The sequence below is a fragment of the Hirundo rustica genome, unplaced genomic scaffold (genome assembly GCF_015227805.2).
Source record: "Hirundo rustica isolate bHirRus1 unplaced genomic scaffold, bHirRus1.pri.v3 scaffold_207_arrow_ctg1, whole genome shotgun sequence".
In the NCBI taxonomy this organism is placed as follows: Eukaryota; Metazoa; Chordata; class Aves; order Passeriformes; family Hirundinidae; genus Hirundo; species Hirundo rustica.
Genome location: NW_026690271.1, coordinates 1 through 65158, shown reverse-complemented (window position 1 = coordinate 65158; position 65158 = coordinate 1). Strand labels below are relative to the sequence as shown.

The window sequence follows — 65158 nt, the reverse complement described above, 5'->3', positions numbered from 1 at the left end:
GGGCTTGGCGCCGGCGGCCGTGTTGGGGGGGGCAAAATGGCGGCCGGCGGTGATTTTTTTGGGGTAAAATGGCTGCTGGGGTCATTTTAGGGTACAAAATGGTGGCCGGTGGCCATATTGGGGGAACAAAATGGCGGCTGGGGTCCATTTTGGGGAGACAAAATGGCGGCCGGTGGCCATTTTGGGGGGTAAAATGGCGGCCAGTGGCCATGTTGGGGGACAAAATGGTGGATGGTGGCCATTTGGGGGGGATAAAATGGTGGGTGGCGGCCATGATGGAGGACAAAATGGCGGCCAGTGGCCATTGGGGGAGACAAAATGGCTGCTGGGGTCCATTTTGGGGGGACAAAATGGCGGCTGGGGCCATGTTGGGGGACAAAGTGGTGGCCGGTGCCTATGTTGGGGGGGACAAAATGGCGGCTGATGGCGATTTTGGGGGATAAAATGGCTGCCAGTGGCCATGTTGGGGGACAAAAATGGCTGCTGGGGTCATTTTAGGGGACAAAATGGTGGCCGGTGGCCATTTTGGGGGAACAAAATGGCGGCCGGTAGCCATGTTGGGGACAAAATGGCGGCCAGTGGCCATATTGGGGGGACAAAATGGCGGCTAGGGTCTATTTTGGGGGACAAAATGGTGGATGGTGGCCATATTGGGGGGACAAAATGGCGGCTAGGGTCTATTTTGGGGGACAAAATGGCGGCCAGTGGCCATATTGGGGGGACAAAATGGCGGCTAGGGTCTATTTTGGGGGACAAAATGGTGGATGGTGGCCATATTGGGGGGACAAAATGGCGGCTAGGGTCTATTTTGGGGGACAAAATGGTGGATGGTGGCCATTTGGGGAGACAAAATGGAGGCCAGTGGCCATGTTGGGGGACAAAATGGCAGCTGGGGTGCATTTTGGGGGACAAAATGGTGGCCGGTGGCCATATTGGGGGACAATATAGCGGCTGGTGGCCATTTTGGGGGGACAAAATGGCGGCTGGGGTCCATTTTGGGGGATAAAATGGTGGCCAATGGCCATTTTTGGGAGACAAAATGGCGGCCTGTGGCCATGCTGAGGGGCAAAATGGCGGCTGGGGTCCATTTTGGGGGGTAAAATGGCAGCCAATGGCCATGTTGGGGAGACAAAATGGCTGCTGGTGGTCACTTTGGGGGGACAAAATGGCTGCTGGGGTCCATTTTGGGGTCAAAATGGTGGATGGTGGCCATTTTGGGGGGTAAAATGGCGTCTGGTGTCCATTTTGGGGGACAAAATGGTGGCTGGTAGCCATGTTGGGGACAAAATGGCGGCCAGTGGCCATGTTGGGGGACAAAATGGCGTCTGGCGTCCATTTTGGGGGACAAAATGGCTGCTGGGGTCATTTTAGGGGACAAAATGGCTGCTGGGGTCATTTTAGGGGACAAAATGGCTGCTGGGGTCCATTTTGGGGTCAAAATGGTGGATGGTGGCCATTTTCGGGGTAAAATGGCAGGCGGCGACCATGTTGGGGGTCAAAATGGTGGATGGTGGCCATTTTCGGGGTAAAATGGCGTCTGGCGTCCATTTTGGGGTCAAAATGGTGGATGGTGGCCATTATGGGGGCAAAATGGTGGATGGTGGCCATTTTGGGGGACAAAATGGCGGCCAGTGGCCATATTGGGGGACAAAATGGCGGCCGGTGGCCATATTGGGGGACAAAATGGCGGCCGGTGGCCATTATGGGGGCGAAATTGTGGATGGTGGCCATCTTGGGGGGACAAAATGGCTGCCGGTGGCCATTTTGAGAGGGAAAATGGAGGGCAGTGGCCATTTTGAGAGGGAAAATGGCGGCTGGCGGCCATTTTGAGAGGGAAAATGGCGGCTGGTGGCCATTTTGAGAGGGAAAATGGCGGCCGGCGGCCATGTTGAAGGTACAAAATGGCGGCCGGCAGCCATGTTGACAGTACAAAATGGCGGCCGGCGGCCATGTTGAAGGTACAAAATGGCGGCCGGCGGCCATGTTGAAGGTACAAAATGGCGGCCGGCGGCCATGTTGAAGGTACAAAATGGCGTCCAGGGGCCATGTTGAAGGTACAAAATGGCGTCCAGGGGCCATGTTGAAGGTACAAAATGGCGGCCGGTGGCCATGTTGAAGGTACAAAATGGCGGCCGGCGGCCATGTTGAGGGTACAAAATGGCGGCCGGCGGCCATGTTGAAGGTACAAAATGGCGGCCGGCGGCCATGTTGAAGGTACAAAATGGCGGCCGGCGGCCATTTTGGTTTTTCTCAGCCTTTTTTTTCAGCCAAAAATTGAAATTTTTTGAGGCGGAAAATGGGAATTTAAACCATAAAATCAGAAATTTTGGAGGAAAAAAAAGACTTTTTGGGCATTTTTGGACCAGAATTGAGACTTTTTCACCCCAAAATGGAAATTTTGGAGGCAAAACATGGAAAATTTTGAGCTTTTTTGGACCAAATTTGGCAATTTTTTGCCCCCCAAAACAGGAAATTTTTGAGGTAAAAATGGAAAAAATTGGGCATTTTTTGACCAAATATTTCCTCCTTTTTTTTTTTGTTTCCCCAAAATGGAAAAATTAGCCAAATATAGAAAAATTTGACCCCAAAATTGGCGCTTTTGGACCCAAATTCGGGGCTTGGCGCAGCGGCCATCTTGGGGGAAACAAAATGGTTTTTTTCAGCTGAAAATTGATTTTTTTTGAGGCAAAAAAGATGGAATTTAGACAAAAAAAATTCAGAAATTTTGGAGGAAAAAAGAATTTTTGGGCATTTTTGGACCAGAATTGAGATTTTTTTGGACCCCAAAATGGAAATTTTGGAGGTAAAATTGGAAATTTTGGGGCTTTTTTGGACCCAATTCGGGATTTTTTTTGTCCCCCAAAATGAGAAATTTTGGAGCCAAAAAATTGGAAAATTTTGGGGATTTTTTTAGACCCAAATTGGGGAATTTTTTGCCTCAAAAATGGAAAATTTTCACCCAAAAAAAGAAGAGGTTTTGTGGCATTTTTGGACCAAAAATTTAAAATTTTTTTGACTTTTTAAAATGCTAAAATGGGAATTTTTGACCCTAAATCAAAAATTGGACCCTAAATCAAAATTCAAATTTTGGAGCCCAAAATTTGAACTTTTGGGATAAAAAAAATTTGGATTTTTAGAGAAAATTTGGAAATTTTGAAGTAAAAAAAGGAAAAATTGTGACATTTTTGGACCCAAATTGTTTTTTTTTTTTTTTTTCCCAAAAATGGAAATTTTGGAGCCCAAAAAAGGAAATTTTGGATAAAAAAATTCGGGATTTTTTTGGGGGGAAAAAGGGAATTTTCAGGCAAAAAAAGAATTCAGATTTTTGGGAGTCTAAAAAGGGGATTTTGGAGCATAAAATGGAAGTTTTGGGGCATTTTTGGACCCAAATTTGGATTTTTTTGACCCAAATTTGGGAATTTTTGGGAAAAAGGGGAATTTGAGGCAAAAAAAAAAAAAAAAAAGGTAAAAAAAAAAATGAATTTTTTTGGGGGGGAAAAAAAAAGGATTTGGGACAAAAATTTGGAATTTGGAAGGGAAAAAAAAAAGATTTTTTTTGAGTCTAAAAAAGGGGATTTTGGAGCATAAAATGGGAATTTTGGGGGCCAAAAATGGAGATTTTGGGCAATTTTGGACCCAAATTTGGGGATTTGGGGGGCCAAAATGGGAAATTTTGGGGGATGAAAACAAAATTTTTTTGACCCTGAATTTGAGGGAAAAAAATGGGATTTGGGGCAAAAAAAAAATTGGAAATTTTTTGGGGCAAAAATTGGGAATTTTTGGGTTAAAAATATGATTTTGTGGGGAAAATAAAAGGAATTTTGAGGCAAAAAAAGGAGGAAATATTTTGGGGAAAAAATGGGAATAGTTGGGAGAAAAATTGGGAATTTTTTTGCCCCACAAGAAAGGGAATTTTTGGGGAAAAATGGGATTTTTTGGGGGGGAAAAAATGGGATTTTGGGGGGCATAAATTGGGATTTTTTTGGAGGGAGAAAGGGAAAATTTGTGCTAAAAAAAAGAGGAATTTTGGCCCAAAAATTTGGAATTTGTGGGCAAAAAAAACTTTGGGATTTTCGTGGCCTAAAATGAAGACTTTGGACCCCAAACCTGAAATTTTTGTTGCCAAAATAGAAAATTTTTTTCCCCCCCAAAAATGGATTTTTTGGCCTCAAAATTGCATTTTCTGGACCTTTTTTGGCCCAAAATTGTTGATTTTTTAACCCGGAAATAGAATTTTGGGAGTAAAAATTGGAATTTTCTGCCCCAAAATGGAATTTTCGGCCCTAAATTGGAATTTTTTGGGGGATTTTCTTGAACCCTAAATCTGGGGGTTTGGCCCCAAAATTCCTCCCCAGATCCCCCAAAATTCCATTTTCCATCCCAAAATTCCCATTTTTTCACCCCAAAATCCCATTTTTTTCCCCCTCCAAATTCTTCCCAAATTTCCTCCAAATCCCCCAAAAAACTCCCAAAAAATTCCTCCAAAAATTCCCAATTTTTTTGCTCTAAAATCCTCATTTTTCACCCAAAAACCTCCAGATTTTTTCCCAAATCCCGGTTTTTCACCCCAAATCCCATTTCCCCACCTGGCCGCAGGTGGGAAAATTTCTCCGACCTGGAACCTCCCCAAAATCCCATTAAAAATTCCCAAAAAATCCCCTAAAAATCCCAAATTTTCGCTCTAAAATCCTCATTTTTCACCCAAACCCCCCCGGATTTTTTCCCAAAATCCCGTTTTTTCACCCCAAATCCCATTTCCCCCCTTCCCCCACCTCCCCGCGGGATTTCCCATCGGGATCCTCCACCAAAATCCCAAAAATCCCATTAAAATCTCACAAAAAATTCCAAAAAATTCTGGAAAATTCCCATTTTTTTGCTCTAAAATCCTCATTTTTCACCCAAAACCCCCCGGATTTTTTTCCCCAAAATCCCGGTTTTTCACCCCAAATCCCATTTCCCCCCTTCCCCCACCTCCCCGCGGGATTTCCCATCGGGATCCTCCCCCAAAATCCCAAAAATCCCATTAAAATCCCACAAAAATTTCCAAAAAATCCCCTAAAAATCCCAAATTTTTGCTCTAAAATCCTCATTTTTCACCCAAAAACCTCCAGATTTTTTCCCAAAATCCCGTTTTTTTCACCCCAAATCCCATTTCCCCACCTGGCCGCAGGTGGGAAAATTTCTCCAAGCGGGAACCTCCCCAAAAATCCCATTAAAAATTCCCAAAAAATTCCGAAAAATTCCCATTTTTTCGCTTTAAAATCCTCATTTTCCACCCAAAACCCCCCGGATTTTTTCCCAAAATCCCGTTTTTTTCACCCCAAATCCCATTTCCCCCCTTCCCCCACCTCCCCGTGGGATTTCCCATCGGGAACCTCCCCCAAAAATCCCATTAAAATCCCCAAAAAATTCCCAAAAAATTCCGAAAAATTCCCATTTTTTCACTCTAAAATCCACATTTTCCACCCAAAACTCCCCGGATTTTTTCCCAAAATCCCGGTTTTTCGCCCCAAATCCCATTTCCCCCCTTCCCCCACCTCCCTGTGGGATTTTCCACCAGGAACCTCCCCCAAAATCCCAAAAATCCCATTAAAATCCCACAAAAATTTCCAAAAAATCCCCAAAAAATCCCAATTTTTTGCTCTAAAATCCCCATTTTTCACCCAAAACCCCCCGGATTTTTTCCCAAAATCCCGGTTTTTCACCCCAAATCCCATTTCCCCACGTGGCCGCAGGTGGGAAAATTTCTCCGACCTGGAACCTCCCCAAAACCCCATTAAAAATTCCCAAAAAATCCCGAAAAATCCCAAATTTTTGCTCTAAAATCCTCATTTTTCACCCAAAACCCCCCGGATTTTTTCCCAAAATCCCGTTTTTTCACCCCAAATCCCATTTCCCCACCTGGTCGCAGGTGGGAAAATTTCTCCGACCTGGAACCTCCCCAAAATCCCATTAAAAATTCCCAAAAAATTCCGAAAAATTCCCATTTTTTCGCTCTAAAATCCTCATTTTTCACCCAAAAACCTCCCGGATTTTTTCCCAAAATCCCGGTTTTTCGCCCCAAATCCCATTTCCCGCCTTCCCCCACCTCCCCGCGGGATTTCCCATCGGGATCCTCCCCAAAATCCCAAAAATCCCATTAAAATCCCAAAAAAATTTCCAAAAAATCCCCCAAAAATCCCAAATTTTTGCTCTAAAATCCTCATTTTTCACCCAAAAACCTCCCGGATTTTTTCCCAAAATCCCGGTTTTTCACCCCAAATCCCATTTCCCCACCTGGCCGCAGGTGGGAAAATTTCTCCGACCTGGAACCTCCCCAAAATCCCATAAAAATCCCAAAAAACCCCGAAAAATCCCAATTTTTTGCTCTAAAATCCTCATTTTTCACCCAAAACCCCCCGGATTTTTTCCCAAAATCCCGGTTTTTCACCCCAAATCCCATTTCCCCCCTTCCCCCACCTCCCCGCGGGATTTCCCATCGGGAACCTCCCCAAAATCCCAAAAATCCCATTAAAATCTCACAAAAAAATCCCAAAAAATCCCGAAAAATCCCAAATTTTTGCTCTAAAATCCTCATTTTTCACCCAAAAACCCCCGGATTTTTTTCCCAAAATCCCGGTTTTTCGCCCCAAATCCCATTTCCCCACCTGGCCGCAGCGGCTGCGCCGCTCTCCTGCCCGGCACCTCCCCCGGGATCGGCTCCCAGTCGCGATCTCTGTCGCGATTCCCGCAGCAGCCGCAGCAGCCGCAGCCGGCCGCCAGGCGGCGCCAGAGCCCGCGGCGCGCGCAGGAGGGCGGGGCCGAGGGCGCCCCCTGGTGGCGGACGGAGGCGAAACGTCCCGGGTCCAAGCGGGGATCGGGCATGGCCTGAAACCAGTATGGACCAGTATAAACCAGTATGGACCAGTATGGACCGGTACGGACCAGTATGGACCGGTATGGACCGGTATAGACCGGTATGGACCAGTATAAACCAGTATGGACCGGTATAAACCAGTATGGACCGGTATAAACCAGTATGGACCAGTATGGACCGGTATGGACCGGTATAAACCAGTATAAACCAGTACAGAGCAGTACGGACCAGTATAAACCAGTATGGACCAGTATAGACCACTATGGACCAGTATAAACCAGTATGGACCAGTATGGACCAGTATGGACCAGTATAAACCAGTATGGACCACTATGGACCAGTATAAAACCAGTATGGACCAGTATGGACCAGTATGGACCAGTATAAACCAGTATGGACCGGTATGGACCGTTATAAACCAGTATGGACTGGTATAGACCAGTATAAACCAGTATGGACCAGTATGGAGCAGTATAAACCAGTATAGACCAGTATAAACCAGTATGGACCGGTATAGACCAGTATAAACCAGTATAGACCGGTATAAACCAGTATGGACCAGTGTAAACCAGTATGGGCTGGTATGAACCGGTATGGACCAGTATGGACCAGTGTAAACCAGTACAGACCATTATAAACCAGTATGGAGTGGTACGGACCAGTATGGACCAGTATAAACCAGTATAGAGTGGCACGGATGGGTATGGACCAGTATAAACCAGTATAAACCAGTATGGACAAGTATAAACCAGTATGGACCAGTATGGACCAGTATGGACCAGTATGGACTGGTATAAACCAGTACAGACCAGTATGGACCAGTACAGACCAGTATGAACCAGTATGGAGCGGTAGAGATCATTATGGACCAGTATAAACCAGTATAAACCAGTATAAACCAGTATAAACTGGTATGGACTAGTAGAAACCAGTACCGACCAGTGTAAACCAGTATGGAGTGGTACGGACCAGTATAAACCAGTACAGACTGGTATAAACTGGTGTGGACCAGTATGGACCAGTATGGAGCAGTGTAAACCAGTACGGACCAGTATAAACCAGTATGGAGTGGTACGGATGGGTATGGACCAGTATAAACCAGTACAGACCAGTATGGACCAGTATGGAGTGGTAGGGACCGGTATAAACCGGTATAAACCGGTATGTACCAGTGTAAACCAGTATGAACCAGTATAAACTGGTGTGGACCAGTATAAACCAGTACAGACTGGTACAGACCAGTATGGACCAGTACAGACTGGTATAAACTGGTATGGACCAGTATAAACCAGTACAGACCGTTATGGACCAGTATAAACTGGTATAAACCAGTATAGACCAGTATAAACCAGTAAAAAACCAGTATGAGACACTATAAACCAGTATGGACCAGTACAAACCAGTACAGACCAGTACAAACCAGCATCCCAGTACAAACCAGTAACCGCTCCCAGTAACCCCTTCCCAGTATAGACCAGTAACCACTCCCAGTCATTCCCAGTACAAACCAGTAACCCCTCCCAGTGCTCCCAGTATAGACCAGTTGCTCCCAGTCCTTCCCAGTATGAACCAGTGACCCCCAGTGACCCCTCCCAGTGCTCCCAGTATGGACCAGTGAGCCACCAGTGCTCCCAGTATAGACCAGTGACCCATCCCAGTGCTCCCAGTATGAACCAGTCCTTCCCAGTATAGACCAGTAAGCGCTCCCAGTGCTCCCAGTATGGCCCAGTAACCTCCCAGTGCTTCCCAGTATGGACCAGTGACCCCCAGTGACCCCTCCCAGTGCTCCCAGTTCAAACCAGTAACTGGTCCCAGTGCTCCCAGTATGAACCAGTTGCTGCCCAGTCCTTCCCAGTATGGACCAGTGACCCCTCCCAGTGCTCCCAGTATGAACCAGTGACTGCTCCCAGTGCTCCCAGTATAAACCAGTTGCTGCCCAGTCCCTTCCCAGTATGAACCAGTGACCCCCAGTGACCCCTCCCAGTGCTCCCAGTATGGCCCAGTCCTTCCCAGTACAAACCAGTGACTGCTCCCAGTGCTCCCAGTATGGCCCAGTAACCCCCAGTAACCCCTTCCCAGTATGGCCCAGTTCTTCCCAGTGACCCCTCCCAGTGCTCCCAGTTTGAACCAGTGACCCCTCAGTGCTCCCAGTATAGACCAGTGCTCCCAGTATGAACCAGTAACCGCTCCCAGTGTGAACCACTTCCCTCCCAGTGCTTCCCAGTATGAACCAGTAACCGCTCCCAGTGCTCCCAGTATAGACCAGTAACCCGCCAGTCCTTCCCAGTATGAACCAGTGACCTCCAGTGACCCCTCCCAGTGCTCCCAGTATGAACCAGTGACCCCTCCCAGTGCTCCCAGTATAAACCAATAACTGCTCCCAGTGCTCCCAGTATGAACCAGTAAGCCCCAGTAACCCCTTCCCAGTATGGACCAGTTCTTCCCAGTGACCCCTCCCAGTGCTCCCAGTATGAACCAGTAACTGCTCCCAGTGCTCCCAGTATGAACCAGTAACCGCTCCCAGTGTGAACCACTTCCCTCCCAGTGCTTCCCAGTATGGACCAGTGACTGCTCCCAGTACGAACCAGTACAAACCAGTAGCCCCTCTCAGTGCTCCCAGTATAGACCAGTAGCTCCCAGTAACCCCTTCCCAGTATGGCCCAGTCCTTCCCAGTACAAACCAGTGACTGCTCCCAGTGCTCCCAGTATAGACCAGTGCTCCCAGTATGAACCAGTAACCGCTCCCAGTGTGAACCACTTCCCTCCCAGTGCTTCCCAGTATGGACCAGTGACTGCTCCCAGTACGAACCAGTACAAACCAGTAGCCCCTCTCAGTGCTCCCAGTATAGACCAGTAGCTCCCAGTAACCCCTTCCCAGTATGGCCCAGTCCTTCCCAGTACAAACCAGTGACTGCTCCCAGTGCTCCCAGTACGAACCAGTGACCCCCCAGTCCTTCCCAGTATGGACCAGTGACCCCCAGTGACCCCTCCCAGTATGAACCAGTCCTTCCCAGTATAGACCAGTAAGCGCTCCCAGTGCTCCCAGTATGGACCAGTGACCCCCAGTGACCCCTCCCAGTGCTCCCAGTGTGGCCCAGTCCTTCCCAGTACAAACCAGTAGCTGCTCCCAGTGCTCCCAGTTCAACCCAGTAACCCCTCAGTCCTTCCCAGTATGGACCAGTTGCTCCCAGTGACCCCTCCCAGTGCTCCCAGTATGAACCAGTTGCTGCCCAGTCCTTCCCAGTATGGACCAGTGACCCCTCCCAGTGCTCCCAGTATGAACCAGTGACTGCTCCCAGCATCCCAGTATGAACCAGTCCCTTCCCAGCATAGACCAGTGACCCCTCCCAGTGCTCCCAGTATGGCCCAGTCCTTCCCAGTACAAACCAGTAACTGCTCCCAGTGCTTCCAGTACAAACCAGTGACTGCTCCCAGTGCTCCCAGTTCAACCCAGTAACCCCCCAGTCCTTCCCAGTATGGACCTGTGACCCCCAGTGACCCCCCCCAGTGCTCCCAGTATAGACCAGTGCTCCCAGTATGAACCAGTAACCGCTCCCAGTGTGAACCACTTCCCTCCCAGTGCTTCCCAGTATGGACCAGTGACCGCTCCCAGTACAAACCAGTACAAACCAGTAGCCCCTCTCAGTGCTCCCAGTATAGACCAGTAGCTCCCAGTAACCCCTTCCCAGTATGGCCCAGTCCTTCCCAGTACAAACCAGTGACTGCTCCCAGTGCTCCCAGTTCAACCCAGTAACCCCCCCAGTCCTTCCCAGTATGAACCAGTGACCCCCAGTGACCCCTCCCAGTGCTCCCAGTATGAACCAGTCCTTCCCAGTATAGACCAGTAAGCGCTCCCAGTGCTCCCAGTACAAACCAGTGACCCCTCCCAGTGCTCCCAGTATGGACCAGTGACTGCTCCCAGTGCTCCCAGTATGAACCAGTGACCCCCAGTGACCCCTCCCAGTGCTCCCAGTATGAACCAGTCCTTCCCAGTATAGACCAGTAAGCGCTCCCAGTGCTCCCAGTATGAACCAGTGACCTCCAGTGACCCTTCCCAGTGCTCCCAGTTCAAACCAGTAACTGCTCCCAGTGCTCCCAGTATAGACCAGTGCTCCCAGTATGAACCAGTAACCGCTCCCAGTGTGAACCACTTCCCTCCCAGTGCTCCCAGTATAGACCACTAACCGCTCCCAGTGCTCCCAGTATGAACCAGTAACCGCTCCCAGTGCTCCCAGTATGGACCAGTAACCCCCCAGTCCTTCCCAGTATGAACCAGTGACCCCAGTGACCCCTCCCAGTATGAACCAGCCCTTCCCAGTACAAACCAGTAACCGCTCCCAAGCTCCCAGTATAGACCAGTAACCGCTCCTGGTCTCCCAGTCCCCTCCCAGTTCATCCCAGTCTCCTCCCAGTCCTTCCCAGTCCCCTCCCAGTCCCTCCCAGTTCCATCCCAGTTCCATCCCAGTCCCTCCCAGTCCCTCCCAGTCCCTCCCAGTCCCTCCCAGTCCCTCCCAGTTCATCCCAGTCCCTCCCAGTCCCCCGGGCCGGGCCTGTCCCAGCAGCTCCTCCCCCGCCAGACCAGTTCTCCCAGTTTGCCCAGTTCCCCCTGCGCCTCCCTCCCAGTGCTCCCAGTATGCCCAGTGACCCCTCCCAGTGCTCCCAGTATGAACCAGTGATCCCTCCCAGTGCTCCCAGTATGAACCAGTGATCCCTCCCAGTGCTCCCAGTATGCCCAGTGACCCCTCCCAGTGCTCCCAGTATGAACCAGTGACCCCTCCCAGTGCTCCCAGTACCCCCAGTAACCCCTCCCAGTGCTCCCAGTATGAACCAGTGACCCCTCCCAGTGCTCCCAGTATGCCCAGTGACCCCTCCCAGTGCTCCCAGTATGAACCAGTGACCCCTCCCAGTGTTCCCAGTACGCCCAGTGACCCCTCCCAGTGCTCCCAGTACCCCCAGTAACCCCTCCCAGTGCTCCCAGTACGCCCAGTGACCCCTCCCAGTCCTCCCAGTATGGACCAGTAAACCCATCCCAGTGCTCCCAGTCAACCCCCCCAGTCCTCCCAGTTTGCCCAGTCACCCCTTCCCAGTTCTCCCAGTAACCCCCCCAGTCCTCCCAGTTAGCCCAGTAACCCCTTCCCAGCGTTCCCAGTGCTCCCAGTTTGCCCAGTTTGCCATCCCAGTTTGTCCAGTCACCCCTCCCAGTGCTCCCAGTAACCCTTTCCCAGTGCTCCCAGTTCACCCAGTAACCCTTTCCCAGTGCTCCCAGTTCACCCAGTAACCCCTTCCCAGTCCTCCCAGTGCTCCCAGTTCACCCAGTAACCCTTTCCCAGTCCTCCCAGTTAGCCCAGTAACCCTTTCCCAGTGCTCCCAGTGCTCCCAGTAACCCCTTCCCAGTGCTCCCAGTTTGCCCAGTAACCCCTTCCCAGTGCTCCCAGTTTGCCCAGTAACCCCTTCCCAGTGCTCCCAGTTTGCCCAGTAACCCCGTCCCAGTGCTCCCAGTGCTCCCAGTGACCCTTTCCCAGTGCTCCCAGTGCTCCCAGTTTGCCCAGTAACCCCTTCCCAGTGCTCCCAGTTTGCCCAGCTGCCCCTCCCAGCCCTCCAGTACTCCCAGTTTGCCCTCCCAGTGCTCCCAGTATGCCCAGTGACCCCTCCCAGCCCTCCCAGTTTGCCCTCCCAGCGCTCCCAGTGCCCCCCAGTACCTCCCAGGGGGGCTCCCAGTGGCTCCCAGTAGCTCCCAGTAGCTCCCAGTGGCGGCGGAGAGCGGAAAGGGGCGTGGCCAAGGCGGAAAGGAGGCGTGTCCAGCCCAGGCCACGCCCCCCCACCTGGCCGCACCTGGGATCACTATTTGGCAGGAGGGGCTCTACGGGCGGGGCAGTGGCTCACTATGTGGCAACACCGCCGGAACCTCTCCCAGTACAAACCAGTACAAACCAGTAAGCGCGGGAACGCCCGAAATCGGCGGCGGAGTGTCCTGAGCACCCTCCCAGTATAAACCAGTACGAACCAGTATAAACCAGCGGGTCCCGGAGCTCTGTGAACACTCTCCCAGTATAAACCAGTACGAACCAGTATGAACCAGCGCCCCACCTGTCGCTCCCAGTGGGGCCCAGAGCCCCCCGAACACCCTCCCAGTATAAACCAGTACAACCCAGTATGTGGCTGGGGGGGGGGGCTCTATGGGCTGAATGAATGGATCACAATGTGGCAGGGGGACGTCTATGGGGAAACCAATGGCTCAATATGTGGCAAGGGGGAATCTATAGGGGAAGGGGATCACAATTTGGCAGGGAGGGGTCTATGGGGGAATGAATGGCTCACTATGTGGCGGGGGGTCTGTAGCTCAGTTTGGAGGGGGGGGGTCTCTGGCTCACTATATGGCAAGGGGGTCTCTATGGGCTGATCAATGGCTCACTATGTGGCAGGGGGTCTGTGGCTCAATATGGGGAGGGGGCTTTGGCTCAGTATTTGGCAGGGAGGGGTCTATGGGGTAAATCAATGGCTCACTTTGTGGCGGGGGGGGTCTATGCCTCAATTTGGGGGGGGTGTCTCTGGCTCAGAATTTGGCAGGGAGGGGTCTATGAGATTAATTAATGGCTCACTATGTGGCAGGGGGGTTCTGTGGCTCAATATGGGGAGGGGGCTCTGGCTCAGAATTTAGCAAGGAAGGGTCTATGGGGGAATCCATAGCTCATTATGTGGCAGGGGGTCTATGGCTCAATATGGGGAGGGGGGGGGGGTCTTGGATCAATATTTAGCAGGGGGTCTCTATGGGGTAAATCAATGGCTCACTATATGGCAGGAAGTCTGTGGCTCAATATGGGGAGGGGGCTTTGGCTCATAATTTGGCAGGGAGGGGTCTATGAGATGAATCGATGGCTCACTATGTGGCGGGGGGGGGTCTGGCCCTATGTGGGGAGGGGGCTTGGATCAATTTTTGGCAGGAAGGGGTCTGCGGGTGAATCAATGGCTCACTATGTGGCAGGGGGTCTGTGGCTCAATATGGGGAGGGGGCTTTGGCTCAGAATTTGGCAGGAAGGGGTCTGTGGGTGAATCAATGGCTCACTATGTGGCAGGGGGTCTGTGGCTCAATATGGGGAGGGGGCTTTGGCTCAGAATTTGGCAGGAAGGGGTCTGTGGGTGAATCAATGGCTCACAATGTGGCGGGGGGTCTATGCCTCAATATAGGAGGAATGTATGGCTCACTATTTGGCAAGGGGGTCTCTATGGGCTGAAGCAATGGCTCACTATGTGGCAGGGGGTCTGTGGCTCAATATGAGGAGGGTCTTTGGCTCAATATTTGGCAGTGGAGTCTCTATGGGGCAATCCACTGGCTCATAATGTGGCAGGGGGGTCTGTGGCTCAATATGAGGAGGGGGCTTGGATCATTATTTAGCAGAGGGGTCCCTATGGGCTGATCAATGGCTCACAATGTGGCAGGGGGTTCTGGCCCTATATGGGGAGGGGTCTCGGCTCAATATTTGGCAAGGGGGGTCTCTATGGTCTGATCAATGGCTCACTATGTGGCAGGGGATCTGTGGCTCAACATAGGGGGTCATTGGCTCAGAATTTGGCAGGGAGGGGTCTATGAGATGAATCAATGGCTCACTATGTGGCGGGGGGTCTGGCCCTATGTGGGGAGGGGGCTTGGATCAATTTTTGGCAGGAAGGGGTCTGTGGGTGAATCAATGGCTCACTATGTGGCAGGGGGTTCTGACCCTCAATATAGGCGGAATGTTTGGCTCACTATTTGGCAAGGGGGTCTCTATAGGGCGAAGCAATGGCTCACTATGTGGCAGGGGGTCTGTGGCTCAATATGAGGGGGGGTCTTTGGCTCAATATTTGGCAGTGGGGGTCTCTATGGGGCAATCCACTGGCTCATAATGTGGCGGGGGGGGTGTCTGTGGCTCAATATGAGGAGGGGGCTTGGATCATTTTTTAGCAGAGGAGTCCCTATGGACTGATCAATGGCTCACTATGTGGCAGGGGGTTCTGGCCCTATATGGGGAGGGGTCTCGGCTCAATATTTGGCAAGGGGGGGTCTCTATGGTCTGATCAACGGCTCACTATGTGGCAGGGGATCTGTGGCCCAATATCGGGGGTCTCGGCTCAGAATTTGGCAAGGATGGGTCTACGGGGGTTCCTAATGGCTCACTATGTGGCAGGGGGGGGTCTGTGGCCCTATATGGGGAGGGTCTGTGGCTCAGAATTTGGCAAGGATGGGTCTATGGGGGGTTCCTATGGCTCACTATGTGGCAGGGGGGGGTTGGCCCTATATGGGGAGGGTCTGTGGCTCACTATGTGGCAGGGGAGTCTCTATTGGGTGAATCAACGGCTCACAATGTGGCAGGGAAGGAGCGGCTCACTTTCTGGCAGGGGGGTTCCCACCGGGTGAATCAATGGCTCACAATGTGGCAGGGAGGGAGCGGCTCACTTTCTGGCAGGGCGCTGTCCACGGGCCGAATGCATGGCTCACTTTCTTGCAGGGAGGGAGCGGCTCACTTTCTGGCAGCGCTTCCCTGTGGGCCGACCCCCGAGGCTCACTATTTTGCAACACCTGACTCACTATTTGGCAAGAGGTGACTCACTATTTGGCAACTCCCGCACCCGCAGGGCCGGCCGTGGCTCACTATTTGGCAAGGCCTCGCCCCAGGGCTGGGCAATGGATCACAATTAGGCAGTGACGCATCCTCCCCCCACCCCCCCGCCCCGCCCGCGGTGGCGCAACCGGGGTGAGGATGAGGCAACTGGGAGGGACTGGGAGGGACTGGGAGGGACTGGGAGGGACTGGGAGGGAACTGGGAGGGACTGGGAGGGACTGGGAGGGAACTGGGAGGGACTGGGAGGGACTGGGAGGGACTGGGAGGGACTGGGAGGGACTGGGATGGACTGGGATGGAACTGGGAGGGACTGGGAGGGACTGGGAGGGACTGGGATGGACTGGGAGGGAACTGGGATGGACTGGGAGGGACTGGGATGGACTGGGAGGGACTGGGAGGGAAATGGGAGGGAACTGGGATGGACTGGGAGGGACTGGGATGGACTGGGAGGGAACTGGGATGGACTGGGAGGGACTGGGAGGGACTGGGATGGGGACTGGGAGGGACTGGGATGGGGACTGGGAGGGAACTGGGAGGGACTGGGAGGGACTGGGAGGGACTGGGTTGGACTGGGAGGGACTGGGAAGAACTGGGATGAACTGGGAAGAACTGGGATGAACTGGGAGGGAACTGGGATGAACTGGGAAGAACTGGGAGGGACTGGGAGACATCACTTTATTGAACACCGGAAATGAGCAGATCCAAACCCGGAAGTGACCGCGCCGGCACAGGAAGGGGCGTGGCCAACTCATGAAACACGCTCCCCACCCGGAAGTGCCGCCCCAGAAAAGTGGGCGTGTCCAGGAACGGCGGCAGCCAATCAGCTGAAGGTGACGTCAACACCCGGAAGCAGCTCGGCCAGCAGGGCGGGGCCGTGGGGGGCGGAGCCCAGCGGGGTCTCAGCCAATCCCAGCCGGGCGAGGCGGGGCCAGGCAGCCAATGGGGAGAGAGCGGGGGCGTGGCCAATGGCTGAGGGGAACGACCGACCGGTATGGACCAGTACGGACCAGTATGGACCAGTACGGACCAGTATGGACCCACAGGGATGCCCAGTGCCCTCCCAGTCCATCCCAGTTCATCCCAGTCCCTCCCAGTTTCATCCCAGTCCCTCCCAGTCCATCCCAGTTCCCTCCCAGTCCCTCCCAGTCCCTCCCAGTTCCCTCCCAGTCCCTCCCAGTCCCCTCCCAGTCCATCCCAGTTCCCTCCCAGTCCATCCCAGTTCCATCCCAGTCCATCCCAGTCCATCCCAGTCCCTCCCAGTTCCATCCCAGTTCCATCCCAGTCCCATCCCAGTCCCTCCCAGTCCCTCCCAGTTCCATCCCAGTCCCTCCCAGTCCCTCCCAGTCCCTCCCAGTCCATCCCAGTCCATCCCAGTCCATCCCAGCCCCTCCCAGTATAAACCAGTATAAACCAGTCCGTACGGTTCCGGTCCAGCCGCAGCAGCTCCAGGCGGGGGAGGGGCGGGGCCGCGCCCAGTTCGGAAATTCGGTTACGGGAGAGATCCAGTTCCTGCGGGACTGGGGTTACTGGGAGCACTGGTTTGTACTGGGAGGGGCTGGGAGGGGACTGGGAGGGACTGGGAGGGGGTTGTGCCTTACTGGTTTATACTGGGGCCTTACTGGGAGGGAACTGGGATGGACTGGGCAGTTACTGGTGGGCACTGGGAATAACTGGGAGGGGACTGGGCAGGACTGGGATGGACTGGGAGGTTACTGGGAGGGACTGGGAGAAACTGGGAGGGAACTGGGATGGACTGGGATGGACTGGGATGGAACTGGGAGGGAACTGGGATGGACTGGGATGGAACTGGGATGGACCTCGATGGAACTGGGATGGACTGGGATGGACTGGGAGGGACTGGGAGGAACTGGGAGGGAACTGGGATGGACTGGGATGGACTGGGATGGAACTGGGATGGAACTGGGATGGAACTGGGATGAACTGGGATGGACTGGGATGGCCTGGGAGGGAACTGGGAGGGAACTGGGATGGAACTGGGACGAACTGGGACAAACTGGGAGTGGACCGGGTCATACTGGGACATAGCGGGATGAACTGGGAGCAGCTTCCAGCGTTACTGGGAGCACTGGGAGGGGGCACCTGGGGGGTCACTGGGGGCTGTGACCGGTTTGTACTGGTCTGTACTGGTTTGTACTGGTGGCTCACCCGCAGCCTCCGCAGCGCTCCCAGCGCCGCCGGCAGCGCCCGCAGCTCGTTCCCGCTCAGCTCCAGCCGGGTCAGCGCGGCCAGGCGCTCCAGCAGGGGCACCGAGGTCAGGCCCTAAACCAGTATGGACCAGTATAAACCAGTATGCACCAGTATGGACCAGTATAAACCAGTATAAACTGCTATGAACCAGTATAAACCAGTATAAACCAGTATAAACCAGTATAAACCAGTATAAGCCCAGCTCCAGCCGGGTCAGCGCGGCCAGGCGCTCCAGCAGGGGCACCGAGGTCAGGCCCTAAACCAGTATGGACCAGTATAAACCAGTATGGACCAGTATAAACCAGTATAAACTGCTGTGAACCCATATAAACCAGTATAAACCAGTATAAACCAGTATAAACCAGTATAAGCTCAGCTCCAGCCGGGTCAGCGCGGCCAGGCGCTCCAGCAGGGGCACCGAGGTCAGGCCCTAAACCAGTATAAACCAGTATAAACCAGTACGAACCAGTACGGACCAGTATAAACCAGTATAAACCAGTATGGACCAGTATACAGTGCTACAAACCCATATAAACCAGTATAAACCAGTATAAACCCAGCTCCAGCCGGGTCAGCGCGGCCAGGCGCTCCAGCAGGGGCACCGAGGTCAGGCCCTAAACCAGTATAGACCAGTACAAACCAGTATGGACCAGTATGGACCAGTATAAACTGCTATGGACCAGTATAAACCAGTATAAACCAGTATAAACCAGTATAAAGCCCCGCTCCAGCCAGGTCAGCGCGGCCAGGCGCTCCAGCAGGGGCACCGAGGTCAGGCCCTAAACCAGTATAAACCAGTACGGACCAGTATAAACCAGTATAAACCAGTATAAACTGCTATAAACCAGTATAAACCAGTATAAACCAGTATAAGCCCAGCTCCAGCCGGGTCAGCGCAGCCAGGCGCTCCAGCAGGGGCACCGAGGTCAGGCCCTAAACCAGTATGGACCAGTATAAACCAGTATGGACCAGTACGAACCAGTATGGACCAGTATAAACCAGTATAAACTGCTATGAACCCATATAAACCAGTATAAACCAGTATAAACCAGTATAAGCCCAGCTCCAGCCGGGTCAGCGCGGCCAGGCGCTCCAGCAGGGGCACCGAGGTCAGGCCCTAAACCAGTATAAACCAGTATAAACCAGTATGGACCAGTATAAACCAGTATAAACTGCTATAAACCCATATAAACCAGTATAAACCAGTATAAACCAGTATAAACCCAGCTCCAGCCGGGTCAGCGCGGCCAGGTGCTCCAGCAGGGGCACCGAGGTCAGGCCCTAAACCAGTATGGACCAGTATAAACCAGTATGCACCAGTATGGACCAGTATGGACCAGTATAAACCAGTATAAACTGCTATGAACCCATATAAACCAGTATAAACCAGTATAAGCCCAGCTCCAGCCGGGTCAGCGCGGCCAGGCGCTCCAGCAGGGGCACCGAGGTCAGGCCCTAAACCAGTATGGACCAGTATAAACCAGTATAAACCAGTACAAACCAGTATAAACCAGTATAAACTGCTATGAACCCATATAAACCAGTATAAACCAGTATAAACCAGTATAAGCCCAGCTCCAGCCGGGTCAGCGCGGCCAGGCGCTCCAGCAGGGGCACCGAGGTCAGGCCCTAAACCAGTACAAACCAGTATAAACCAGTATGGACCAGTATGGACCAGTATAAACTGCTATAAACCAGTATAAACCAATATACAGCATTATAAACCAGTATAAACCAGTATAAACCAGTATGGACCAGTATGGACCAGTATAAACCACTATAAACTGCTATAAATGTGTATAAACCAGTATAAACCAGTATAAACCAGTATAAACCTGTAGGAACAAAAAAAACGCACTCAAAAGCTTTTTAAGCCCCAGACCAGTATAAACCAGTATAAACCAGTATAAACCAGTATAAACCAGTATAAACCTGTAAGAACAAAAAAACCGCACTCAAAAGCTTTTTAAGCCCCAGACCAGTATAAACCAGTACAAACCAGTATAAACCAGTAACCCCAAAACTCCCTCCCAAAGCCCCCAAACCCCTCCAATCCCTCTCCCAGTATAAACCAGTACAAACCAGTAACTCCCCAAACTTGTCCCAGTGCCCCTCAGGGCCTTCCCAGTACAAACCAGTACAAACCAGTAACCCCCAAACTCTCTCCCAGTATAAACCAGTATAAACCAGTAACCACCCGAGCCCCTCCCAATGCCCCCCAAACTCCCTCCCAGTACAAACCAGTAACCCCCAAACCCCTCCCAGTACAAACCAGTCCAAACCAGTAACCCCCAAATTCCCTCCCAGTACAAACCAGTACAAACCAGTAATTCCCCAAACTCCCTCCCAGTATAGACCAGTACAAACCAGTAACCCCCCAAACCTTCCCAGTATAAACCAGTATAGACCAGTATAAACCAGTAACCCCCAAATTCCCTCCCAGTATAAACCAGTATAAACCAGTAACCACCAAACTCCCTCCCAGTACAAACCAGTACAAACCAGTAACCCCCAAATTCCCTCCCAGTACAAACCAGTAACCCCCAAATTCTCTCCCAGTATAAGCCAGTAACCCCCAAACCCCTCCCAGTACAAACCAGTCCAAACCAGTACAAACCAGTAACCCCCAAATTCCCTCCCAGTACAAACCAGTAACCCCCAAACCCCTCCCAGTACAAACCAGTACAAACCAGTACAAACCAGTAACCCCCCAAATTCCCTCCCAGTACAAACCAGTAACCCCCAAATTCCCTCCCAGTATAAACCAGTACAAACCAGTAACCCCCAAACCCCTCCCAGTATAAACCAGTACAAACCAGTAACCCCCAAACCCCTCCCAGTACAAACCAGTACAAACCAGTAACCCCCAAACCCCTCCCAGTACAAACCAGTACAAACCAGTAACCCCAAGACTCCCTCCCAGTACAAACCAGTACAAACCAGTAACCCCCAAACCCCTCCCAGTACAAACCAGTACAAACCAGTACAAACCAGTAACCCCCAAATTCCCTCCCAGTACAAACCAGTACAAACCAGTAACCCCCAAACCCCTCCCAGTACAAACCAGTACAAACCAGTAACCCCGAAATTCCCTCCCAGTATAAACCAGTATAAACCAGTAACCCCCAAATTCCCTCCCAGTATAAACCAGTCCAAACCAGTAACCCCCAAATTCCCTCCCAGTATAAACCAGTATAGACCAGTATAAACCAGTAACCCCCAAATTCTCTCCCAGTATAAGCCAGTAACCACCCAAACCCTCCCAGTATAAACCAGTAACCCCCCAAACCCTCCCAGTATAAACCAGTACAAACCAGTAATTCCCCAAACTCTCCCTGGCTCCGCTCTGAACCCCTCCCAGTTCAAACCAGTATAAACCAGTATAAACCAGTCCAAACCAGTATAACCCAGTATAACCCAGTATAGCCCAGTATATTCCAGTATGGCCCAGTATAGCCCAGTACAAACCAGTATAACCCAGTATAAACCAGTATAACCCAGTACAAACCAGTCCAACCCAGTCACCCCCAAACCCCTCCCAGCACAAACCAGTACAAACCAGCACAAACCAGTACAAACCAGTACAAACCAGTACAAACCAGAACTCCCTCCCAGTACAAACCAGTCCAAACCAGTAACCCCCAAACCCCTCCCAGTACAAACCAGTCCAACCCAGTCACCCCCAAACCCCCTCCCAGCACAAACCAGCACAAACCAGTACAAACCAGTACAAACCAGTAACCCCCCAACTCCCTCCCAGTACAAACCAGTCCAAACCAGTAACCCCAGAACCCCCCCAAAGTCGCTCCCAAACCCCTCCCAGTCCAACCCAGTCACCCCCAAACCCCCTCCCAGCACAAACCAGTACAAACCAGTACAAACCAGTACAAACCAGTAACCCCCCAACTCCCTCCCAGTATAAACCAGTCCAAACCAGTAACCCCAGAACCCCCCCAAAGTTGCTCCCAAACCCCTCCCAGTCCAAACCAGTCCAACCCAGTCACCCCCAAACCCCCTCCCAGCACAAACCAGTACAAACCAGTACAAACCAGTACAAACCAGTACAAACCAGTAACCCCAGAACTCCCTCCCAGTACAAACCAGTCCAAACCAGTAACCCCAGAACCCCCCAAAAGTCGCTCCCAAACCCCTCCCAGTCCAAACCAGTCACCCCCAAACCCCCTCCCAGCACAAACCAGCACAAACCAGCACAAACCAGTACAAACCAGTACAAACCAGTACAAACCAGTACAAACCAGTACAAACCTTGGCGCTGAGGCTCAGCCCCTCGCCCGCTCCCAGCACGCCCAGCGCCGCCTCGAAGCGCGAGCGGACGTCGGCCACGAACCCCCAGCGCAGCGGGTCGGCGTCCTGCACCAGTACAGACCAGTATGAACCAGTATGGACCGGTATGGACCGATATACAGTGCAGTAAACCGGTACGGACCAGTATGGACCAGTACAGACCAGTACAGACCAGTATGAACCAGTATGGACTGGTATGGACCGATATACAGTGCAGTAAACCGGTATGGACCAGTACGGACCAGTATGGACCAGTATGGACTGGGATACACTGCTATAAACCAGTATGGACCAGTATGGACTGGGATACACTGCTATAAACCAGTATGGACCAGTATGGACCAGTATGGACTGGGATACACTGCTATAAACCAGTATGGACCAGTATGGACCAGTACAGAGTGCAATAAACCAGTATGGACCAGTATGGACCAGTATGGACCAGTATGGACTGGGATACACTGCTATAAACCAGTATGGACCAGTATGAACCAGTATGGACCAGTATAAACCAGTATGGTTCAGTACAGACCAATTTACAATGCAATAAACCAGTATGGACCAGTATGGACCAGTATGGACCAGTATACAGTGTAATAAACCAGTATAGACCAGTATAGACCAGTAAGGACCAATATACAGTGCTATAAACCAGTATAAACCAGTATGGACCAGTACAGACCAATATACGGTGCAATAAACCAGTATGGACCAGTATGGACCAGTATAATCCCCAAAATCCCTCCCAGTATAAACCAGTATGAACCAGTAACCCCCCCCAAATGTCCCCAATATAAACCAGTATAAACCAGTATCCCAAAATTCCCTCCCAGTATAAACCAGTATAAACCAGTAACCCCCAAATTCCCTCCCAGTATAAACCAGTGTAAACCAGTAACCACCAAACCCTCCCAGTATAAACCAGTAACCCCCAAATTCCCTCCCAGTATAAACCAGTGTAAACCAGTAACCACCAAACCCTCCCAGTATAAACCAGTAACCCCCAAATTCCCTCCCAGTATAAACCAGTGTAAACCAATAACCCCCAAATTCCCTCCCAGTATAAACCAGTATAAACCAGTAACTCCCCAAACCCTCCCAGTATAAACCAGTAACCCCCAAATTCCCTCCCAGTATAAACCAGTATAAACCAGTAACACGAAATTCCCTCCCAGTATAAACCAGTATAAACCAGTAACCACCAAATCCTCCCAGTATAAACCAGTATAAACCAGTCCAAACCAGTATAACCCAGTCCAACCCAGTATAACCCAGTCTAGCCCAGTATAAACCAGTCTAGCCCAGTATAACCCAGTACAGCCCAGTATAACCCAGTATAACCCAGTATAGCCCAGTCTAACCCAGTATAACCCAGTATAACCCAGTATAGCCCAGTATATCCCAGTATATCCCAGTATAACCCAGTATATCCCAGTATAACCCAGTATAAACCAGTATAACCCAGTATAGCCCAGTATAACCCAGTATAACCCAGTCTATCCCAGTATATCCCAGTATAGCCCAGTCTAACCCAGTATAACCCAGTATAGCCCAGTCTAACCCAGTGTAACCCAGTATAACCCAGTATATCCCAGTATATCCCAGTATAAACCAGTATATCCCAGTATATCCCAGAATAACCCAGTATAAACCAGTCTATCCCAGTCTATCCCAGTCCATCCCAGTATACCCCAGTCCATCCCAGTCCATCCCAGTCCATCCCAGTCCATCCCAGTATAACCCAGTATATCCCAGTCCATCCCAGTCCATCCCAGTCCATCCCAGTATAAACCAGTATATCCCAGTACCCCCCAGTCACCTGCAGGCCCCCCAGGTGCTGCCGGATCTCCTGGGCGCAGCCGCGCGGCTCCAGAGCGGCCAAGAGCAGGGCCAGGGTCAGCAGGCAGCCTGAAACCAGTACGGACCAGTATAAACCAGTACGGACCAGTACGGACCGGTATGGACCAGTATGGACCGGTATGGACCAGTATGGACCAGTACGGACCAGTACGGACCAGTATGGACCAGTAGGGACCAGTAGGGACCAGTATGGACCGGTATGGACCGGTATGGACCAGTACGGACCGGTACGGACCGGTACGGACCAGTATGGACCAGTACGGACCAGTATAAACCAGTATGGACCAGTATGGACCGGTATGGACCAGTATGGACCGGTACAGACCAGTAGGGACCAGTATGGACCGGTATGGACCGGTACGGACCAGTACGGACCAGTACGGACCAGTATAGACCAGTACGGACCAGTATGGACCAGTATGGACCAGTACAGACCGGTATGGACCAGTACGGACCAGTACGGACCAGTACGGACCAGTATGGACCAGTATGGACCAGTACAGACCGGTATGGACCAGTACGGACCAGTACGGACCAGTACGGACCGGTACGGACCGGTATGGACCAGTATGGACCAGTATGGACCAGTACGGACCGGTATGGACCAGTATAAACCAGTACGGACCGGTATGGACCAGTACAAACCAGTATGGACCAGTATGGACCGGTACAGACCAGTATGGACCAGTATGGACCAATATAAACCAGTATAAACCAGTATGGGGCTCTCACCGCGGCTCTGGGGCTCCAGCTCCAGCAGCTCCCGGCACATCCGCACCTGGTCCTGCAGCACCTGGGCCTCGGCCACGCCCAGCTCCGGCCTGGGGGCGGGGCCAAGGCTCAGAAGGGGGCGTGGCTTGGGCAGAAAGGGGCGTGGCTCGGGCACAAAGGGGCGTGGCCTCAGCGCATAAAGCACAGGGGGCGTGGCTTGAAACCAGAGGGATGAATGATAGCAGGAGGTGGGCGTGGCTGGATTAGAAGGCGGGGTTTGGGTGTAAAAGGGGCGTGGCTTAACCCCCCCAAGGGATTATGGCAGTTTGGGCTGGGTGTGGCTTAAAAAGGGGCGTGGCTTAACATAAAGGGGCGGGGCTCGAGTGTGATAGGCTAAAGGGGTGGGTTCAGATGGGCGTGGCTTAATTAGGGGCGTGGTTTAGCCAACAGAGAGATGAGTGACAGCTGGAGGTGGGTGTGGCTTAATTGGGGGCGTGGCTTGTTAAAGGGGCGTGGCTTAGCACACATAGAGATGAATTACAGCTTGATGTGGGTGTGGCTTAATCAGGGGCGTGGCCTGTGAAAAGGGGCGTGGCTCAGCTGACATAGGATGAATGACAGCTTGCTGTGGGCGTGGCTTGTTAAAAGGGGTGTGGCTTAGCCCACATAGAGATGAGTGACAGCTTGATGTGGGTGTGGCTTGTTAAAGGGGCGTGGCTTAGCCCACACTAGGATGAATGACAGCTTGCTGTGGGCGTGGCTTGTTAAAAGGGGCGTGGCTTAGCCCACATAGAGATGAGTGACAGCTTGATGTGGGTGTGGCTTGTTAAAAGGGGCGTGGCTTAGCCCACAGAGAGATGAGTGACAGCTTGATGTGGGTGTGGCTTGTTAAAGGGGCGTGGCTTAGCCCACACTAGGATGAATGACAGCTTGCTGTGGGTGTGGCTTGTTAAAAGGGGCGTGGCTTAGCCCACATAGAGATGAGTGACAGCTTGATGTGGGTGTGGCTTAATCAGGGGTGTGGCTTGTTAAAGGGGCGTGGCTTAGATGGCACAGTGACAGCTCAATGTGGGTGTGGCTTATTCAGGGGCGTGGCCTGTGAAAACAGGCGTGGCTTAACCCACAGAGAGATGAATGACAGCGTGATGTGGGTGTGGCTTAAGCAAGGGGGTGTGGCTTGTTTAAAGGGGCGTGGCTTATCCCACAGAGAGATGAATGGCAGCATGATGTGGGTGTGGCTTAATTGGGGGCACGGCTTGTTAAAAGGGGCGTGGCACAGCTTAATTAGAGGTGTGGTCTGTTAAAAAGGGGTGTGGCCTCACCAGAACAGCTCCCGCTCCACGATTGGCTCCTGCCACCAAGCCTCGGCCTCACCTGGCAGAGAGAAGGGGCGTGGCCAGGTGAGGGGAAAGGGGCGTGGCCAAACGCAGGAAGGGCCAGAGGGGGCGTGGCCTCACCTGGCTGCAGCGTCACCTGGCGGGGGGTGGAGTCCGGCTCCCAGGTGACCTCCAGGAGGGCGGGGCAGTCACTGGGCGGGGCAGGGAGGTGGCAGAGCTGATGTCACCTGTCAAGGTGTGCCAGGCGTGTGGTGGCCACGCCCACCCACCCCGGCCACGCCCTCCCCGGCCACGCCCTCCCGTTAAAGGTGAGGATACCCAGGTGTGGCTGGGGCGTGGCCGCCCCTCTCCCGAGCGCCAGGGCCCGGGCAGGGTGGAGCCGTCCAGCGTCGCCCTCAGCTCTGGGTGCTCCGGGTTCACCTGTGAAGGGGAAAAGGAATGAAATCTGGGGCGTTTTCGCAGCAAAAATTGGGAATTTGCAGTCCTGAAATCGGTGGGTTTAAGCCCAAAAAGTTGGGGACAGCAGGTCTACCCATTGAAATGAATGGGGGAGAAAGGTCAGCAGGTCTACCCCCATTGAAGTCAATGGGGATTTAGGGACAGCAGGTCTACCCCCATTGAAGTCAATGGGGATTTATGGACAGCAGGTCTACCCCCATTGAGGTCAATTAGGGACAACAGGTCTATCCCCATTAGGGTCAATGGGGATTTAGGGACAGCAGGTCTACCCCCATTAAAGTCAATGGGGATTTATGGACAGCAGGTCTACCCCCATTGAAGTCAATGGGGATTTATGGACAGCAGGTCTACCCTCATTAAAATCAATGAGTATTTAGGGACAGGAGGTCTACCCCTTAAAGTCAATGAATATTTAGGGACAGCAGGTCTACCCCTATTTAGGTCAATGGATTTATGGACAGCAGGTCTACCCCCATTGAGGTCAATGGGGATTTAGGGACAGCAGGTCTACCCCCATTAAGGTCAATGAGGATTTAAGGACAGCAGGTCTACCCCCATGAAAGTCAATGGTGATTTAGGGACAGCAGGTCTACCCCCATTAAAGTTGGGGATCTAGAGTTACACGATCTACCTAATTAAAAAGGAAAATAAAAATGAAACTAAATTCAGATTTACAGATCCCAGCTCTACCCAATTCAAAATCAATGAGGATTTTGGGGACATGAGGTCTACCCATTAATAGGGCTTGATTGGGAATGGTTACTGGTTAAACTGGGAGCACTGGGAAGGGCTAAGGGGAAACTGGCAGAGGAACTGCAAATACTGGAGAGGAATTGCAAACACCGGGAGGGAGGAAAGAGGAAAACTGGGAGCACTGGGAAAGGTTACTGGGGATAAACAGGGATTTACAGACAGCAGGTCTACCCCCATGGAAGTCACTGAGGATTTAGGGACAGCAGGTCTACCCTCATGGAAGTCAATGGAGATTTAGGGACAGCAGGTCTTCCCCCATTAAGGTAAATGGGGATTTAGGGACAGCAGGTCTACCCCCATGACAATGGGGATTTAGGGACAGCAGGTCTACCCCTATTTAGGTCAATGGATTTATGACCACCAAGTCTACCCCCATTGAAGTCAATGGGGATTTAGGGACAGCAGGTCTACCCCCGGTCAATAAGGATTTAAGGCCAGCAGGTCTACCCTCATTGAAGTCAATGGGGATTTTTGGACAGCAAGTCTACCCCCGTTGAAGTTGGGGATCTAGAGTTACACGATCTACCTAATTAAAAAGGAAAATAAAAATGAAACTAAATTCAGATTTACAGATACCAGCTCTACCCAATTCAAAATCAACGAGGATTTCGGGGACATGAGGTCTACCCATTAATAGGGCTTGATTGGGAATGGTTACTGGTTAAACTGGGAGCACTGGGAAGGGCTAAGGGGAAACTCTGGCGGAGGAACTGCAAATACTGGGGAGGAATTGGAAACACCAGGAGGGAGGAAAGAGGAATACTGGGAGCACTGGGAGGGCAAACTAGTCAAACTGGGAGCTATTCCTGGGAGCAATGGGAGTGGCTAAGGGAGGGCACTGGGGTTACTGGGAGCACTGGGAAAGGTTACTGGGGATAAACAGGGATTTACAGGCAGGGGGTCTACCCCCATGTAAGTCAGTGGGGATTTAGGGACAGCAAGTCTACCCTCATAGAAGTCAATGAGGATTTAGGGACAGCAAGTCTACCCCCATAGAAGCCAATGGGGATTTACGGACAGCAGGTCTACCCCCATTAAGGTCAATGAGGATTTAGGGACAGCAGGTCTACCCCCATGGAAGCCAATGGGGATTTACGGACAGCAGGTCTACCCCCATTAAGGTCAATGAGGATTTAGGGACAGCAGGTCTACCCCCATTGAGGTCAATGGGGATTGAGGGACACCAGGTCTACCCAGTCAAAACTCGGGATTCACAACCACCAGCTTGGGGATCCACGTGGATTTTTGGGGGGAACCCCGGGGGTTTTGGGTGATCCAGGTATCCGAGGGTTACCCAGCTGTATCCAGGTGATTTTTGGGGGGTTCCCAGGTGATTTTTGGGGTTCCCAGATGTCCCCACTCACCCTGACGGGCCGGGAGAAGATGACGGCCACGGTTGCATCCTCCCGGTCGACGTGGACACAGATGACCCTCGGCGGCGGGGGGGCTGTCGGGGGACACCCCAACGTTCAGGGGACACCCCAGAACTCCAGGGGAGGGCCCCAGGGCTGGGGGGGAGTCCCGAGTTACCCCGGGAGAGGATGCAGCGAAGGTAGACCCAGGCACTTTGGTCCGTGGGGTCGGTGAAGATGGCGTTCTGCACCAGCTCCAGCTCTAGAGGAGGTAAAAGGGGCACCCCAAAATCTCAGGGGGGCAGCTGGGGGCACCCCGAGATCTGAATGGGGGTACCCAGGGGTATGGGAGCTTGGGTCTAGCCATGGAAACCAATGGGGATTTTAGGGACAGCAGGTCTACCCCCATGAAAAATAGCGATTTTATGGACAGTAGGTCTACCCCTATGGAAGTCAATGGGGATCAAGGGACAGCAGGTCTACCCCCATTGAAGTCAATGGGGATTTAGGGACAGCAGGTCTACCCCCATTAAAGTCAATGGGGATTTATGGACAGCAGGTCTACCCATGGAAGTCAATGGGGATTTAGGGACAGCAGGTCTACCCCCATAGAAGTAAATGGGGATTTTATGGACAGCAGGTCTACCCCCATTGAAGTCAATGGGGATTTTATGGACAGCAGGTCTACCCATGAAAGTCAATGGGGATTTAGGGACAGCAGGTCTACCCACATAGAAGTCAATGGGGATTTTATGGACAGCAGGTCTACCCCCATTGAAGTCAATGGGGATTTTTGGGCAGCAGGTCTACCCATGAAAGTCAATGGGGATTTAGGTCTACCCATGAAGTCAATGGGGATTTAGGGACAGCAGGTCTACCCCCATAGAAGTCAATGGGGACTTATGGACAGCAGGTCTACCCCCATTAAAGTCAGTTGATTCACGAACAGCAAGTCTACCCATTAAAGTCAATGGAGGATTTATGGACACCAGGTCTACCCATCAAAGTCAACAGGATTTTTTTTAGGACACCCATCTCCACCCGTTCAACCCAACACCTCCCACTTCCCGGGAATTTTTTTGGGATCGAATCCCCGGAAATTTTTTCCTGGGTAGGGGAGAAAAAAAAAAAAACCCAAAAACCAAAACCCTCTCACCTTCCTTCAGCCTCTCGGGGGGCAGCGCCCCGGCCGCGCCCTCGCCGCGGTTCCTGGCGGGCGCCAGCAGCCGCAGCCGGTGGTGCCAGGCCGAGAAGTTGGAGAAGTCTCGGCTCAGCAGCGCCCCGGCGAAGGCCAGCTCAGCCTCGGGGTCCTGCCCGGCCGCCAGCGCCCGCCGGTGCTCCCAGGCGTGGACTGGGAGGGCACCAGTATAAACCAGTAAGCGCTGGGAGCCGCCCCAGAGCCCCTGAGGGCTGTGGTGAGAGCTCCCAGTATAAACCAGTAAGGGTTGATGCGCCCAGAGCCGCTCCCAGTATGGTCTAGGGGGTTCCCAATGTGGGTTTGGGGTTCTCAGGTTTCCCAGGTTTATACTGGGAGGGCACCAGTATAAACCAGTAAGCGCTGGGAGCCGCCCCAGAGCCCCTGAGGGCCGTGGCGGCGGCTCCCAGTATAAACCAGTAAGGGTTGATGCGCCCAGAGCCGCTCCCAGTATGGTCTAGGGGGTTCCCAATGTGGTTTTGAGGTTCTTGGGTTTACCAGGTTTATACTGGGAGGACACCAGTATAAACCAGTAAGCGCTGGGAGCCGCCCCAGAGCCCCTGAGGGCCGTGGTGAGAGCTCCCAGTATAAACCAGTAAGGGTTGATGTGCTCAGAGCCGCTCCCAGTATGGTCTAGGGGGTTCCCAATGTGGTTTTGAGGTTCTTGGGTTTACCAGGTTTATACTGGGAGGGCACCAGTATAAACCAGTAAGCACTGGGAGCCGCCCCGGAGCCCCTGAGGGCCGTGGTGGGAGCTCCCAGTATAAACCAGTAAGGGTTGATGTGCCCAAAGCTGCTCCCAGTATGGTCTAGGGGGTCCCAGGTTTACCAGGTTTATACTGGGAGAGCACCAGTATAAACCAGTAAGCGCTGGGAGCCACCCCCAAGCCCCTGAGGGCCGTGGTGAGAGCTCCCAGTATAAACCAGTAAGGGTTGATGTGCTCAGAGCCGCTCCCGGTATGGTCTAGGGGGTTCCCAATGTGGGTTTGGGGTTCTCGGGTTTACCAGGTTTATACTGGGAGGGCACCAGTATAAACCAGTAAGCGCTGGGAGCCACCCCGGAGCCCCTGAGGGCCGTGGTGAGAGCTCCCAGTATAAACCAGTAAGGGTTGATGCGCCCAAAGCTGCTCCCAGTATGGTCTAGGGGGTCCCAGGTTTACCAGGTTTATACTGGGAGGGCACCAGTATAAACCAGTAAGCACTGGGAGCCGCCCCGGAGCCACTGAGGGCCGTGGCGGCGGCTCCCAGTATAAACCAGTAAGGGTTGATGCGCTCAGAGCCGCTCCCAGTATGGTCTAGGGGGTTCCCAATGTGGGTTTGGGGTTCCCAGGTTTACCAGGTTTATACTGGGAGGGCACCAGTATAAACCAGTAAGCGCTGGGAGCCGCCCCAGAGCCCCTGAGGGCCGTGGCGGCGGCTCCCAGTATAAGCCAGTAAGGGTTGATGCGCCCAGAGCTGCTCCCAGTATGGTCTAGGGGGTTCCCAATGTGGTTTTGAGGTTCTCGGGTTTACCAGGTTTATACTGGGAGGGCACCAGTATAAACCAGTAAGCGCTGGGAACAGCCCCAGAGCCCCTGAGGGCCGTGGTGAGAGCTCCCAGTATAAACCAGTAAGGGTTGATGCGCTCAGAGCCACTCCCAGTATGGTCTAGGGGGTTCCCAATGTGGGTTTGGGGTTCTCAGGTTTACCAGGTTTATACTGGGAGGGCACCAGTATAAACCAGTAAGCGCTGGGAGCCACCCCTGAGCCCCTGAGGGCTGTGGTGAGAGCTCCCAGTATAAACCAGTAAGGGTTCATGCGCTCAGAGCCGCTCCCAGTATGGTCTAGGGGGTCCCAGGTTTACCAGGTTTATACTGGGAGGGCACCAGTATAAACCAGTAAGCGCTGGGAACAGCCCCAGAGCCCCTGAGGGCCGTGGCGGCGGCTCCCAGTATAAACCAGTAAGGGTTGATGCGCCCAAAGCCGCTCCCAGTATGGTCTAGGGGGTTCCCAATGTGGTTTTGAGGTTCTCGGGTTTACCAGGTTTATACTGGGAGGGCACCAGTATAAACCAGTAAGCGCTGGGAGCCGCCCCGGAGCCCCTGAGGGCCGTGGCGGCGGCTCCCAGTATAAACCAGTAAGGGTTAATGCGCCCAAAGCCACTCCCAGTATGGTTTTGGGGTTTCCAGGTTTACCAGGTTTTTACTGGGAGGGCACCAGTATAAACCAGTAAGCGCTGGGAGCCGCCCCCGAGCCCCTGAGGGCCGTGGTGAGAGCTCCCAGTATAAACCAGTAAGGCTGGCACAACCTGGAGTCACTCCCAGTAAGTCCCAAGCCCCATCCCAGTATAACCCAGTGTGAGCCAGTACAAACCAGTTGGACCCAGTAACTCCCAAAACACCCGGCACCCCATCCCAGTATAAACCAGTATAACCCAGTATAACTCACAGTTGGCCGCCAGGTCCTCCTGGCCAGCAGGGGGCGCTCACTCATACGCCACTCCCTCTCCCAGTATAACCCAGTATAACCCAGTATAACCCAGTAAACCCGCAGTTCCCCATCCCAGTCCAACCCAGTGACCCCCCCAGCACCCCCTGGAAGCCATCCCAGTATAAACCAGTATAAACCAGTATAACTCACAGTCGGCCGCCAGGTCCTCCTGGCCAGCAGGGGGCGCTCTCTCATTTGCTGTTCCCTCCCCCAGTATAACCCAGTGACCCCCATAATCACATCCCAATACAAACCAGTATAACCCAGTGACCCCCAGTAACCCCATCCCAGTATAAACCAGTATAACCCAGTATAACTCACAGTCGGCCGCCAGGTCCTCCCAGCCAGCAGGGGGCGCTCACTCCTATGCCGTTCCCTCTCCCAGTATAACCCAGTACAACCCAGTAAACCCCCAGCACCCCATCCCAGTCCAACCCAGTGACCCCCCCAGCACCCCCTGGACCCCACCCCAGTCCAACCCAGTATAAACCAGTATAAACCAGTATAACTCACAGTCGGTTGCCAGGTCCTCCCGGCCAGCAGGGGGCGTTCACTCATACCCCACTCTCTCTCCCAGTATAACCCAGTGTCCCCCATGACCACATCCCAGTACAAACCAGTCCAACCCAGTGACCCCCCCAGCACCCCCTGGACCCCATCCCAGTATAAACCAGTATAAACCAGTATAACTCACAGTCGGCCGCCAGGTCCTCCTGGCCAGCAGGGGGCGCTCACTCATACCCCACTCCCTCTCCCAGTATAACCCAGTGTCCCCCATGACCACATCCCAGTACAAACCAGTATAACCCAGTGACCCCCAGTAACCCCATCCCAGTATAAACCAGTATAAACCAGTATAACTCACAGTTGGCCGCCAGGTCCTCCCAGCCAGCAGGGGGCGCTCACTCCTATGCCGTTCCCTCTCCCAGTATAACCCAGTATAACCCAGTGACCCCCCCAGCACCCCCTGGAAGCCATCCCAGTATAAACCAGTATAACTCACGGACGGCCGCCAGGTCCTCCCGGCCAGCAGGGGGCGCTCTCTCATTTGCTGTTCCCTCTCCCAGTATAACCCAGTGTCCCCCATGACCACATCCCAGTACAAACCAGTATAAACCAGTAACCCCCAGTAACCCCTGGGACCCCATCCAGTATAAACCAGTATAAACCAGTATAAACCAGTATAACTCACAGTCGGTTGCCAGGTCCTCCCGGCCAGCAGGGGGCGCTCACTCATACGCCACTCCCTCTCCCAGTATAACCCAGTGTCCCCCACGACCACATCCCAGTACAAACCAGTACAACCCAGTGACCCCCAGTAACCCCATCCCAGTATAAACCAGTATAAACCAGTATAACTCAGCTGGCTGACAGGTCCTCCCGGCCAGCAGGGGGCGCTCACTCATACCCCACTCCCTCCCCCAGTATAACCCAGTGTCCCCCATGACCACATCCCAGTACAAACCAGTAACCCCCAGTAACCCCCTGGACCCCATCCCAGTATAAACCAGTATAACCCAGTATAACTCACAGTTGGTCGCCAGGTCCTCCTGGCCAGCAGGGGGCGCTCACTCCTATGCCATTCCCTCTCCCAGTATAACCCAGTACAACCCAGTAAACCCGCAGCACCCCATCCCAGTCCAACCCAGTGACCCCCCCACCAGCACCCCCTGGACCCCACCCCAGTATAAACCAGTATAAACCAGTATAACTCACAGTTGCGCGAGTCGGCCGCCAGGAGGCGCTCGCACAGCGCCAGGTCCTCCCGGCCAGCGGGGGGCGCCGGGGCGTGGCCCAGCACCCAGCCCCGGTGGTGCCACGCCCCGTAGGATTTGGGGTTCACCCCCAGGCACTGCGCCACGAAGGAGAGCTCCGAGGGCACCCTGGAACCAGTATGGACCAGTATGGACCAGTATGGACCAGTATGGACCAGTATGAACCAGTATGAGTGGTAAAAATCGGTACAAACCAGTAAAAACCAGTAAAAACCAGTAAAAAATGGTAAAAACCAGTAAATGTGGTGTCATCCAAACGGGTAGAGACTATTTGAGAACATCATACACCAGTATAAACCAGTAAAAACCGGTACACACCAGTATAAACCAGTATAAACCAGTATAAACCAGTATAAGTGGTAAAAATTGGTACAAACCAGTAAAAAACAGTAAAAACCAGTAAAAACCAGTATAAGGGAAACTGGTAGAGACTATTATGGACCATTACAGACCAATAAAACCCAGTATGGACCAGTATAAACCAGTATGGACCAGTATAAACCAGTATAAGTGGTAGAAACCAGTAAAAACCAGTAAAAAAACAGTAAAAACCAGTAGAAACCAGTAAAAACCAGTAAAAAACCAGTAAAAACCAGTAGAAACCAGTAGAAACCAGTAAAAAACCAGTAAAAACCAGTAGAAACCAGTAAAAAACAGTAGAAACCAGTAAAAACCAGTAAAAACCAGTAGAAACCAGTAGAAACCAGTAGAAACCAGTAAAAACCAGTAAAAAACCAGTAAAAACCAGTAGAAACCAGTAGAAACCAGTAAAAAACCAGTAAAAAACCAGTAGAAACCAGTAAAAAACAGTAGAAACCAGTAAAAACCAGTAAAAACCAGTAGAAACCAGTAGAAACCAGTACAAGGGAAACTGGTAGAGTCTGTTACGGGCCGCTGTAGACCAGTACAAACCAGTATCGACCAGTATAAACCAGTATAAGTGATAAAACCAGTATAAACCAGTCCAAACCAGTATAAACCAGTATAAACCAGTACGAACCAGTATGAACCAGTATAAACCGACCAGCATAGCCCAGCATCCACCAGTAAAAACCAGTACAGACCAGTAAGGGCTCTCCCAGTCCCCCTTTAACCCTTCCCAGTGCCCTCCCAGTATAAACCAGTAAGAACCAGTTCAAACCAGTATAAACCAGTCCAAACCAGTGCCCTCCCAGTATAAACCAGTACAAACCAGTACAAACCAGTAACCCCAAACTCCCTTTTAACCCTTTCTTTACCCCTTCCTGACCCCTCCCAGTGCCCTCCCGACCCCTCCCAGTCCGAACCAGTCCAAACCAGTATAAACCAGTCCAAACCAGTATAAACCAGTATAAACCAGTACGAACCAGTCGCCTCCCAGTGCTCCCAGTGCGCGTCTCCGCAGGTTCCAGCAGGTGCCCACGTCGGGATTGGCCGCCAGGACGGAGCCCGTGAGGGAGAGCACCTGGGCGGGGGGCGCCCCCTGCGCGGACCAGTATAAACCAGTATAAACCAGTATGGACCAGTATGGACCAGTATGGACCAGTATGGACCAGTATAAACCAGTATAAATCAGCAAATCCCGGTAATTCCCAATTCAAGGATAACACCTGGGCGGGTGGCGCCCCCTGCTGGGCAGGTGAATCCCAGTTTGAACCAGTATAAACCAGTAAAAACCAGTTCAAAGCAGTAAGAACCAGTGTAAACCAGTATAAACCAGTTCAAACCAGTATAAACCAGTACAAACCAGTACAAACCAGTTCTGATTAGGGGTAACACCTGGGTGGGTGGCGCCCCCTGCTGGGCAGGTCAATCCCAGTTCGAACCAGTATAAACCAGTATAAACCAATTTAAACCGGTAAAAACCAGTTCAAACCAGTAAGAACCAGTGTAAACCAGTACAAACCAGTACAAACCAGTTTAAACCAGTTGCAGCCACGGATAGTAGCTGGGTGGGTGGCGCCCCCTGCTGGGCAGGTCAATCCCAGTTCGAACCAGTATAAACCAGTAAGAACCAATTTAAACCAGTATAAACCCGGTAAATCCCAGTTCCCTCCCAGTATAACCCAGTATCCCCCCCCGGGGGCTTCCCAGTTCATCCCAGTAACCTCCCAGTATGGCCCAACCACCCTCCCAGTATAAACCAGTACAAACCAGTAACCCTCTGCTCAAACCAATCCCCTCCCAGTATAAACCAGTGACCTCCCAGTATAAACCAGTTCCCTGCCAGTATAAACCAGTTCCCTCCCAATATAACCCAGTACCCCCCCCGGGGGCTTCCCAGTTCATCCCAGTTCATCCCAGTAACCTCCCAGTATGGCCCAGTATAAACCAGTACAAACCAGTAGCCCTCTGTTCAAACCAGTCCCCGCCCAGTATAAACCAGTTCCCTCCCAGTCCCTCCCAGTTCCATCCCAGTCCCTCCCAGTCCATCCCAGTTCCCTCCCAGTTCCATCCCAGTCCATCCCAGTCCCTCCCAGTCCCTCCCAGTCCCTCCCAGTTCCCTCCCAGTCCCTCCCAGTCCATCCCAGTTCATCCCAGTCCCTCCCAGTCCATCCCAGTCCCTCCCAGTCCATCCCAGTTCCATCCCAGTTCCTCCCAGTCCATCCCAGTCCATCCCAGTTCCATCCCAGTTCCATCCCAGTTCCTCCCAGTCCCTCCCAGTCCATCCCAGTTCCCTCCCAGTCCATCCCAGTCCATCCCAGTCCATCCCAGTTCCCTCCTAATTCCTCCCAGTCCATCCCAGTTCATCCCAGTTCACCCAGTTCCATCCCAGTTCCCTCCCAGTCCATCCCAGTTCCCTCCCAGTCCATCCCAGTCCCTCCCAGTTCCCTCCCAGTTCCTCCCAGTCCATCCCAGTTCCATCCCAGTTCCCTCCCAGTCCATCCCAGTCCATCCCAGTCCATCCCAGTCCATCCCAGCCCCTCACAGTCCATCCCAGTCCCTCCCAGTTCCATCCCAGTTCACCCAGTTCCATCCCAGTTTGATCCCAGCCCCTCCCAGCCCCTCCCAGTCCATCCCAGCCCCTCCCAGTCCAAACCAGTACAAACCAGTACCCCCAGTAAGGCGTCCATGGCCTCCCGGTACTGCCGCAGTTTCTCCTCTCGCTGCCGGCGCCGGGCCGCGTCCGGGGGGCGGAGCTTGAGCCGGCCGTGCTGGGACAGGGAACTGGGATGAACTGGGAGGGACTGGGATGGACTGGGAGGAACTGGGAGGGACTGGGAGGGACTGGGAGGGACTGGGAGGGAACTGGGAGGGAACTGGGAGGGACTGGGATGGAACTGGGATGGACTGGGAGGGACTGGGAGGGACTGGGAGGGACTGGGATGGAACTGGCATGGACTGGGAGGGACTGGGAGGAACTGGGAGGGACTGGGATGGAACTGGGATGGAACTGGGATGAACTGGGAGGGACTGGGAGGGTACTGGGAGGGAACTGGGATGGACTGGGAGGGACTGGGATGAACTGGGAGGGACTGGGAGGGAACTGGGAGGGACTGGGAGGGAACTGGGAGGGACTGGGAGGGACTGGGAGGGAACTGGGATGGACTGGGCGGGAACTGGGCGGTTACTGAGCTGTTACTGGGATGAACTGGGCGGGAACTGGGACGAACTGGGCCGGACTGGTTTGAACTGGGCTACAGCGGGAGCTGGGCCGCTGGGGGGCGCTCTGTGCCCGGCCGGTTCCATTCCCGCGCCGGGGCGGGGGGGAGCCGTTCCCTCACCATTTCCTCTGCCGGGCGCGGGGGGATCCGGGACCTGCGGGCGGCACCGCGGCTCAGGGCGGATCCCGGCGGATCCCGGCGGATCCCGGGGTCTTCCCGGTCATCCCGGGGCTTTCCCGGTGATCCCGATCCCGGTGGGATCCCCCCCGGTCCCCCCCGCCTCCCTCCCCAGATCCCGGCACCCACCGGAGCTGAGGCGGCGGCGGCGGCTGCTGTGGGCGGCGCGGGGGCTGCCGGGAATGGCGGCGGCGCCGCGGGGCACGCCGGGATACACCGAGGCGCAGAGCGGCCGCCCCGCCTGGCGGCGCGCGGGGGATGACGGGATATAGCGAGGCGCAACGCGCGGCGCCATGTTTAGTCGCGGCTGCTGCTGCTTTACGGCGGCGTGGCATGGCGGGGGTGGGAATTGCGACGCGGCGGAGCCGCGCTTTACGGCGGCGTGGCGGGAGCTGCCGAGGGAGGGGTTTAGGGGCGGGAAAACACCTGGGGAACACCCGGGAAAACACTTGGAAAATACCTGGGAACGCCTGGAAAACTCTGGAAACACACCTGGAAAACACCAGGAAGCACACCTGGAAACACCTGGAAAAACTCCAGGAACACCTGGGGAACACCTGGAAAAACACCTGAGAAACATCTGGGGAAACACCTGGAGAAACACCTGGGGAACTCCCCAAACATCTGGAAAACACCTGGGAACACATGGAAACACACCTGGAAACACATGGAAAACTCCGGAAACACCTGGGAACACACCTGAGGAAACAACTGGGAACACCTGGGAACACCTGGGAACCGCCATAAACAGCTGGGAACACCTGGAAACACCTAGAAAAGTCCAGAAACACCTGGAAAAACACCAGGAAAATTCCAGAAACACCTGGAAACCACCTGGAAACACTTGGAAGCCACCTCGGAAACTGCAGAAACACCTGGAAACACACCTGGAAACCACCTGGAAAACTGCAGAAATCCCTGGAGAACGCCTGGAGAACACCTGGGAACCTCCAGAAACAGCTGGGGAACACCTGGGAACACCTGGAAAACATCTGGAAATACCTGGGAAAGTCCAGAAACACATGGAAAACACCAGGAAAAGTCCAGAAACACATGGAAAAGTCCGGAAAACAACTGAGGGAACACCTGGAAAACACCAGGGAACACCTGGAAAAGTCTAGAAACACACGGGTAAACACCTGGAAAAGTCCAGAAACACCCGGGAACCCCTGGGAAACACCTCCAGAGGGAGCTGGGAACGCCTGGAAAACTGCAAAACCACCTGGAGAACACCTGGAAAAACACCCGGGAACACCTGGAAAAGGTCAGTTCATCCTGGGCCTTCACGCTCGTCCACCACTGGACACTCCATGGGCAAAAGCTCCTGACCATCACTGGACACCCAGAGAAGAGCTCTCGATGACCACTGGACACCAGGAGGACAAAAGCTCCTGACCACCACTGATGGACACCAGGTGGACAAAAGCGCTTGACCATCACTGGACACTCAATGGTCAAAAGCTTTTGGCCACCACTGATGGACGCCAGGTGGACAAAAGTGCTTGACCATCACTGGATGCCCAGAGAAGAGCTCTCGATGACCACTGGACACCAGGAGGAGAAAAGCTCTTGACCACCACTGATGGACATCAGGTGGACAAAAATGCTTGACCATCACTGGACTCTCAGAGGAGAGAAGCTCTTGACCACCACTGATGGACACAAGGTGGACAAAAGTGCTTGACCATCACTGGACACACAATAGAGAAGAGCTCTGGACAGCCACCACTGGACACCTGGAGCTCCTAACCACCACTGGACACCAGGTGGAGAAAAGCTCTTGACCATCACTGGACACTCAGTGGACAAAAGCTTTTGGCCACCACTGATGGACATCAGGTGGACAAAAGTGCTTGACCATCACTGGACGCACAATAGAGAAGAGCTCTGGATGGTCACCACTGGACATTCGGAGGAGGAAAGATCTCGATGGCCACTGGACACCAGGAGGACAAAAGCGCTTGACCATCACTGGACACTCAATGGTCAAAAGCTTTTGGCCACCACTGATGGACGCCAGGTGGACAAAAGCACTTGACCATCACTGGACGTCCAGAGAAGAGCTCTTGATGACCACTGGACAGCAGGTGGAGAAAAGCTCTTGACCACCACTGATGGACGCCAGGTGGACAAAAGGTCTCGGACATTGGTGGCCCCCAAAGGACAAAAGGTCTCGATGACCACTGGACACCAGGAGGACAAAAGCTCCTGACCACCACTGATGGACATCAGGTGGACAAAAGTGCTTGACCATCACTGGACATCCAGAGAAGAGCTCTTGATGACCACTGGACACCAGGTGGAGAAAAGCTCTTGGCCACCACTGGTGGACATCAGGTGGACAAAAGTGCTTGACCATCACTGGACACACAATAGAGAAGAGCTCTGGATGGTCACCACTGGACATTCGGAGGAGGAAAGATCTCGATGGCCACTGGACACCAGGAGGACAAAAGCGCTTGACCATCACTGGACACTCAATGGTCAGAAGCTTTTGGCCACCACTGATGGATTTCAGGTGGACAAAAGTGCTTGACCATCACTGGACGTCCAGAGAAGAGCTCTCGATGACCACTGGACACCAGGAGAAAAGCTCTTGACCACCACTGATGGACATCAGGTGGACAAAAGCGCTTGACCATCACTGGACACCCAGAGAAGAGCTCTCGATGACCACTGGACAGCAGGTGGAGAAAAGCTCTTGACCACCACTGATGGACACCAGGTGGACAAAAGCACTTGACCATCACTGGACACACAATAGAGAAGAGCTCTGGATGGTCACCACTGGACATTCGGAGGAGGAAAGATCTCGATGGCCACTGGACACCAGGTGGACAAAAGCGCTTGACCATCACTGGACACTCAATGGTCAAAAGCTTTTGGCCACCACTGATGGACGCCAGGTGGACAAAAGTGCTTGACCATCACTGGACGTCCAGAGAAGAGCTCTTGATGACCACTGGACAGCAGGTGGAGAAAAGCTCTTGACCACCACTGATGGACATCAGGTGGACAAAAGTGCTTGACCATCACTGGCGGACACCAGGTGGACAAAAGGTCTCGGACATTGGTGGCACCCAAAGGACAAAAGGTCTCGATGACCACTGGACACCAGGAGGACAAAAGCTCCTGACCACCACTGATGGACATCAGGTGGACAAAAGTGCTTGACCACCACTGGACACCCAGAGAAGAGCTCTCGATGACCACTGGACACCAGGAGGAGAAAAGCTCCTGACCACCACTGGTGGACACAAGGTGGACAAAAGTGCTTGACCATCACTGGACGCAACAATAGAGAAGAGCTCTGGATGGTCACCACTGGACACTCAGAGGAGGAAAGATCTCAATGGCCACTGGACACCAGGAGGACAAAAGCGCTTGACCATCACTGGACACTCAATGGTCAAAAGCTTTTGGCCACCACTGATGGATTTCAGGTGGACAAAAGTGCTTGACCATCACTGGACGTCCAGAGAAGAGCTCTCGATGACCACTGGACACCAGGAGGAGAAAAGCTCCTGACCACCACTGATGGACACCAGGTGGACAAAAGCGCTTGACCATCACTGGACACTCAATGGTCAAAAGCTTTTGTCCACCACTGATGGACATCAGGTGGACAAAAGTGCTTGACCATCACTGGACGCACAATAGAGAAGAGCTCTGGATGGTCACCACTGGACATTCGGACGAGGAAAGATCTCGATGGCCACTGGACACCAGGAGGACAAAAGCGCTGGACCATCACTGGACACTCAATGGTCAAAAGCTTTTGGCCACCACTGATGGACGCCAGGTGGACAAAAGTGCTTGACCATCACTGGATGTCCAGAGAAGAGCTCTTGATGACCACTGGACAGCAGGTGGAGAAAAGCTCTTGACCACCACTGATGGACATCAGGTGGACAAAAGCACTTGACCATCACTGGACATCCAGAGAAGAGCTCTCGATGACCACTGGACACCAGGAGGACAAAAGCTCTTGACCACCACTGGTGGACATCAGGAGGACAAAAGTGCTTGACCATCACTGGACGTCCAGAGAAGAGCTCTTGATGACCACTGGACACCAGGAGAAAAGCTCTTGACCACCACTGATGGATTACAGGTGGACAAAAGCGCTTGACCATCACTGGACGTCCAGAGAAGAGCTCTTGATGACCACTGGACACCAGGTGGAGAAAAGCTCTTGGCCACCACTGATGGACATCAGGTGGACAAAAGTGCTTGACCATCACTGGTGGACGCCAGGTGGACAAAAGGTCTCGGACATTGGTGGCACCCAAAGGACAAAAGGTCTCGATGACCACTGGACACCAGGAGGACAAAAGCTCTTGACCACCACTGATGGACATCAGGTGGACAAAAGTGCTTGACCATCACTGGATGTCCAGAGAAGAGCTCTCGATGGCCACTGGACAGCAGGTGGAGAAAAGCTCTTGACCACCACTGATGGACATCAGGTGGACAAAAGTGCTTGACCATCACTGGACACTCAATGGTCAGAAGATTTTGGCCACCACTGATGGATTTCAGGTGGACAAAAGTGCTTGACCATCACTGGACATCCAGAGAAGAGCTCTCGATGACCACTGGACACCAGGAGAAAAGCTCTTGACCACCACTGATGGACACCAGGTGGACAAAAGCGCTTGACCATCACTGGACACTCAATGGTCAAAAGCTTTTGGCCACCACTGATGGATGCCAGGTGGACAAAAGTGCTTGACCATCACTGGACACTCAATGGTCAAAAGCTTTTGGCCACCACTGATGGATTTCAGGTGGACAAAAGTGCTTGACCATCACTGGACGTCCAGAGAAGAGCTCTTGATGACCACTGGACACCAGGAGGAGAAAAGCTCTTGGCCACCACTGATGGACACCAGGTGGACAAAAGCACTTGACCATCACTGGACACTCAATGGTCAAAAGCTTTTGGCCACCACGGATGGACGCCAGGTGGACAAAAGGTCTCGGACATTGGTGGCACCCAAAGGACAAAAGGTCTCGATGACCACTGGACACCAGGAGGAGAAAAGCTCTTGACCCCCACTGGTGGACGCCAGGTGGACAAAAGTGCTTGACCATCACTGGATGCCCAGAGAAGAGCTCTCGATGACCACTGGACACCAGGAGGACAAAAGCTCCTGACCACCACTGATGGACATCAGGTGGACAAAAGCGCTTGACCATCACTGGACACACAATAGAGAAGAGCTCTGGATGGTCACCACTGGACATTCGGAGGAGGAAAGATCTCGATGGCCACTGGACACCAGGAGGACAAAAGCGCTTGACCATCACTGGACACTCAATGGTCAGAAGCTTTTGGCCACCACTGATGGACGCCAGGTGGACAAAAGCGCTTGACCATCACTGGACACTCAATGGTCAAAAGCTTTTGGCCACCACTGATGGACACCAGGTGGACAAAAGTGCTTGACCATCACTGGATGCCCAGAGAAGAGCTCTCAATGACCACTGGACACCAGGAGGAGAAAAGCTCTTGACCACCACTGATGGACACCAGGTGGACAAAAGTGCTTGACCATCACTGGACGTCCAGAGAAGAGCTCTCGATGACCACTGGACACCAGGAGGACAAAAGCTCCTGACCACCACTGGTGGACATCAGGTGGACAAAAGCTCTTGACCACCACTGATGGACATCAGGTGGACAAAAGTGCTTGACCATCTGTGCTGGCTTGAAGGCAAAACCAGTGAGAGACTTCAAGTCAGAAAAAAAAACAATTTAATAGGAGAGGAAAAAAAAAAAAGTAAAATAAAATAAAACACATGCAATGGTACAAAAGATCACTGACAGAGTCAGAATACAACCTGAAACCGTGGTGGTGGCAGTCCAGATGAAGTGGTCTTGTTGAAGCAGTGTTCTTGCAGAAAGGTCTGGTAGCTCTTGTCCTCTGGGAGTCCAGTGGGTAAGGCTGTCTGTGCTGTCCCAAGGCCCCGATTATATCCAGGTGGGAATGCTTGGCTCCTCCCCCTGTGCAGAGCATCTCACAATGGGCTGATATCATTTTATCAGTCTTGCAATGGGTCCTTGATTGCCCATTAAACAGAGATAGCTCCTGGAGGGAGTTATCTATGAGTCATGCAGCAGGGCATTGATGGGCCATTAACAGAAGATAGTCTGGAGGGAGGGGGCAAGGGAGACCCTGCCCAACCTAGTTTCAACATTTCATGTAGATGGTGATAGAATACATACTTTGGGAACATCTTACACTGTAACCTAGGACAAGATAGAAATAATATATCCTTACCTGCTAAAAATCATTCTAATTTCTGTATCTACAATTTTGTTAAGATTGTCAGGTACAACTTTTCATATTTAGCACCAGTTATATCCCACCAGTTAATCAAGTCTAATTGTTACACACTCTTATTAGAAAAAACCTAACCCTAGTAAAGCAATTAATAAAGCATGAAAATTTGAAAAAAATTGTAAAAGAAATTCAAGAGAACAGACAAAAAACTGTAGTAACTGTCCAACACGATACACAAGAAACAAGGGAGTTCTACAAAAAGTAAAGCAAGACACAAGCCACAACTCTTGTTGGATGCACTCCTTAGGTAGTCACCAAATGCAACTAGAATCTTAAACACCCTATGTCACCCCATCATTATTTTGCTGATATTAATTAGTATAAATTTAATAATGTTAATTGTAGTACTCATATAGAACTAGAGGATGTTCAAGTGAGTAGCAATTTTAACCTCATTATCTAAACCACATAGGATAATGTTAAAAGAGAATTATCAAGATAGTGAGTTAAAGCTAGAGAGAAGCCCCAGTAGTAGTAAAAGAATTTACTAGGTCTATAGAAAAGGGACGGCATGAGACAGAGGCTTGAAAATTCTAGCTAATCTTTATAGTAAAGTTAAGAGCATACACTGTATTTTAGAATGTATCATACATTTTAGAAGGCATTTAGTGACTATCGAGTGCTGTGCCTGTTGACATATTTTAAAGCAGTACAAACATCCAGGACCCCTCAGTGGTAACAAGAAAGACTAACCTAAACATAACAAGATAACAAAGCTAAAAATGCAAAGAAAGAGAAAAACACAGACTCACTAGAAACTGATGTCTTGCCTTGAAAAAGTGCCAAAAGGACCAAAGCACACACAAGAAAAATAAAGGTGAAGAGTTCACTGAGGAAGACTCCATTTCTTTCATCTTCTAGAGACCCTCAGAGACCACCATGATGAACTAAGCATGCCCAAGAGGATGTACCAAGAGGAGTTAATTACCATACAAAGTGAGGATGAGGGAGGCCAGAGAATAAATATGTATAAGGCAGATTGTGCAATGCCATGCATATGTAAGACCTCAAAGCATAATAAGAGAGGCAAGCTCTCTAGTGTTCATGTATGTCTTTAGTGAAGTTAATCCCCATGCACCTCAATGTCAATTAAAAATACGTACTACTCTAACAACTGTTGTTATAAGGTTCTTTTCTGCCTTGTTTCAGGGGAGATATTTGGAGTTTGCAGGGCTCCAAAGCCGAGCTGCAGATGCCCCTCGGGGGGACATCGGGGGGTTCTTGGGGGGTGTTTTTGGGGGTCCCAGTGGCAGTGGTGGCAGAGCCGTGGCAGGGGGCGGGCAGATGTGGGTGCCCACACAGGGGGGTTGGGCTTCCCCAGCCAGGCCCTCCAAGCTCTGCCGGTGCCATGTGGAGACCGCACGGGACTGGTGGGGGGCAGTGACACCAGGTTTGGGGAGCCTCAGGAAAGCTGCAGTTTCCCTAAGCGGGACCCCTGAGAGAGGAGACCCCCAGAACCCCAAAGCAGGGACCCCAAGGGTGGAGGACACCTGGGATTGCTGAGACCCCGGCAAGGGGTGCTAGGGCTGGAGGGGCAGGATGATGGGTGATTTATTAAAATATGGATATTGATCTAATATCAATACCCAACTGTGATGGACAAAAGACTCTCTAACAGGTTAGAGTTAGAAAGTGTAGGTTTAATGCAATGCTAGGCAGCTGCGTGGGATCACTCCCTAATATGCACTGCAAAGTTACAAGTGATTACAGACTCTATTTATTTACATAAGTGCTGAATACCACAAATACTAATACATATTCATAACACTAATGCCTGGCATCCTCCGCTTCGTATCATAATTAGATAAAAGACCATTAAGCATGCATAGTTTATTCTTTGAATTAAGTCAGTGGTCTCTTTTATGGGGAGGGGTCATAAAAAGAGGAAGCAAGGAGAGTCTTCCTCATTCTAAACTTTCAACCTTTTCAATGGCTAACAGGACAAATGGAACCTGGTAGAACTCCAGTTTCCTGTTTCCATGACTGTTTCAATGGGATGTTAGAAGATTTACAGTTGTCTGTGTTCTTAGATCTATTTACCACTTTCTTCTGTTTCTCATTATAAACACAGCTAAACAAATACAAAAATGACAAGCAATTAGTTATTTAGATCTGGGATTGTTATTTTAGATTCATTTCCTTTCAACTAACCATTGACTCTTAATTATTTCCAGCACCTAATTTTTTCCTATCTATCTATCTACTTTAACTAATTCAGGCAAAGCTGATCTGTTGCTAAAACCTTAACTTTTCTAAAATCCTTAATTCCTTTGAAGTTCATATCTCACTGGAATGGGGTTCAGTGGTCCTGGTGCCAGAAGAGGCTGCTTCTAGTATCAACTTAGTTGCCCCCACCCTGTGTGCTTTCAGTTTTGTCAGCACTCCCAGTATGAGCCCAGTCACTGCCAGTCATTCCCCATTATGATGCAGTTTGCCCCAGCATGGTCCCAGTTGCTCCCACTTTCCTCCCATGTGTTCCCGGTTCTCCCAGTTGCCCCTGGAGATCGAAGTAAAAACTGTTCCATGACCCATTTCTCATAACTCCAGGGCGATATCTTTGGTTAATAGCCCAGCTGTTAAAACCAAATGGGGCAGTGTTCTTTATCTCTTCCATGACCCGTCCTCCCTCAAGGGAGATATCTTCTGTTAATGGGCCATTGAGTCTCACTGTATGACTGATAAAATTACATCATCCCATTGTAAGATGCTCCACCCAGAGGGAGGAGCCAAGCAATCCCACGTGGATATAATCTGAGATTTAAAGCACCAGGAGCAGCCTGGTTTCTACTGGATTCCCAGAGGAAGACCAGACCCATCTGCACCGCCACTGGACCTTCAGAGGAAAACTGCACCTTCTACAAGATCATTGCTTCAACAAAACCACATCTGTCACTCCAGGAGGACTGCAGTGACGATTTGATTGGACTGCTAGCAACACCCTTAACAACCAGGTATCAAGTTGTAGTCTAACTCTATCAGCTTGCTTTTTTTTTTTTTTTTTTTTTTTTTTTTTTTTTTTTTTTTTTTTTACTAATACGTTTTTAGTTTAATTTTTAATTTTTTTAATTTAGGCCATGAGGAAGAGGAAGATGCTCCAGGACAGCCAGGCAGGTGAGGAGGAAGTCAGTGCCCCTTTCCCCCTCTCTCCTGCTCCATCTCCCAGCCCAGCATGGCCCCTGGCTCCTGGACAACCCTGCTGCTGACACTTTTCTGCCAGGGATGCAATGGGTGGATCTCCTTCCCCTTCCCTCTGGCACTGAGCCAAATCCCATCCTCTCCTTTTCCTTCCTCACACAGACAAGATGCTGAGGATGGAGACCAGGCAGGACAAATCCCGAGGGCAGAACTTCATGGAAGAAGCCATTTTGAGTGGCTCCACTGCGCGGGACTCCAATGGGAAGGAAAAGCCCCAGAGATCCTGCATGAGGAGGGCTTCCAAACCCATCCCAGGGTGCTTGGAGAATGGAAGACCCACCCTGAGCCGGGAAGATGGACAGAGCTTCAGCCAGAGCTCCCACCTGATCCAGCACCAGATGATCCAAACTGGGGAACGGCCCTACAGGTGTGGGGAATGTGGGAAGGGCTTCAAGCACAACTCCATCCTTGTGACCCACCGGCGCATCCACACCGGAGAGAGGCCCTACGAGTGCGGGGAATGCGGGAAGAGCTTCAGCCAGAGATCCCACCTGATCTGCCACCAGAGGATCCACAGCACGGAACGGCCCTACAAGTGTGAGCAATGTGGGAAGAGCTTCAGCCAGAGATCCCACCTGATCTGCCACCAGAGGACCCACACCAGGGAGAAGCCCCACCAGTGTGAGGAATGTAGGATGTGCTTCAGCCAGATTTCCCACCTGATCTGCCACCAGAGGATCCACACTGGGGACAGGCCCTACAAGTGTGGGCAATGTGGGAAGAGCTTCAGCCAGAGGTCCAACCTGATCCGCCACCAGAGGATCCACACCAGGGAATGGCCTTACTTATGTGAGCAATGTGGGAAGAGCTTCAGCCAGAGATCACACCTGATCTGCCACCAAAAGATCCACACCAGGGAGAGACCTTACGAGTGTCCCGAGGTTTTGGAGCGGCTTCAGTCTCCTCCTGCACCAGTGGATTCACATAGAGTAGGGACCCTTCCACTGCCCCAACTGCAGGAAGGGCTTCAAGCAAAACTCTACTCTTGTCACCCAACGAATCATCCACCAAAAGATCTGCACAGGGGAGAGGCCCTACCAGTGCAGGGAATGTGGGATGAGCTTCACCCGGACCTCCCACTTGATCCCCCACCAGAACATCCTCACTGGGGAAATGCCCTACAAGCATGCAGAATGCAGGAAGGGCTTCCACTAGAGCTTCCAACTGATCATCCACCAAATGATCCACAATGGGAAGAGGCCCTGCCAGTGCAGGGAATGTGGGATGAGCTTCACCCGGACCTCCCACTTGATCCCCCACCAGAACATCCTCACTGGGGAAATGCCCTACAAGTATGCAGAATGCAGGAAGGGCTTCCACTAGAGCTTCCAACTGATCATCCACCAAATGATCCACAATGGGAAGAGACCCTACCAGTGCAGGGAATGTGGGATGAGCTTCAGCACATGCTCCCACCTGCTCTGTCACCGGAGGATCCAAACCAGGAAATGGCTCTACAAATGTCCCACTTGTGGGAAGAGCTTGTCCATGAGCTCTCACTTGAGCAGACACCAATGGAACCACCAGTAAGGGAAGGCCTGTGAGTGCCCCGACTGTGGGAAGAGCTTCATGCACTGCTCCAACTCCATCCCCCATCAGAGGACCCAACTGGGCAGACCCCTGGTGACCCACGTTCCCAGTGATCTGTGTTGGCAAGACACTGGGCTGGTGGTCCTTTTGTTTGGTGGTCTCTAGTATTATTTTGATTAATTTTCATCCCTTTAAAACAGACAAAATTTGGGGTAAAAAAGCATTTCTAGTCTCACTTTTTACAGATGTTTAGAGGTTATCTGGGATTCAGGGAGATAACTTGGGAGGATTTGGGGGTTTCGGGAGTATTCGGTGTAGTTGTCTCCATGTCTTGGCACACAAAGATACAGGAGGGTTTGACCTGTCACCTCAAAACTACTCAATGCCACTGAAAACTTCTCAGTCCCACCCAAAATTACTTGATTCTGCTGCTGGTCAGGGTGGAGTAGGGCGTGAAGGGGATTGGGCAAAGCAAGATGCACATCAGGAGGGGTGAGGGGGGCATAAGGTGGGGCAGGATGGGTGGGATGGGGTTTGGGAGGTGTGAAATGGGGGAAGTACAGCTTGGGAAAGGGGTCTTGATGTCCAACAGGGGTGGGGTGGGTTGGGGTTGGGATTGGAGACGTGGGGTGGTGTCTGGAATGAGATACCCAAAATTTGGGGATGATACACCCTGTTACTGAGGGAGTTTCTGGATATTCCATGTTACTGAAGAGATTTTGGAGTATCTCACATTTCTGAAGTGGTTTTGGGTCTCTCCCCAACTCTGGGTGGTTCCTGAGAGCTGCTCCATGGAGCCCCATTGCCAGGGGTGGTTGCCGTGGGCACGAACTCAGACCTGCAGCCAGAGTCCATTGCCTTGGTGCTGGAGAGCAGAGAAATGATGAATGGCCCCAGACATCTCCAGTGTGTGTTTGGGGGCCAGGGCAAGTTCTGCATAGGTGGGGAGGTCACTGCCCCAGCCAGAGCCACTGCAGCCTCTGGTCCAGCCCCAAAGTGGCTGCCAAGCCCCTGGCACCCCAAAAACCCCACCTGTGAGAGGCACCAGAGCAGGTAAAGGCTGTGACACTGACACGTCCCATGGCCGCGGAGCTCACAGCAGCTGAGACGGTGCTGGATCCAAGGGTGACTGTGGATCTCTCTCTCCCTCTCTCTCTTCTCCTGACTTCCTCTTCTTAATATCTGGAGAACTGGAAGTTGGACAGGTTAGAGTTTGCTCAGTCAGTGCGTTCTGATGTGATTTACTGTAATTCCATGTTGCTTTAAGATTTCCCAAATACCTCATTCTCTCAAGTTTGCAACTAAAAGTTTGTTCTCCACCCTCCTGAGAAGTTTGTTGCTTTCTCCCATGTGCTGCCTGAGGGGATCGAGGTACCTCAAGTCCCTTTCCAGCACCGGCCGAGGGAGCTTGGGGCACAGCAGCAGGAACTGCAGGGCTGAGCAAGGCCTGGGTTTTGGCTGGAGGAAGCAGAAAGGCCAAGCCCTGAGCCCAGGCCTGGCACAGCAGGGCCTGTCCCTCACGGGTGCCTCGGGGCTGTTTGTGGGGCAGTGGGATGGGAGGGGCAGCAAGGACAAATGTCATCAAACTGCAACCCCTGCCAGCCTCCTCAGGGAGGGGCCAGGGAGGACCAAAGTGCAGCCCCTGAAAGGAAAGTTCCTTCTGTGGGGCCTCCAGAGGCGCTGCCAGAGCCCAGGGGACAAAGGCCTGGGTGCCTGTGGCCCTGCCAGCCCTGCCCAGCCCTTGGCCATCTGTCCTGCAGGCTGTGCCCCCTGTGCGTGCTGCTCCTGTGCCCTGGCCGGCTGCACACGCCCCTCTCGCTGTCCCCCCCAGCATTTCTCAGCCCAGCATTTCTGTGCCCTCCCTGGGCTCCCTGCACCCAGCGCTGCCGGCTCCTGGCACACAGAGCCAGGGCAGGAGCCCAGGCTCACACTGGGACACCTCGTGCACCAAAATTCTACCCTGGCAGGGTGTCCTAGGGTAACTTTATGATGCTTGTATCTCCAATCGTCTGTTCTGTTTGTGCTGTATATTGAGTCCTGTGCCTTTAAGACTGGTTCTAAGAGCAAGGAGAAGCGCGGAGTTTGTTTTGAGAAAACTGCCTGACTCCTCCACATTCTTCTGCAGACGGGTGTTCAGCGGAGGCTTGGAGAGACTGCAGGACAGAGGTTTGTTTGTTTGTTTGTTTGTTTGTTTTGCTTTTAGTTAGTTTCAGCTAGCTAGGGCAGAGAAGTTCCCTGGACTGTTTTTTTTTTTCTTTTTTCTTGGAACTGTGTAAACGTGCTCTGGACTGAAAACCCAGGGGAGCACTGGGGGCTGCACCTGCGGCCCACCGGGGCCTGGACCTCGGCATTTTCCAGCAGCACCAGAGGGACTGGGACTGATGAGAGACTGAGAGAGAGCTGAGCTCCACCCACGGCAAGAACTTTCTCAATTTGCCATCTCACTCCAGAACGAGAGCTTTTATTGTTTCATATTATTCATTCTTTATACTTGTATGAACTTCGTTTGTTTAGTAAAATAGTTTTTTCCACTTTTCTCCAAAGAAGTTTTTTACCAGACCGGTTGGAGGGAGGGGCCACTTGGATTTGCTTCCCAGAGGGATCCTATTCAGGGGTTTTCTCCCAAATTCGTCCCTAAACCAGGACAGAGGTTGAAATAAGAGAACATAAAAACCTGGATTATTTGGAATATAGAAGAAATCGAAAATCAGTTTTATTAAAAAGGATGAATCAATATGATTAAAAAGAGAAATGGGGGAAATTGTAATAAATGAAAATGATTCATGCTAGTTGTAATCAAATCAATATTTTAAATACATATATATAGTTTAAAAAATATTTGTTGTAAAGTAGTAAAGGAAAAAGTAGATGTGATTAGTGTTACAAAGCAGATGGGCCCCTTGGCAGATGCTACATGAGAAAAATAAGATACAGGATGCAGTTTGAGATAAGCAAGAGTTTCAATGCTGGATTGGCCAAAGCTGGGACTACTCCAAGGTCGGGAGATGGGCCCTTTGCAGATGTGATGGGATACAGGATGTCTTAAGATAGAACTGGCCTTGAGATGGACAAAGTTGGGACTATTCCAAGGTAGGGAGTTTGGGTGGTGGTTTGAACCATGAAAAAATTACTTTTTGGAACATAATGCTTAGTTATGTATAACACAAAACTTAGAGCACATGCGCAGCCAGTAAGGTTATTCATAGGATGAGAGGAAGATGATGAGCCTTAATCTGAAGAAGACCACCAAAAAGCCAAGAAGACCCTCTAACAACAAGTGGAGCATGAGCTATGTAGTATAGTGACGTAGATTTTAAGAATTGAAAATAGGAGATTTACGGGAAATATTAATGAATATGTATTAGCATACAGTATATAAGTTTAAGTTGGATTACTTTGTTTTGTACGTGAGGTAGGGTGAGAAGCCCGCCCTCCGTACCCCAGTTGGTTTTGCTTATGCTTTATCTGAACAGTACTTATCTTTAATTAATCACTGCCAAATTTTTGTATATGCTTGATTATAAAATGCTACTTAAATAAAATTGCATTGCTGCTAAATTTAACTTTGTTGCTTATTAAATTAGATATATAGAGCTTCATTTAAAACCCTTCCTTACTTTCTTCCTTCTTTCCTTCTCTCTCTCTTTCTTTCTTTTTTCCTTTCTTGGAAGCATGTGCCTGTACCCTCCCTAAATCAGTGCCACTCCACCTCAGCCCTGCACAGCACAGCACCTTAAACTCAGCCTTCCCAATTTCACGGCAACTTCCCACAAAACACTTCCATTTCCAAAATTTCTAAAAGCAGCAGCAGCCTTTAAAAACTGCCACTTGCTTTCTTTCCCTCTACTCCCCTACTCCAAGAGCCCAAACCACCTTCTCCCCCCACTGCAATCCCTACTCCTCCCAACTTTCACACAACCCCACACTGCAATCCCCACATTACACTGCCCATCCCATCCCATCCCATCCCATCCCATCCCATCCCATCCCATCCCATCCCATCCCGTCCCCTCTGGGCAGGAAGTCCCCTCCAACCAGCCCTTGGACACTTCCAGCCATTCCAGGACAGCCACAGCTTTTCCACCCACTCTGTGCCAGGGCCCCACCGCCCTCCCAGGGAACAAGTCCATCCCCACATCCCAGCTCACCCTGGCCCCAAGCAGTGTCCAGCCATGGCCTGTGTCCTGGCGCTGCAGGCCCTTGGCAAGAGTCTCTCCCAGCCAGCAATTCCTGCTCTTCCCTGCTCTGGGGCAGCAGCTGCAAGTTGATTTGCTCCCTGGGCCACTGGCCCAGCCCCAAGCCAGGGCCGGGACCTTTCCCCAGAGCTCTGCCGGCACTGGCTCGCTTCGGCCGCAGCCCAGCAGACGGAGCTCAGAGCTCCCCGGGGGCTGCGCCTCCTGCCCAGGGACAGCAGCAGGGGCAGCTGAGACTTCTGCCCCGGGGCCAGCAGGGAATGCACCCCAGGGAACGGCTGGGGCTGGGCCAGGCCAGCTGTGGGCTGGAGACCAGCAAAAGCTTCTTCCCCTACAGGGGGCTTGACCACTCACCAGGCTCCCCAGGGAATGGTCACAGCTGTGAGGCTGCCGCAGCTCCAGGAGCCTTTGGACACCGCTCCCGGGAATGCCCAGGCTGCCACTGTTGGGCTGTCTGTGCAGGGCCAGGGCCTGGACTCCATGATCCCGCTGCCTCCCTCCCAGCTCAGCCCCTTCTGCAGTTCTCACCCTTGGGCTCAGCCTTTGTGTCTCCTCCAGGCGCTGGCAGAGCTCTTGGGGCCGGGGCAGGAGCGGGACAGCCCCAGCGTTCCCCTCTCTGTGACACCACGGTGGTGACAGCTCCAACGTTCCCTGCCTGGAGACGCTCCAAGGGAAGCGTCCAGAGCCACAGCCAGACAGCAAAACTGACCGGGCACTGAGCACCCCCGGCCTGGGCTGATGTGCATTGCTGTGCACACAGCTCGGGGAAGGTCCCCCTGGCCACCTCCACAGTGACACAGGCAAGTGTCAGATAGAGGTACAGAACTCTGCCCAGAGCTGCCCAGAGGTGCCAGGGGGAGTCAACTAAAAAAAAAAAAAAAAAAAAAAGGAAAACAAAAAAACCCATACAAAACCAAAAAATTCCCACCATGTAAAAAAAGAACCAAAACAAAAAACAGAAAAGGAAAAAAACCCAAAACCCACCAAAGCCAAAAAAAGAAAAAACTCTCCCCAAAATCAACAAAACCAATCAAAACAAAAGAACAGAAAAATAAACCAAACCAAACAAAAACAAACAAAAAAACCCACAACAAAAACAAAAAGAAAAACAAACAAGAAAAAGAGAACTTCCCCCTAGCAGAGCTGTTCCATCCATTGGTTCTCACACCTGCATGCATGCAAGACACGGGGCTGCAAAAAATGAGGACTCATTGGGCACATTTGCAGGAAAAGCAGGTTTAGGACAGGCTTTCAGCAGAACTGTTCTCAGTTGAGTGAAAAAGGCCCCTTTGGCAGCTGCAGGGCCATTGGAAATGCAGACCCTCAGCTCACAGGGGAGAAAAGGCCTCTGAATTCCTCTCCCATCACACGTAAACCCTGTTCTCAGGCTGCTTCACACACAGAATCCTTCTGGAGGACTGTGGAAATCTGAGAGTCAGCTCCGCCTTCTCCATGTTCTGTGCCCTAAAGCTGCCTGGGAGAAGAAATTTAGGCTCAGCTCTGGTGGCACAATCCCTCCCGGCCCAGGGCACAGCACCAGGAAGGTCTTTGTGTGCCAAGGCTTTGCTGCAGCAAGGAAAGCTCCTGGCTCAGGGTCACCTTTCCTGCTCAGCCAGAGCCCCGAGTGCCCCAGCAGCAGCAGAGAATGGCAGCATTGGCACGGGCTGGCACAGGAGGGGGAGATTTCCCCCTCGAGAGAGGCTCATATTCCAGTTGTTGCATTCAGGCAGCTCCAGATGCCTCAGCTTTGGTTGCACAGCAGCTGGAAATGCAAGTGCAGGAGCTCTGTTCATGCCCAGCAACAGCAGGTGACAGCAAGGACAGGATCCTGGCAGCGTGACATTTGCAGAGAGAGCCTTCAGCAAAAGCTGGAGGCTGGAACTCTGTGCAGAAAATGCCCTGGGGGGTCTCTGCAGGGAGGCAAAAGGAACAAAGTTTCAGTTCTGGCCTTGCTAGGCAGCACTAAAATGGTTCCTTTTCAGGGCAAGGTTCCATTGCCAGGTGTTCTCCGAGCCCCAGGGGAGAGCCCAGGGGGCCAAGGAACTGAGAGTGGGGACTGTGCAGGAGCCGGGCACAGCGAGAGAGCCCGGGCTGAAGGTCAGCCCCGGGGCGGGCAGGGACTGGGAGGGGGCAGAGCCCGGGGGGTCCCGCAGAGCCTCCCTGCTCCAAAGCCCCGCCTGCGCCAGCGGGGCAGCTGCCGGGAGCCGTGTGCCAGGGCCGGGCCGCAGGTGGTGTTCCAAGTGCCTGCAGGGGAGCAGCTTTTTGTCCGGATCTGGGGGCATTCCCGTGGGGCTGGGGTCCCTGGGAAGGAGCAGGAGGACAGGGTGGAAGTGGTTGGTTTGTGGATTAGTGTATTGGATTTTTTTTTTTTTCTTTTGGTGGGGGGGTGATAGCTGGTTGGGATTTTAGTGTTTCCTGGGGAGGATGGTGGGAATGTTTTTTCTGTGAGCTGCCCCCATGTGTTTGAAGCCCCACGGGTGCGGGGAGCGCTGGCACAGCCCCGGCACGGGCGGGGCGGCCCCGGGCGGGCTGTGGGAGCCGGGAGCGGCCGCCCGGGCCCGGAGCCGCCGCCTTGGGCCGGGAGCCCCCCGGGCAGAGCTCTGTGCTCGGGGCCGAGGCCCGGGCGGCCCGGGGAGCGCTCGGCGGCCCGTGGGCCCCCGGCGCAGGCGGCTCCGTGTGGCCGGGCTCCAAGGGGAGCGGCCCGGACCGGCCGTGGCCGTGCGGGGCCTGGCGGGGCTCGGGGGGCCGGGCCAGGCCGGGCAAAGGCTGAGGGAGAGCGGGGGAAGCGTTGGCACAGAGGCCCCGGGCTCCCCGTGCCCCCCTGGCCACGCAGCCGGGCTTGGGGACCGCCTCGCTCAGAGCCAGCCCCGGCTGCGGGGGTCCCCGGGGGGGCCCTGGGGAGGGGGCGGCGGGGGCTGACGGAGCTCTGTGCCCGGGGCTGGGCGCGGCTGCCGAGGGAGCGCAGGATGCAGGGTCCCCCCGTGCTGGGGCTGCCTCTGGCCGGCTCCGGGGCTGCATTGTCAGCCCTGAGACACCTGGGGATCGCCCAGCATCGGCAGGGTTGGAAGGGAAACCCAGGACTGGGGGAAGCAGAAACGGGCAGTGCAAGAGCTGGGGGTGTTCCAAAAGCCTGAAGATGTTTGGAACATGTACAAGGGGTCCCATGGATACCCCAGGACACAGAAAGAGGGACACCAGACAGTGCTGACCGGTGGGACACCTGTGATGCCAAACTGGTGATCCCAGAGAAGTGGAACCTCCTGGATTCCCTGGGGGCACAGCAGCCCAGAGAGGGGGAACACCAATACAAACTAGATTCACAGCAACCCAGATGGGGGGACCTCTAGGATCCCAAAGTGGAGGGACCAGGGAGGGGAAACTCCTGGTTGGTGTTTTTGCTGAATCTTGGTAATTTGTGTATGTTGATGGATTGAATCTTGGTGTTTTGGAGGTTTTTATGGGCACCAGATGCCCAGTAACTTCCAGAGACTGCCTTGGGCAGGAGGGACCCCCTAACCCAATGTGCCCATACATTGTATTTTTCCCCAAACCAGGATCTCACATTGCAAAACCTTGGCCAGATGGAGAAGAAGGCTGTGAGGAAGAGGAAGATGCCACGGAACAGCCAGGCAGGTGAGGAGGAAGTCAGTGCCCCTTTCCCCCTCTCTTCTGCTCCATTTCGCAGCCCAGCATGGCCTCCGGCTGCAGGACAACCCCGCTGCCAATGCCATCCTGCCAGGGATGTGTTGGGAGAATTTCCTTCCCCTTCCCTGTGGCATGGAGGCAAATCCCATCCCCTCCTTGTCCTTCCTCTCCCAGACAAGGAGCTGAGGATGGAGACCAGGGAGAACAAATCCCCGCAGCAGAACGTCATGGAACATGTTTTGAACAGCTCCACAGTGCAGGAATCCAAAAGGGAGGAAAAGCTCCCGAGATCCTGCAGGAGGAAGGACTCCAAACCCATCCCAGCATGCTCTGAGGAGGAAAGACCCACCCTGTGCCAGGAAGGTGGACAGAGCTTCAGCCAGGGCTCTGAACTGGTGGTCCCTGGGCAGCCTCATGATGGGGAGAAGCCCTACAGGTGCTTGGAGTGTGGGAAGAGCTTCAGCTGGAACTGCCTCCTGATCAGACACCAGAGGATCCACACTGGGGAGAGGCCCTACGAGTGTCCTGAGTGTGGGAAGAGGTTTCAGACCAGCTCCAGTCTCCTCCAGCACCAGCGGATTCACACAGAGGAGAGGCCCTTCCGCTGCCCTGAATGTGGGAAGGGCTTCAACCGCAACTCCACCCTCATCAGGCACCGGTGCATCCACACTGGGGAGAGGCCCTACGAGTGTGGGGAATGTGGGATGAGCTTCAGCCAGAGCTCCCTCCTGATCCGCCACCAGAGGATCCACACCAAAGAACGGCCCTACGAGTGTGAGCAGTGTGGGAAGAGCTTCATCCAGCGCTCCCACTTGATCCGCCACCAGAACCTCCACGCTGAGGAAAGGCCATACAAGTGTGGGGAATGTGAAAAGGGCTTCAACTGTAGGTCCCAGCTGATCATCCACCAAATGATCCACACTGGGCAGAGGCCCTACAAGTGTCTCGAGTGCGGGAAGAGGTTTCAGACCAGCTCCACTCTCCTCCGGCACCAGCGGATTCACAGAGAGGAGAGGCCCTTCCACTGCCCCGACTGCAGGAAGGGCTTCAAGCAAAACTCCCACCTCATCAGGCACCGGCGCATCCACACTGGGGAGAGGCCCTACGAGTGTCCCCGGTGTGGGAAGAGCTTCACCCAGAAGTCTCACCTGAGCCAACACCAACGGAGGCACCGGTAAGGGAAGTCCTGGAAGTGCCCCAACTGAGGGAAGAGCTTCATTTGAGTCTCCAACCTCATCCCCCATCTGAGGACCCACATTGGGCAGAGCCCTGGTGACCCACATTTCCCATGATCCATGCTGGGAAGACACCTGTCCCTTTCTCTGCTCCTGGCAATGATGTGAATTGGGATCAAAGAAGACGAAGGTGTGGCCATAGTTCCATCATTGTATTTGATCCCATCTCAGGTCATTGCCAGGGGCAGGAAAGGGACTCTCTCTCTTTTCCCAAGGACAAGGGTGTCCTTTCCCAGCAGGAGGAAATACGTGGCTGGGAAGTGCCAGTCAGTGTTGTTGTAGTTGTCCCTGTATATCATTTGTCTTACCCCTTCTGTTATCAATATTGTTTCTGTTCCTAGTTGTTCCTTATCTTGTTGCTGTTCCCAGTAAATTGTTCTTATCCCAGCCCAGGATCTTTGTCTTTTGTACTTTCCATGGGAGGCTGGAGAGCAGCGAGCAGCGGCGCGATTTTTGCGGGAGCACAAAATTGGGGAATCCCATTCCTTAATCCCAGCCCATGGAAACCGAGCATCCCAGCTGGTCCCAGCCCTGGTTGCCCTGGCAGCAGCCTTGGGAGCGGGTCCCTGGCTGGGGGCTGTGGGAACCTCTTCACTCTGGTGCCCAGGGACAGGACTGGAGGGAAGGGCTGGAGCTGAGTCGGGGCAGGTTTAGGTTGGATGTCAGGAAAAGGTTTTTCCCCCAGAGGCTGCTGGGGCACTGAACAGGCTCCCAGGGAAGGGTCACAGCTCCAGGGCTCTGGGAGCTCCAGCAGCGTTTGGACACCGCTGCCAGGCCCAGGCTGGGATTGTTGGGGTGTCCTGTGCAGGGCCAGGAGTTGGACTCGAGGATCCTGATGGGTCCCTCCCAACTCAGCCAATTCTGTGCTTCTGGGATCCCATGGCCCTGGGAATGGGACTGCAAATGGTTGCCATGGCAACGGGCTCTGGCTCCAGGCCTGAGCTGGTGTCCATGGAACCACCCCTGGCATGGGATCTGCATGGAGCTGCCAAGGGACCGACCATAGCAACAGGGGCTGGTGATGGTTGCCATGGAAACTGACCATAGCAACAGGGGCTGGTGATGGTTGCCATGGAAACTGACCATAGCAACAGGGGCTGGTGATGGTTGCCATGGAAACTGACCATAGCAACAGGGGCTGGTGATGGTTGCCTGCTAAGGAACCGAGCTGTCACAGGCCCTCAGAGGGGTTCCATGGGGACTTTCCAAGAGTCTCCAGGCTGTTCCAGAGCTGGAATGTCACAGGCAGAGACAGGGGCTCCATGGAGACCTCCCAGGGGTTTCTGGGGATGGTCAAGAGCCCTGTGGTCAGAGGCAGTCACAGCCATTCCATGGTGACATCCCAGGGGACCTTGGGCTGCAAAGGCACCAATCTGTCACAGGCACTCACGGGGGGCTCCATGGTGACATCCCAGGAGTCCCCAGGCTGCCAAAGAGCCGGGATGTCCCAGACACTCACAGGGGTTCCTGTCATGGGCAGAGTGGGAGCTTCAGGCAAAAGCTTTATTTCTTCATTGGAGAAACTCCTGCTGAGTCATGAGGCAGAGAAATGACACCCAACAGCCACCATGGATCCTCAAACTCCTCCAGGACGCCTAGACTTTTAAAATTCCATCTAAGAGAGGGGACTGGGAGTGCCTGGATCCAATCCCATCCCCAGATTTTGTCAAAGGTTTATGTGTAGAAGATTGGACAGGTGAGATTGAACTGTATGCTATTTGTCCCACAGGATTAACAATGGAATACCAGATGTATTTCTATAAATACAGCTATGATTGATTCTGATCAGGATTAGACTGAAAAATTTACTTACACCACAGAGTAAATTTAAAAAAAAGAGTTATTTACACCACAGTATATGAGCTATAACAAGTATAGAATATAGGGCTCTAGGAAGAAATTTTGAAGTAAACAGGGCCTTTGTTGAAGTTGTTTGAGCCCATTGCAGGCAGAGCCTCCTGCTCCAGCAGGAACTGCCTTTCCTGTGCCAGGACCAGGGCAGATCCCGCTGCAGGAAAAGCCCCAGGCCAGCCCCAAGACAGTGAAGGCCTCGGGCACAAGTGCAGAGTGCCGTGCTGGGAGCTGTGCCAGGGAGAGCCTGAGGCACCAAAGGCACCTTGGCAGCAGCAGCTGCTTCCAGGCCATGGCCAGAAGCCTCCCTTGGCAAGGCGGCCTGGTGGCCACCACTGCAGAGCTGCTGCTCCAGGGCTCATTTCTGGCTGGGCTCTGCCCCAGCCCACAGAGTGTGACCTCAGCCCTGACTCTGTCCCAGCCGCTGTGCCTGAGCCCTGCAAAGCCTAAAGGTCACCTGTGCCACCCTGGCTCTGTCAGCCCCTGGGGCAGGGCAGGGAAAGGCCAGAGAAGGGGCTGGCTTTGGCTGCTGGATGTGGGCTCCAGCAGAGACAAGGAGGAGTCAAGGGAGTGGATGGAGTCCAGTGAGCAGCCCCTTCTCCCCATGCAATCCTGGAATGGTTTGGATGGGAAGAGCTCTGCAGTGCTCATCTCATCCAAACCCCTGCCATGAGCAGGGACATCTTTCACCAGATCAGGTTGTTCAGAGCCTGGTCCCAGCTGGACTTGAATGTTTCCAGGGATGGGGCATTGAGCACCTCCCTGGGAACCTGTCCTGTGTATCACCAACTGTCATCATCAAAATTTTCTCCTTATCTCTCTTATCTGACCTCCCTTCCTTTAGTTTAAAACCACCACCCTTTGTCCTATTGGGACAGGCCCCACTAAATCCTTTGTCCACCATTGCATTTCCAATCAGCCGGGTTTCCATGGCAATTCCATGACAGGTGACCCAGGTGTGGTGTCCCAGTGAGGGCTGCCATGGAAGCAGTGCCCAGCACTGCCCCTTTCTGTCTGGCTGAGCTGGCCTTTGGCCCTGGCAGTGGCGTTTGCTGCTGGTTCCGCAGCGCCTGAGCAGCCAGCGCGGCACAGGGCAGGTGGCCGTGGCACAAGCCCCCAGCAAGGGATCCCCTCTGGCTCTGGGCAGTGACACCAGCCCTGAGCAAGGGGCTGGTGCAGTGGGGTCAGTGCAGTGTCCATGGCCACAGCCCCTTGCAATGGCCCAGCGCAGGTTGGGATGATGATCCACCCTCACTCCTGGCCCAGGGCAGGGCTGCAGGGCCCTTCCCCACAGCCTGTCTGCACACAGGGCAACCTTCCAGGGCTCTCTGCATTTCCCTTCCCCTCACTCTTGCCTCACTCACACACCTCCCAACAACCCACCTGGAGCTTTGAGCTGCAAGGAGTTCAAAGCTTGTCTGTCCTTCAGGAGCTGGTCTATTTCTGGCTTCAGCCAACTCTGGATTTGTGTTTATTGCAGAACTTCCTGTGTGTCTAAAACACTCCTTGCATGGTTCTGCCTTGGGGAGTGGCAACCCCCTTGGTGGCACCTTGGGCTTGGCACACACTTGAGGAGATTGCCTGAAACTTAGGAGTTTTAGATTGCTAAAAAAGGAAGAAAGCTCCTCTTTGTCTGAGTGCAGCCAGTTCTCTGAGCAAAGTAGGTCCCAGGTGAGTGAAGAAAGATAGGAGGGGGTTGGGGGATGTGGAGCAAGGTTGTCCACACTGGGTCAGACCTCAAGGCACAGCTTCTCTGAGCAGGCCAGACCTCCTGAGGGGAGTCCCTGGGTCAGTATCAATCACAGAATGTTGCAATCACCTCTTCCGTAAAGAGAAAAATACACCCTTAACAATAGGAAGGTGGGTTTATTTGAAACTCTTTGAAATATTTCTCCATAAGTGCAGCAGGAAAACTTCCTAATGAATGGCAGTAGACTAGAGGGAAATCAAGGCACAGCCATGGTTTGTCAGGACCTGATCCTGATGAGTCCGGTGGTGCACTTGGTTCTGAGCCCTGGAACCTCAGGGCCTGAGAGGAGATTGCACAAACCTTTCCATGAGTGACAGTCAGAAGCAAAGCCCAAAGTGTCTCGAAGCATTAATGTGTCCATACCCAGCACAGGCTCCTCATGGAGTTTATATTAAGAAGGCTTTTGACACCATAAATACTGAAACTAATGAAATGGAGTTGAATGCCTATGGCTAAGAATTAAGGGGAAAGCCAACAAGGCTCACATCCTGCTGGGCATCTCTTATGGTTCACCCAACAAGGAGGAAGAGGTGGACAAGTTATTTTATAAGCAGTTGGAGAATGTTTCAGGATCATCAGTCCTTGTTCTTGTGGGTGACTTCAACCTGCCAGACATCTGCTGGGAACTTAATACAGCAGAAAAGAGGATGTCCAGGACATTTTTAGAGTGCATGGAGGACAACTTTTTGTCACAGCTGGTGGGTGAGCCCACCAGGGGAAGGACTATGTTAGATCTGCTGTTTGCAAATAGAGGTGGGCTGGTGGGAGATGTGGTGGTTGGAGGTCAATTGGGGCAGAGTGATCATGAAATTATAGAGTTCTAAATATTTGGTGAAATCAGGAGGAACACCAGTAAGATTCTTACATTGAATTTCCGGAGGGCAGACTTTGGCCTATTTAGGAGACTTATTCAGAGAGTTCCTTGGGAAGCAGCCCTTAAAAACAAAGGAGTTCAGGCAAGCTGGGTGTGCTTCAAAGCAGAGATTTTGAGGACACAGGAACAGAATGTCCCTGTGTGCCAAAAGATGAGTCGACAAGGTAAACGTCCATCCTGGATGGGCAAGGGGGTTTTGGAGGAACTTAAGAATAAAAAGAGGCTGTCTCATCTTTGGAAGTGTCCTGGGGTGACTGTGTATCCCCCAATTGTCTGTTGGCTGCAGGGGGGAGGGAAACGCGTTTGTTTTTCCCCAGGAAATCTCTGCTCATCGGAGTGACCTTGAAGTGGAGGAGTTGGAACACGGCAAGACGAAAGAAGCTCTGTTGTTTTTTCCCCGGCTGTTAGTTAGTTTAGTGCTAGCGTAGTTAAACGCTGTAGAATACCTGAAGCTTTTTTTTTTTTTTTTTTCTCCCCTCCTTTTTTTTTCTTCCTTTTTTTCTTTTTTGCCCTCTCCTCGGAACTGTTCCAGCCTCTCCGGACTAAGGACCTGGGGGAAGCACCGGGGGCCTCCACAGGGGACCCACCCCACCAAGACCAGCCCTGCACATCTCCTTTTCTCCCAGCACCAGCGGAGACGGAGCAAAGGAACACAGTGACTATCTTCAAGAGGAGACTTTCTCTTTTTAAGTTTGTTATCCCTCCGTAAGTGGCACGAAGCTCTTGTCATCGGGTATTGTGCTGGGAGTGCTTTGCCTGTTTAATAAACAGGTTTTTTCCACTTCTCTCTGAGGAAGTCTTTTCCCGAACTGGTTGGGGGAGGGAAGGGGGAGCCCCGTGTGAGGGTTTCTCCCAAAATCTGCCTGAAACCACAACAATATTGAAGTAGTAGGATATACTCCTTGTATATCTACCTTAGTAGTTATTTCGGATCATAAAACTAAGACCTGGCGACCAAAAATTTTAACTGGGTACTGGGGAATAACAAAGGAAATGAATTGTGAGTGGAATAATCAAACTGATTTGTGCTGGCATAAAAGTCCTGGAGCTAACCACTACCAATCCAAAAAAAGACCTAAAATCCTATTTGGAAAAAACAGAAAAAACATATAGTAAATGGAAAGCCCCTGATGGAATATATTTCATTTATGGGCAATGAGCATAGAGTGAATTACGTCGAAAGTGGGAGGGAACCTGTACCTTAGGAGTTATATGACCCTCCTTCTTCATCATACCATGGTCTAGAAGCAATATGCTAGGAACACCACTTTATGAGACTCTAGAAAGGAATAAAAGGGATGTAAACCTTGACTTTCCAAAAGCAGGGGGAAACCAGGAATGGGGGGAAGATGAATGGCCTGCAGAAAGAACCATAGCGTATTATGACCCAGCAACTTGGGCTGAGGATGGATCTTGGGGATATAGGACCCCAATTTATCTATTGAATCGGTTGATAAGACTCCAGGCAGTAGTGGAGGTTGTATCAAACCATACTTCTGATGCCCTAAAGTTACTGGCCAAGCAGCATTCACAAATGTGAGCAGTTGTATATCAAACCAGAATTGCCCTAGATTATCTGTTGTGTGAAGAAGGGGGAGTTTGAGGAAGATTTAAGGAATCTGAGTGCTGTGTGGAGAGAGATGATCATGGGGAAGCCATCACAAAACTTGCTGAAGAAATTAAAAGGGTGGCACACGTACCTGTTCAAAAGTGGAATTCTATTCTAAAAACGGATTGGTGGGATAACCTCTTGGGAGGAGCCTGGTGGAAGAAGGTGGGATTTATGCTGTTATGTTCTGGATTAGGATTGTTATTCTTACCATGCATGATTCCATGTCTTACTAGACTAATCCACGCAGTGATACAAGGAATGCAAATGACAGCAATGCCCATTGATCCAGAATTGGCAGCAAAAGGGAAACCAAATCCTTTGATGGTTTTAAAAGCTAGACCTACTCACACTCAAAAGAAAGAACCCAAAGAGATGTTGACTGAACATAAAGAGACTACTCTAGCACAAGAGATGTTAACCAAATTTGAGAAGGAATGTGAAAAGCCAGATGCAGCACACGAGATGTTAGAAAAATTAGAGGCTGAAATGAGAGAGCGTGGAAACCTGAATTACTGGGAATATAGAAGAAATCAAGATTCAGTTTTAATTAAAAAGCATAAATCAATATGATTAAAAAGAGAAATGGGGGAAACTGTAATAAATGAAAATTATTCATGCTAGTTGTAACTATATTATTATTTTAGAAATATATAATTTTGAAAATACTTGTTGTAAAGTAGTAAAGGAAAAAGTAGATGTGAGTAGTGTTGCAAAGCAGATGGGCCCCTTGGCAGATGCTACATGAGAAAAATAAGATACAGGATGCAGTTTGAGATAAGCACGTGTCTCAAACCTGAATTGGCCAAAGTTGGGACTACTCCAAGGTAGGGAGATGGGCCCTTTGCAGATGTTATGGGATACAGGATGTTTTAAGACAGAACTGGCCTTGAGATGCACAAAGTTGGGACTGTTCCAAGGCAGGGAGTTTGGGTGGGGGTTTGATCCATGAAATAATTATTTTTTGGAAAAAAATGCTTAGTTATGTATAACACAAACTTAGAGTACCTGTGGAACCAGTAAGGTTATTCATAGGATGAGAGGAAGATGATGAGCCTTCATCTGAAGAAGACCACCAAAAAGCCAAGGAGACCCCCTAACAACAAGTGAAGCATGAGCTATGTAGTATAGTGTCATAGATTTTAAGAATTGAAAATAGGAGGAGATTTACGGGAAATATTAATGAATATGTAATAGCATAATGTATATGAGTTGCAGTTGGATTAATTTGTTTTGTACGTGAGGTGGCGTGAGAAGCCCGCCTCTGTACCTCAGTCAGTTTTGCTTA

At 52.3% G+C, this 65158-nt stretch overlaps 1 protein-coding gene across 1 annotated transcript; it reads right to left on the bottom strand.

Annotated features, from left to right (window-relative positions):
* Positions 1 to 16110: 16110 nt before the first annotated feature.
* RABGGTA (Rab geranylgeranyltransferase subunit alpha) lies at positions 16111 to 37811 on the bottom strand. Its single transcript, XM_040053855.2, has 17 exons — positions 37768 to 37811; positions 37582 to 37615; positions 36913 to 37011; positions 35224 to 35339; positions 33819 to 33985; positions 29595 to 29789; positions 28617 to 28700; positions 28451 to 28533; positions 26193 to 26294; positions 25995 to 26091; positions 25860 to 25911; positions 24559 to 24647; positions 23786 to 23874; positions 21928 to 22032; positions 17620 to 17733; positions 16875 to 16962; positions 16111 to 16422 (listed from the first exon to the last, which is right to left on the bottom strand). Exons 2-17 carry the CDS (start codon positions 37582 to 37584, stop codon positions 16274 to 16276), a joined length of 1632 nt encoding a protein of 543 aa, XP_039909789.1. The 5' UTR covers positions 37585 to 37615; positions 37768 to 37811; the 3' UTR covers positions 16111 to 16273.
* Between the last annotated feature and the right edge of the window lie 27347 nt (positions 37812 to 65158).

Excerpts from the sequence above, each read along its gene's own strand:
- RABGGTA (XM_040053855.2), bottom strand. Across the intron at positions 25,912-25,994 it reads CCAGGTGACGCTGCAGCCAG|GTGAGGCCGAGGCTTGGTGG; the intron begins GTGAGGCCACGC and ends TCTCTCTGCCAG. Across the intron at positions 24,648-25,859 it reads GTGGAGCGGGAGCTGTTCTG|GCCGGAGCTGGGCGTGGCCG; the intron begins GTGAGGCCACAC and ends CCCCGCCCCCAG.